Source organism: Lygodium microphyllum, chromosome 23 (assembly GCF_053477565.2).
Source record: "Lygodium microphyllum isolate KBCC chromosome 23, Lygodium_microphyllum_v1.1.10, whole genome shotgun sequence".
NCBI lineage: Eukaryota > Viridiplantae > Streptophyta > Polypodiopsida > Schizaeales > Lygodiaceae > Lygodium > Lygodium microphyllum.
Window position 1 is genome coordinate 125,878,849 of NC_141157.1, and position 72,089 is coordinate 125,950,937.

General features: G+C 40.8%; 1 non-coding gene across 1 annotated transcript; it reads left to right on the forward strand.

Annotated features, from left to right (window-relative positions):
* The first annotated feature begins 28,203 nt into the window (after positions 1-28,203).
* Positions 28,204-28,365, forward strand: LOC148016717 (U1 spliceosomal RNA). The gene has a single exon (XR_015688252.1). It is a non-coding gene; the product is annotated as a U1 spliceosomal RNA (small nuclear RNA).
* The last annotated feature ends 43,724 nt before the right edge of the window (positions 28,366-72,089 follow it).

The window sequence follows — 72,089 nt, forward strand, 5'->3', positions numbered from 1 at the left end:
TTTACTAAGGCACTCAATAAAATATTTTATCATTTTATAGACACATATGCACTCAGCAAAATAATTCATTATCTCATAATTGTATTTGGGTGCAGCCCAATTTTTGGTCGCTTTATGCTGCTCAAATGCTTTATTCTATATTTGAAAAAATGCAAAAGCATGCTATTTGTAAAGTGGGCTATTTTTTAGCTTGAAGATTAGTAAATCTATAAATACATGCCTTGTGAAGCACTCAAGGAAGGCATGGGGGGAGATTGCATCCAATTTGTCTCTTTTGTCTCATGTCATGTAAATTTTATTTTGCTTCATACTTGAAATTATGAAGGTTTGTAGAGTTCTTTGTTCTTGGGGACCTTCCGATATTCACTACACACGCATCCAGCATTCGATCTATGCACCAGTGGTATCAGAGCGGAGCTGAGATCAAGAGCTTCCAATCACTTGCCATTTCGCACGAATGAGAAGCTCCTAGAATGAACGGGCTCTACAGGTCGTCTCGTGATGAATTGACAACATAGGCATGTTCTTGGTGGTAAAGAACCACCATCCATGCACTCAGATCATGAAGGACCTCTTGTAGCAGGTGAAGGACCACTTTTTCAAGTCATTTTTCACAGAGGAGACATAGAACTTTAAAAAAAGTAATTCATGTTAATGGTAATGCTGAGCTTTATTTTGAAGCTTAAAGAGCTTAAGCTCTAACTCATCACACTAGTACTTCAGCATGTACTCGTTGACGGTGACTCCATCAAACATTTACCATCAACCTGCGCGGATTCAGTCGAGTTAGTTAAGCTTTTTAAAGCTTAAGTCAATTAAGCCATCCAACAAGGCTTAATCATCCAAATCACAAATCTACTTCCTCAAGTGGCTGTTCACATTATCTTTTACACCGAATTGGTTTTGAAGCTTCTTCAAATTTTGTTCGCACTTGCAGTGTTGCTGAACCAGATTCAGTAAGAGCACTGTCACACGTGGGCCTAAGAAGATCATGTTTGTGCTTGAACAAGGCCATGCCAATGGTCGGGATCGCAAAAGAAAAATCATGACGGTAGCATAACGCAAGCCACCTACGAAATTTTGAAAGGCCTACTGCACTGCTTACTCCTATTTTGAAAATAAATATATATGTACATTTAAACAAAAAGCCATAAAAAGCAAGCCTTGTAAACCCAAATTTGAGCTTCACTCATCCTTCTAACGAGATTTTGAGTGTGTGAGGTTGTTTGAGATTTTTGCAGGATGTCGGATCATAACATGGACAATTTTATGGGCGAAGGCGATTTGCCAAATCTAACTATGGAATAGAAATTGGATCTAATCATGATGTAGCTTCAAGAAGAGCGAAGGGAATGTCAAAACTTGCAAGCACAATTGGCTGCAGTTCAACAATTTGCTGTCAAGTAAGACGGAGAGCAACCTGAAATGTCATTCGATGTACTATTGATGCGACGCTTGATGCACAGGCTCTTATGAAAGAGGCCAAGATAAGTAAAAGAAATTTTAAATTTTGCACTTTTAATGGGCAACGTGATGGCAAAATTGTTCTTGCTTTCATTAGTCAGTTTGACAACTATTTTCATGAAGAGCAATATGCTAAAAAAGATAAACTTAAATGCATCACTAACCATTTAGCAGATAGAGCATCATTATGGTGGACTGTTGTCTGCAAGAGTGTTGATTGTCCCTCTATTTGGGAAGTCTTTCAAAAGAATTTTTTGCAGAATCTCTTTCGTCTCAATTCCATGAAAAAGCCATCAAACAGCGGGATCTCCTGCAACAAAGAGATTATGAATCCATCTCGCAATACACTGAGCGTTTCTAGAGTGCCTTACTTCAACTTCAAATGCTTGAAGATGTTCCTGAGGTGACCGACAACCGCAAGTACATGTCCGGTTTGCTTGGTCACTTCTATGCGGAAGTAAATATGTTCAAGCCAAAGAATTTGGAGGATGCAATTTCTTTAGTGCATGATGCGGAGAATAAAATTCATGGATGAGAAAAGCGATTGCAACACCTTTTGGTTAATGGTAACTTTGGTACAAAGCAATTCAATTCTAATTTCCAAAAATTCAATCAAAATTGCTTTGTTCCTTCTTCTTTCCATAAACCCTGTACTCGATCTCTTGCTTTAAAAAAAAAAACAATTGCTAATTCAAACCCTACGCCTTCCCTCCAACCAAATCCCAATATACCCAAACTTCCAACCCTTACCAACAATGTCTCCAAAGTAAAGCCTATAGTTTGCTACAAGTGTCATCAGCCTGGACACTTAGCAGCCAACTGTCAGTCCAAGAAGCAAGCTGTTCAAATCAATTACTTGGAAGCAACTGATGACGAGGACCATGAAGATATGCCAAACTTCATTGAAGATGATGATGATATCGGCGATGCTTCGAATGCTTTACCAGTTATGCCAAATCCTCATTCGTTATTAACAATGAAATGTTTTGTGTATGGTCAAGAAAATATTATTTTGCATGATGATGGAAGCACACATGATTTTATTTCCACAAAGTTGGTAAAAGAATTGAATTTATCTATTGTTCGAACTCATTGTCGCATAAAGACTACATTCGTAGGCACTAGATACAATGGTACACAAGAAGTGCATGATTTAGAGATTAAAATCGGTGATTATATTTAGCACAGAAATTTATTGGTTGTGCCTTTGCAAGCTAGTGATATTATTTTAGGAATGCTTTGGCGTCACAAATATAACCCTGACATAGATTATTCCACACATTCCATGAGAATTAATTTTAGCAGAAACCAAATCACATTACATGGATTGCACACCTTTGATAATTTTCCATTGCTTAGTCACATACATGCTAAACATGCATTGAGAAAAGGTAGTAAATCATATTTAGTATGGGTGAATGAAATTGAAGCTAAGGAAAATAAGATGTATCATAGGCATGCACAATTTCTTTCACAGTTTAAAGATTGTTTTATTGTTGATTTACCACTTGGTTTACTACCTACATGTCATGAAGACCATAAAATAGATTTAATTCCAAGTTCTCAACCACCATGTAAAGCACCTTATAGACACAATTAGATTGAACAAAAAGAAATCCAAACACAAGTTGAGGAATTGTTGATCCGAAGACTCATTAGATTCAGTAGTTCTCGTTTTGATGCACCTATCCTATTAGTTAAGAAGAAAAATAATACCTATAGGATGTGCATTGACTATCGTGCCCTAAACAAAATCACTGTTAAGAATAGATATCCGATCCCTAGGGTAGACGACCTCATGGATAAACTACAAGGAACCACTATTTTTAGCAAGATAGATCTCAAGTTTTGATATCATTAAGTACACAAGGATATACCTGACATTTTTAAGACTGCATTTAGAACTCAGTTTGGTCATTATGAATTTCTTGTTATGCCTTTCAGTTTGACCAATGCACCAACTACATTCAGTGGTATGATGCATCGTATATTTTTGAAGTGTTAGAATTGTGTGATTGTTTTCTTTGATGATATTTTGGTTTTCAGTCAGGATGAGAATGAGGATTGTTAGTATCTATCTTTAGTTTTCAAATTGTTTAAAGAGAATCAATTGTATGCTAACCCTGACAAGAGTGAGTTTTTCCAAACCCAGATTGAATACTTAGGTCACATTGTTTCTTCTGATGGTATTCACGTTGATCCTAAAAAGATAGAGGCAAATTTGAATTGGCCAATCCCTAAAAATGTGCATGAGTTACATTCTTTCTTAGGCCTTACCAGCTTTTATAGAAAATTTGTGAGAAATTTTTCACTGCTTGCATTGCCTTTGACAAAACTATTAAAGAAAGGTGTTGTGTATCATTGGTCTGACAACCAGCAAAAGTCTTTTGATTTGTTGAAACATGCTTTCACACATACAGCTGTCTTGTAATTACTTGATTTCAGTCGACCATTCTTCCTAGTAGTCCACTAATGCTAGCAGATCAAGAATAGGAGTTATCCTCATGCAAGATTCACATCCCATAGCCTATTCTAGTTGCAAACTTAAACCTTCTGAGTTGAAGTATTCCACCTACGATAAAGAATTGTTAGTTGTAGTTCAAGCCTTACGTCAATGGAAATACTATCTGATGGGATCCAAATGTATGATTAAAACTGACCAGCAAAGTATTAAACATCTCCTTAGTCAACCACAAATTTTTGACCGCCATATTAAATGGGCTGCTTTCATTCAAAGTTTTCATCCACTTATCCAATATTAGCTAGAAAGAGAAAATGTTGTTGCTGATTAATTGAGTAGGAGCCCAAGTATCCATAATATTTCCGTTCTATCCTTTGATTCCCTTACTCCTATGAATGATACCTATGACCATGGCCCTAGTTTTCAACCTGATTGGAACAAATTAGTTGCTAATAACTAGATTCCAATTAATTCTTTATTATATTTTGATGGATTTATGTTTTATGAGAAAAGATTGTGTGTCATTGTTCAATTTAGATCATTTGTGTTGTACGAAATTCATTGTCCTCCATATCAAGGTCATAGAGGTGTAATTTTCACTTTAAGAACATTGGTTTAAGAACATTGGTTGAAGATTTTTATTAGTTGGCAACCAATGTTTTTATTGGTTGAAGATTTTTATTGGTAAGCAATATGGTTTGTTAATGCCTTTACCAATTCCTGACCGTCCATGGAAACATATTTCAATGGATTTTATAATTGGTTTGCCCAATACACAAGCTAATCATTATATGATTTGGACTATAGTAGATTGATTTAATAAATAAGCATATTTTCTACCATGCAAGAAAACATTAACTGCATCTAAAGCTACACAATTATTTTTTAAGACTGTTTTCACTAGTCATGGCTTGCCAAAAGTTATTATTTCTAATTGTGATTCTAGATTTGTAATAAATTTTGGACTATTTTGTTTTGCTAATTTGGGTACTAAGATTGATTTCTCATCTGCATTCCATCCTGAAACCAATGGGCAAACAGAAGCTACTAATAGTACAATTCAGATCTTTTGTGTGCATACACATTTTCAAAACCACAAACATGGGACACACACTTGCATCTACTTCAATTTGTATACAATAATATACTACACACAGCTACTCATTAAGCACCTTTTGGAATCATTTATGGACATAGATTGCCTACACCTATCACATCATTCTCAAATAAAGTTAAAGTTATTGATGATATTGCCAATACGCATGCTACTATTTTTGCTCAAGTTAAAGATATGATTGCGAAAGCCCAGCCATCATACACTAAACAAGCTAATAAGAAAAGAAAAGCCATGAGTTTCAATGTTGGTGATTATGTTTGGTTACGCATTGAAAAGAGAAGATTGAAAAGTATTGAGAAACACCCTGTTGTTAAATTAGCAGCTAGGTTTTATGGACCCTTTGAAAATAATTCACAAGATAAATGACAATGCATTTAAATTAGAACTACCCAAACATTGGAAGATCCATAATACTTTTCATATTAGTTTGTTATGACCTTTTAGAGGCCAATTACCTGTCCACCCTGTCTATGAAAACCCTCCTTTGTTAGAAGAAGAAACTAAAATCCTTGAACCTAAAACTATTTAGACACTGCCTTTATGACCACTAGAATTGGCCGTAGATATTCTAGGTATTCAAGAGGCCCAATGGATGCACGCCTGCGACCTCAGTGCTTACCCCTCACTACTGGCTCCACATTCAGCTAATAGCAATTGAGGACAATTGCTACCCCACCCCGCAGGTATATGATGCCAGGAGGCATATTTCACGGTGGATTCCGTGAGGTTTTTCGGTGGATTCCGTAAAACTATTTATTTACCGGGGCTCGTACACAAGGTGGATTTCTTATGCAAGAAGTTGACGGGGACGCTTGTCCTTTTCAAGTGTCAGATTAATTTAATGTGCACGTCGGTGATTCCACATCGGGTGATTCCATAAAATACATATTAAATTAATGGGCATTTACGTATTTGGAGTGTGCACTTGAATTAAATTCAGGTTAGGATAGAGTTCCAACCCATTTAATTATTTTGTAGCTGAAGACTGCTAAGTATTCACTTTTGTTGGGTTTTATATATTTATTTACTGACAATTGTGAATGCTTCAGTTGATGTGTAGAGCAAGTAGCAATGGCACTGGGTAGCACTGGGCGATGGCATTAATCCAAATGCCGACAAGAATTATTATTTTTTATAAGCACGCATCTTATTAGTGGAGGCGTGGCACCAATAATTATTTAGACGCGCTTATTTACTAAGGCGCTTGACAAAATATTTTATCATTTTATAAACACATAAACACTCAACAAAATAATTCATCATCTCATAATTGTATTTGGGTGCAGCTCAATTTTTTGTCGCTTTATGCTGCTCAAACACTTTATTCTATATTTGGGCAAATGCAAATGCAAACGCAAAAGCATGCTATTTGTAAAGTGGACTATTTTTTAGCTTGAAGATTAATAAATCTATAAATACATGCCTTGTGAAGCACTCATGGAAGGCATGGGGGGAGATTGCACCCAATTTGTCTCATGTTGTGCAAATTTTCTTTTGCTTTGTACTTGAAATTATGAAGGTTTGTAGAGTTCTTTGTTCTTGAGGACCTTCCGACATTCACTACACACGTGTCCAACATTCAATCTATGCACGCACCATTGTCGATAATTTTTGCACTTGTCTTAGTGAACCTCACTTCATGGCCAAGATCAATTATAGAAGCAATCGATAGCAAATTTCTCTTAATCTCTAGAACATACAATACATTTAAAAGATTCTTGAGTTTACCATTGCAGTAACAAAGGAAATAGTACCTATGCCCTCAACAGAGCATTTTGTATCATTTCCAATTGTCACAATGATGGATTCTTAATTGATGATGCCTCATACACCTTAGTAGAATGGCATTGTTGAACATCAAAAGAAATGATTGTGGAAATGGCAAGGTGCATGCTTAAGAGCAAGGGATTGCCTAACCATTATTCTCATAAGGAACCATCTGTCTTCATTTTAGAACTTTTGGATGTGAATGTTATCCACATGTTCCAAAGGATAAGAGAAACAAGTTAAATCCAAAAAGCACAAAATGTATCTTCTTGGGTTATACTGATGAGTAAAAGGCTTACAAATTTGTCAGAGAGAGAACTAGAGAGAGAGAAAGAGGAGAGAGAAGACTGCAGAAGAGAGAGAAAGACTGTAGGAAGAGAGAGAAAGAGAGTGATGAGGAGAGATAAATACTAGATTTGGAGAGAGAAAGATAGGAAAGAGAGAGAAGCCATGGAAACTGTGAGCAAGATGGGAGAGAAGGACAGTAATTGTATTAATGTGTCAAAAATATGTGAAAATTTACATGTCCTCTCCTTTTATACCAATGTCAGTGTGACATCACATAATATCAATATTATTTTACACTAAGTCCTTATTCCCAACTTCTTACAATCCATCCCTTCCCAAAAGTTTTTGTCCTAAAAAACAAACCTAAAAGACTAGAAAAGGATGGATAGAACAGAGTACTACTCTGTTTTTTACAACTTTACAAATGGGAAAATGAATGAAGTATGACCAACCATATGGACTAAAATTGAAGAACAAGAGTAGGCCTCAGCTATATACATGATCTGGAATACTTCAAAAGTATATGGAGCCATAAAATCTTCAACAGATAATCTCAAAATGAAGTAGACAGCTTGCTGTGTAAACAGACCCTGTAGGACCAAACAGGACCAAAATAAAGTGTCCAAATGAGGCATGCCATGTATGAAAACGGAGATCATCAATAGGTGGCAGCTCATCAACTATATCCACTGGATCACCATAAAAAGACTTGAGTTGACTAACATGGAAGACATTGTGAATCTTTGCGGAAGAGGGAAGCTCTAATCTGTATGCCAAGTCTCCAATACGCTTAAGGATTCGGTAAGGGCTATAAAACCTATGTGCAAGGTTATTACTAGATCCATCTTTTAATGTAGAGTACTTGGACTTGGGCACCTTCAGTAAGACCAACTCTCCTTCTTGGAACTCTAAAGGCCACCTCTTCTCATCAGCATGCATCTTCATTTGGTCTTGAACTTTCCTAAGATTCATCTTGCATTGCTAAAGAAGGGTTTGCATTCTTTCTAACTCTTCCTTCCCATGAGGATTGATCCTTTCATTAAAGATGACTATGGGTAAGGGCACCTTATAACCATACAGAGCCTCGAAGGGTGAAACTCCAATACTAGCGTGGGTAGAATTGTTATAAGCAAACTCAGCCAAGTGCAACCAAGAATCCCATGAAGTTTGGACATCATAGCAGAAATGGCGAAGATAAGTTTCCAACCATTTATGGACTCTTTCTGTCTGTCCATCAGTTTATGTGGATGATAAGCCGTAGATGGAGCCAATTTAGTGCCCATAGATGTAAATACCACCTACCAAAAGTTACTCATAAACTTTGAGTCTCTATCATGAACAATCACCTGCGGTAATCCATGTAGTCTAAAAATTTGCTCCATAAACTGACTAGCCACTTGAGAGGTAGTAAACTGAATCTTGGTTAGAATAAAATGGGCTACCTTAGTGAGTCTATCTACTACCACATATATATTATTCCATCCCTTCTTGGTAGTAGGCAAGCCAGTAATGAAATACATGGTAATATGAGTCCATTTACCTATAGGAATAGGTAATTGCTGTAACAAACCTCCTGGCTTATGGATGTTGTCCTTATTCTGCTGACAAGGCATACACTTCATGACAAAATCCTTGACATCTTTCCACAGTCCTTTCCAATAGAAACTTTTATTGATCCTGTTCATAGGTCTTGAAAACTCCTAAATGTCGAGCTAAAGGCGAAGAATGTAGTTCCTCCATAATTTTCCGTGTAAAAGAAGAGCTAGAATGAATAACAATCTTGCCTTTCAACCAAATAAGGCCATTTTTGAACTAATAATGCGAGTTTTCTTCCATAAGACCTTGGTGTAATTTTTGAGAAATATGGCTGAATTCTTCATCCAAAAGATAAGCCTCCTGTAGTTCTTTGATCCAATCATTATGCAACTCAGTCATAGCTAAAACTTTGCAAGCCCACATACAAGAAATCAGCCACTATACTGTCTTTGCCCCTCATATGAGTGATGTCAAAATCATAATTATGTAGTGCAGCTGCCCACCGACACTGCTTAGGAGTAAGATTGGATTGAGTAAGGAAATACTTAAGAACCCTCTGATCACTGTGTACTCTGAATCAACTGCCATACAAGTAATGGTGCCACTTCTTAATTGCATGCAAGATGCAAGATAGCCAACATCTCCTGGTCATAAACATTCATGGCCATTTCTTTATTTGTAAGCTTACGGCTCTCAAAGGCAATCACTCCATGCTCCTTTAACAAAACAACCCCAATGCCATGGCCACTAGCATCACACTGTATGGTAAATTCTTTGGAAAAGTCCGGGCATACTAAGATAGGAGCAGAGGTAAGGAGTCCCTTTAACTGGTTGAACCTACTATCTGCAAGAGCATCCCAAAAGAAAGCCTCCTTCTTCAACCTATCAATCAAAGGAGTTGCAATAACCGCATAATACTTAATGAATCGGCGATAGAATGAAGATAAACCAAGGAATCCTCTAAGAGAAGTAGTAGTAGTGGGTGTTGGCCAATCTTTTGTATATTGCACCTTCTTGGGATCAGCCTGCATTCCTTTTTCACTGACAATATGTCCCAAGTATTCCACTTTAGTATGCATGAAAGAACACTTCTTCTCCTTAGCAAAAAGCATATGATGTCTATTATATCAAAAACCATTCTCATATGCGACAAGTGATCCTGTAAAGTCTTACTGTAGATTAGAATGTCATCAAAGAACACCAAGACAAACTGAAAGAGGAAAGGCTATAAAATCTTATTCATCAGGCTCTAGAAGGTAGCTGGAGCATTTGTAAGCCCAAATGGCATCACTAAGAAATGATAGAGCCTTCGATCGGTCCTGAAAGCAGTCTTGACTTCATCACCCTCTCGCATGCGAATCTGATGATACCCTGACCTCAAATCAATCTTCGTAAAGAATCGAGCCCCCTTGAGCTCATCAAGCAAATCATTAGGGCCAAAAATGCTTCAAAAAATGCACTTTTGTTAATCATGGGATTAAGGAAAGGGCCAAAGAGAGTTCGCCACGTGTGCAAGATATGGTATTCTTGTCTCCTCTTTTTTAGAGATAATGGAGTCCATTTCGTGATTCTCTCTTCTTTTTTAGCCAAAACCCCTAAAGTCTGACATGTTTTGGAGTCCCAAAGACGTTATTTACTTACAAATCTGACAAAATACGTGACAGAGATGTGATGAAATTAATAATGAGTTTTTTGAAAGTCGGGAGATCTTTCAATATTGTTTTTGGCGCCCAATACATACTCATTTGGGTTCTTGGCACTACTTTTTAGTTCATTCACCCCTCTTTGAGCTTCTTTCTCTGCGCTTTCATTATTTTCATGGCTTCCTCCAGGCGCCCTTCTCGTTTAATACACTCTTGCACAGTCTATAGCCAGGGAGTAGATGGAAATTTTGAGCCCAAAACCTTTGCTGTAAATGATTGGGTTACCATGCTGCCATCTTGTAAGGGCTCTCATAAGGTGAAAAGAAGAAAACGAGATGATATAAAACATCACTGGAAGGGGCGTATCATTGCCTTCAAAATTATGCCCGAAGGCTGGTTTGTCAAGGTGCAACATGTTTACATGGCCAAGGATATGCACTTGCCTCTAAACGAACGTGTTCCCCAACAAACACATTGTAAGTTATAAGTTGAATAACGTATATAATTCTTTTCCATTTATGCAAGTTCTAACAAATGGTTCGTCATTGTAGATATCTTTCCGTCAACAAGTATTGAATGGCAACCTGTGGAAAGCCTAAGTGGGACTTTCCATGCCATTCATAAGGTATTGGCAGACATTATTTATGCCGATCAAACTGTGTCTTTTTTTAGTGAATGCAAGGTTTTTATATATTATGCACAGTATGTGGTTCCCTCTAAAGCGGATAGGTATAGGAATATCGAAGATTTGCCATTGCCAAGTCTTTCATCTCTAAACTGGGAGATTCCTGACAAGGTAACGGTGCAGAGTTTCAAATTCAAAATATCTCAGGATATTAAAAGTCCATGACAGCTGGAAGGATCTCAAGAAGAATACGTTTATCATGGTTTGTACCCCTCCATATCTTCGTGGCTTGCTTCAAAACAACAAATTTACAAAGAACGAAGGTATCCTGGCTAAGTAGAAACTTTTCAGAAGAGGATTTGGACAACACTATAGGGACGCATTGGAAATCTAGAGAGTGCGACCATAAGGGTGATATCTTGAGGTGCAGTGCATGCCCTCAATCCTTGGCTTTGGCTTACAGTATCCCTCACCAAACTCTTGCTTTGGGCTTTGATTACAGGAGATACAAACTAAGATTGGGTATTTGGGTTCCCTTGGATTCCGATACAGATTACACACCATATAAACTTGCGATGCACGTTTTGCCGCATGAAGAAGTAAAGAAGGTGAATGTTACTTCCAATTGGAATCTGAAAGATGTGAGGGATACCTTGGAATTGCTAGACAATACATCCCCTAGATATAAGTTCAAAGTGAATGGTGTAACAATTGGTAAAAGAGCCGAGTGCTCTTTCTTTTGTACGAGTTGTTTGTCTCCCACAATTGTGAGTTTTGAGCCTTGAGAATGAAAACTTGGCAGGAATTTATCTTAATAGACTGTCCTTAAGATATTTTTTAATGGGAACTCATAAGCTATCATGAAGCAAGTTGCCTTTCGAATGTGTATAAATAAAATGTACATTACATTCGATTTATAAGTGAAAATTTTCATTACACAATGAGGTACAAAAATTTCATATAAATGTACAAAGCCAAAATAATAAGGCTCGTGTATGTTTATGTTTGCTATTTTGATTCTTTATTGATTTCTTCAAAGATATTTTTTCTCACAGGGCCTTTCTTTGATTGTTGAAAAAATTTCACCTTTACAGGTATTCTCTTTTCTTGGGGCTTAAGAGGGGATGGATCAAATTTCAAAGGAGAGAGCATTGGCATTCCTTTTTTCTTAGACTCTGCAGCAGTGGTCCCATTGCCTTTGCCCTTGCCCTTGCCTTTACCATTGCCATTGTCCTTACCCTTTCCCTTGCTTGTGCCCTTGGCCATTGAAGTTTTGGGAGGAAGAGGAGAGTCAGGATCATATGGTGTGATTGCCTTGTCCAGAATCAGCTCAATGCATCTCTCCCTTATCCACCAAACATATGATTCAGGATAGTCTCTACACTGTAAGAATAAATGTTATAAGTTAGTGAAAAGAAATCATGATAAGGGTTACACAAACGTCAAATGAAATTAACTTACATTCATTCCTTCTATTTGTAACAACTTTGAATCCACTGTTCTGCAAATGTTTGAGATAACTCTCCATCCACAAGAATGCGCATCGCTTTGCAATGGAACTTCTTGTAGAAGAAAAGTATAAGGCCTTTGAGGATCAACAAGATCCTCGTATGTTGTATCCAAAAATGTAGAAACGATTCTACCAGCACTGCAAAAGGAAGCTTTGTAAGTTCAAAATATTTTTTATAAATAAAATCAAAGTAAGTAATTTTCTTTCAACATACATTCGTGCTTGACCATGAACACCTCTGAGAGAATTCATAAAGATAATTTCTCTTGAAAGACAATTAATGTAGATGAGACTCCAATGCCCTCTGCAAATTCATAAAAGAGGTGAGTAGAAGGGTGAAAGCAAATGAATATAAATTTTCCTCTACAGAAAAGAAAAATACCTTTCTACATAAGGGAAAAAGATGTGGTAATTTGTCACACTATCGAAGCTACAAAAAAACAGTGAAATATTAGAACCAGATTTTGCAAATAGTTCCACAGAGAGAAGTGGATCAACAATATATATGGTTCTTCGGATATCGAGAGTGAGAGAGGAGACCAATGCCCTGCAGTCAATAGCAAAAGCTATTCAATACAAATTTCATCCAAAATATACTTGAACCTATAAGACTTAACTTACGCAAAAAATAATAATATATAAGCCTTACCTTATGCAACAAAAAACCACAGAGTTAGATAGTTGGACATCCCTTTTTTCCAACATGGGCTTGTCCTCGGGATATATACTAAGATATTCCTCCTCAGGTTCCGCAGAAACATTCACAAGAATCTGCCCATACACTTTGCCCATCCTCTAGCTGTTGATGGGAGCAAGTGATGCGGCTTTCCTCTTGTAAACATCGTCTTCAGTTTCAAACACCTCCTGATTTTTTTCACTCAAGAAAGACTCCTGCTAGGTGGCACCCCTTGTAGAGTAAAGGTGAGTAACATCCTCAACATTTGGCTTTTTTCTTTCCTGGACAATTTTGGGGAAATGTTAAGGATTTCAAGGGCTTTTTGATCGTTGGAAGGCAAGGTCCTCAGCACTTTGTCAAACCTATACCTGACTCTGCTGATGATGCTGAAATCTTTATTCATAAGGGTGATTCTATGAGCATGGGCGGCAGCAATGTAAGCATCGTTCATGAAATCAATAACAAAATCTTCTGCGGCCTCTTGCAGGGCAAGAATGGCTGAGAGTTGCCACTTCTTATTTAGACCAGAGACAGTTGCCACTTGAGACAATCTATCAGAGATCTCTTTAACGACCCTTATAAAAGCAGCTTTTGGAATGACATGCTGTGTAGCTCTCTGGGCTTTCCTGATCTCACTGAAACATCTCTGCATATAGAAGAACCTGGACTTCCTCTTTCTCTTTTGTGGCTTGGGAGGTTCAGTGGCTTCAACAGATGTAGGCTCAGGTGCAATTGTAGTGGATGAATCTTTCACAGGGCAAGCCTCACCCTTTGCTTCCTCAACTTCAGGAGAAGAAACATTCATGGAAGATGTTAGGCCAACACCTGGTGTAGGGGGGATTTCTGTGGTAAAATGCTCTAGGGCCTGTGATGGCCCAGCTTCAGGAAACTTGGAAGAGGGCTCCTCCTCAGATTAATCAAATTTTAACTTTCTTCTACCCCCACTGTCCTTCCCATCTAGATACACTCTTCTTGCAGTTTGCTTTGTCCTTGCCTTCCAGAAAAGCAAAAACAACAACCAGAAGGACAATAACTGAAATAGCAAAAATCTGTAAACCCAACAGGCTAATTGGCGCGAAAAGGGACGAAATGAGCAATTTCGATACGGCGCGATATGAACAAAACGATGAGAATGAAACAGCGCCCTCGCTCCGTATTGGAGATTACAAGAGGAGAGATGCCAAAATGGCGCGATAGGAGGAATGCGTAGACGGAGGAACCACTCCCTCGCTCCGTATTGGAGACCACAATGCTGATACGGCGCGATATGGAGGAAACAAAGACAGCATGTGGACGCCCTCGCTCCGTATTGGCAATGACACAAGGGGGAGGTTACGAAACTTGCTCCGTATTGGCAATGACACAAGGGGGAGACCACAATGCTGATACGGCACGATATGGAGGAAATGAAGACAGCATATGGACGCCCTCGCTCCGTATTGGCCGATATGACGCGAGGGGGAGGTTACAAAAGCCTGGAACGATCGTATTCGCTCCGTATCGGCACACCTCGTTTTGACCAGCGAAGCAAGGACGCAGCCAAAAGACCACCGATACAACGCGAGAGATTAGAAACGGAGAAGACGCAAGACTTGTATCGCACCGTATCGGCAAGCAAGGCGGGAGAGCTCGAGAAATGAAAAGTGTACACATAGGAAAAATAACCCCTTATATACCCATGTCAATCATGACACGTGTCGGACACGTGTCCGACGCTGATTGTGCCACGTGTCTGCATATATGGTCTGTATGCTACGTGTCAACCAACGACCGGTCCACGTGTTTGCCACGTGGTTATCGGCCACGTGTTGGCCAACGGCTACTGCCACGTGTCGAAGACCAACGGATAGTGCCAGGTGGCATAATTCCGCGCCTACATAAGGGTGTGTCCCTAATCCCTACGGCTTTTTTGGGTTTTTTCGGGACCTCTGTCTCTTATCCTAATACGGCGCGAGAGCGACTGTTTGCCTTCTTTGCTTTCCTCTCTTCGCGTCGTTTTGGAGGTTCTGCAGAGTCTTCTTTCAGCTTTCCTCCCAAGCTCATAGTGCCCAAGCTCGTGTGACCACTGTTGTGGCTCTCTCGCTTCTTGCTGGAATCACCGATACGGCGCGAGGGGGCACATCCGTCTGAATCATTTCTCTCTTATCGCGCCGTATCGGCAGAAGCTGTAAACATGTCTGAACCCATAGAATTCCTAGGATCCAAGGTTCCTCCAGGAACTGGTAAAAGAAGAAGGCTTTCAAAAGGCTCAAGGGCATCAACATGTGATGAGCCTATGTATTCTTTTTCTTCTCCATCCTCTGCCACCAGTGTGAGAATGCCAAGTACATCTCCAGGGAAGCGAACGTCGGTAAGAGAGGTCAAGGAGTATCAGAGCTCACTGATATCACTCCATCAGAGAGGCTACTTGATTTTATCCTTCAGAATGGAATGGATCTCTCATTCTATGGAGTTGTGAAAAATGTGTTTCATCCTGATTGGGACCTTGACAAAGTTCTGAAATCTTGTGAAAAATATATTTTGGAGGACTTTTTGGAGTTTGAAAATCTTGCAAGTCCTTCTGTTGAAGTTGGCACAATTGAATATGTCCATGTTCCCATTGGGTCAACAGGAAATGAAAAGTCAGTATTTACTAAAAAGTGTGGTGCCCACTCTCTGGAGAGGTTTTATTCAAGAGACATATTTTGCTCCATTCATTCCAAAAACTACAAGATGATGAGAAAATCTGCTGCTTTTATTGTTTTCACCCTTGTCAAATACCCTGTGAAAGCTGAGGAGCAACAGTTGGAAGGAGCAAAGTGTGCCAGCTTTTGCATGTTAGATGATCTGGTAGATGAAAAGGAAACAGAGGAGGTTGTAGATACAGATTTTGAGGCTTCTATTACTGAGAATTTGGATGTTGCTCACTTCAAAGCTGAGACTATCATTGATGAGAGCCAAGGAGATACAAACCCTCAACCTGATGAGAGTTCTCACCATATTGTTCCTTCTCTACCATCTATACCTTTCAAGGACAAGGAGTACATTTTACTGTCAGATATTCAAAAACTTTTTAATCTCAGGGAAGATTATTGTCTAGCAATTATTGCAGAGGCTTATGATGCTGCAAATGGGATAATTGACACAGAAAATGAATCAAAGGAAGAGATTCTCAAACTTGATAAAGAAACTCTAGACGATAAGTTTATTGATGTTGGTGAGGCCCTCTCTCTTTGTTTTGAAAAGGCCAAAGAAGCTGAGAAAGAGTTGAGTATTACTGATGAGGACTTCGATCGCATTCAAAGCGAACTCGGGATTTCCAATTTTGGAAGAGAGGAGTCTGAATATGTTAAAGAATTGTCTAACACCAATGAGACAGCATCATCAATTAATTTATGGAATCCATTAAAATTGGAGTACGATGAAAATCAAGTGGTAATATAATTTTGAATTTGCTTTTACACATTGGTAGGTTTACATTTCATGCTCATTCAGTATGGGTTTTATTTGCAGTTGGAGATTGCTGATACAGATAACTTCTTGGGGCGTGGCAAAGGATCGAGAGCTGCTAGTAACACATTCAAAGACATTGCACTCGGCCACTACTTGGCTAGGATTGACCCTGATTCCTTTTTTATACTTCACAGTAGTTTCTCAGAGGATGCAGCATGGCCCATACTTTGTATTAAAGCTCTTACAAGGCTTCTAGGTTTCTCAGGATTACAATATAATGCCCACAAAGTAATGTTTTTGGAAAAGACTGCAGCAATTAGGATTTTTGGCTACGGTCCAGGTTACTCTGCTTTTAGAGCAGGATACTTTTTGGCGTTTTCATCCTACGCCTTAGCTGCAGACCGAACTGATGTAAAATCTATAGCTGGCTACAAGAGAAAAAAATTTCTACGTTATAGAGGAAAGATTCCTGAGGAGGAAGAGAATGTGAGAGTTTTGGAAAACTAGCTTTGTATATATTCTTTCTTATATATAAAAGTGCGATTGCTCATGTGTCATTGCCGTCTTTTATCTGCATTCTTTGAAGTTGTCGTCGAAAAAACCAGTTGAATAGCTCCTCCAAAGTATTGCTTTTTGTAACTCCTCCCCCATGCCTTGTGCTTCGAAAATAACTTGTGCGTGCTTGATAGTGGGATTTTTCCATGCCTTGGTTACTATAAGTTGCTAAGGGGCCATGCTCCTCCACAAAGAAAAGTCCATGAATATGAAGAATATGCTGCAATACAAAGTAACACTAATTTTATACCAATTGAAAAACCTATCAAAATAAGCCCATATTAAATAATTATTACTTTACCAGATAAAAAGTGATATCTTTTTCTCCCCATGCCTCTTTTATCGCCTGAACAAGCTTTGTGATTGATCTTTTGAACTCTTCCGCATATGTATATGTTGTCTTATATTGCCTAAGGAGTTTCAGAAAAACATTAAGGTGTATCCAGACCTCCATTCTAAGAAACGCAAGCCTCGGCATGCTTGCAACATTTGTTGTGATCTCACATAGCTCTCTCCAACACTCCCAAGCCGCATTCACCTGCCTTCCTGAATGGTTTCCTAAGAATCGTCTAGCTTTTGAGCCTCCCATAGAGACATCAGCCAAGATATCTCTTGTTTTTCCTGAAAGAATTGGATCCTTTCTCAAGTGAACTTGGCCCCCATGAAATCCCATTTTCGATAGCAATGCCTCGCATTTATCAATACACTCATCTGATAAAGATAATGGCTTAATGGAATATGCGTAGTCAAGATGCAACCTGAGAAGCTTATCGATTATTCTAATCTCTACATGCAAAGTACAAATATGAATATTCTTAAGAGAGATGGAAAGAATGGGATCCCAGATGTCTTCTATGGTTTTAAATTTACTCAAATCAATAGAGTCTCTATTTGGGGCTCTTCTTACTGGTCGCAAACTACTCCAATCTTTGGATCCAATACTTTCCATGCAATAAATGCAAGGATATTTTGCATTTGCACCATTACATATTCCAAGAATACATTTGATAGTTTTCAAATCAGCACTCATATGCCATTCCACATTAAATTTACCAACTCCATCAACTACCAACATTTTGCCTTCACTTTGAGACTTAATGATATTTGGAATACCTGTATGGTTGAACAACCATTTCAACGTTTGATGATTTTCAATTGATACCTGGGCTGCACCAATCCACCAAATCTCCATCTCGGATTGGATCTTATGCAATGGAGCTTGGTCCAATGCCATGTTCATGAGGCAAATGCTAATTCTTTCCATCTTCTGTCCCTTTTGAATCTGTGCTTCATCCAACTTCAAGGCAAACTTTAGAACACCATAACTTTCTTCTAATGTGATTTTATACATGTGAACCATTGCAATTTGCACCTTTTTTAGATCAACCCATATATTGTTAAACTCATTGTAATCAAAAATTGCCTGTTTTTTTTGTTTTTCATAGGACATAAACCTTTCGATGTGAATGTAATCTCCAAAAACATGTGGAATCTTGCGATTCATGGAAATTCTTGCAGTCGAAACTGCAAGGGCTCGGGGCAATCCAAATATAGTTACCCTATTGCGTTTAAGATTTTTGAACCATAATCCAGAGATAGCTCGATAACCTTTTCGACTTATACCCACAGTATCACATGTCTCTACGATTTCATTTGCTTTCACTGTGCCTTTTAAATCCTTCACTAACTCTCTGAGAGTTAGACATCTCAAATCCACATTTTCTGGTGACTTAAGAATCCTCAAAATATCTTTCTTATTCATGGTTTCCTTCAAAAGTTTGATTCTTTCCTCATTCTCTCGGATATTTATGCCTAGTATGTTAGAGACATATTTCTTTGTAAGATTTAGTCTCCTTTTCTTTGCTCTCTCACACAACCTGGTTATATTTTTTAATGGTCTCTTCCTCTCTCTAAATCCTACTGGAGTTTCTCTCAAGCGTGTTAGCTTATCCTGCAATGACTTGTTAACATTTTTCAAAATATCAATCTGACTTGTGAACTCTAAAATATTTGTTTGTGTAGTTTCTAGTGCTTTTTTCATTTCGTGCATTTGAGCTATATATGTGTAAGATGCAGAGTATAACCTCATACAGTAGCCAAGCATTCCATTGTAACCTTCTCCAGCATATCTTATATAGTCATGGACATTCAAAAAAGGAGGTGGTTTACCTGTAGAAGGATCCCTGGGATAGATATTTCCATCCACCCACAAATCTATATGCTTCATTCCTTGTGTTCGCAACTTGTTGGCTTCAATCTCATCTATCAATACTCGATGATGTATACTTCTCCAAGATGTGTAAGTCAGATCTAGCTGAATAGATAGCTTGTATTTACGTGTGCTTGCGCCTGTGTTATTTGAAGTAGTATTGCTAGACATTCTAGCAAATGAACCGAGCAAGAATCTCACAGTGATAGGAAGCAAGTGCAACAAAAGGAATGGTAAAAGAGAATAGTGTGTAGAAAGAAAACGCGGGAGCAAACAAATGCGAAGTTCGTACGAAAATCTCGAAAATACAAAATCTCTCGAGTTCCAAGACAATAAACGGCCGAAAAGGTGACCCCTGACCTAGATTAAAAGACGAGGGCAATTAATGGCCGACCTCTTCAATGAACCAAATATTCTCTCATTAATCACATCTGGACAACCAAATTTAGAGGTTTTATTCTTCCTAAACCTCAACTAATTAGCAACTTATTCACTTTCTTACAAGTGCCATTTTTGAAGCGTTTTTGGCCCTAATGCATCAATCCTGGGTATCGGATACCTGTTCTTCACTGTGATCTTCTTAAGATCCCTGTAGTCAATGCACATTCTGAAAGATCCATCTTTCTTTTTGACTAACAGAACTGGAGATGCATAAGGTGAAGAACTTGGTTCAATGAATCCCATCTCAAGAAGTTCCTTGATTTGCTTGGCTACTTCCTCTCGTTCACACTTTGATAATCTGTAAGGTGGCTTATTGATTGTCTTTGAGTTGGACTCCAAATCAATAGGGTGATCTATTGCTCTCTTGGGAGGCAATGAAGTAGGCACCTCAAACAAATCCCTATACCCCTCAAGAAGAGACGTCAAGGCTGGATGGTTTACGGAATTATTGGGCTGATCTTACATCTCTTTATTCAAATCCAAAACAAATATTTGTGAGCACCTCTTGTACTCCCTTTTGAGTTGTTGAATGGTAATAAGCTGAAAATCTGATCTACTAGGAATTCCCTGTAAATGGTTGAGCTGTCTATTGAAGATAAACTCCATATACAACTATGAGAAATCCATAATGATCTTGCCTAATGTCATCAACCAATCACAACCGAGTATGATGTCTATAGGTCCCATTTCCAAAGTAATCAGGTTTGCTTTTGCTTCAAAATTTTCAGCCAGCTACAAAGAAACCTGTGGGCATATCTATGTGCTGATTTCCTCTTCACCATTGGCCACTTGAACTCTAATGGGCTGCTGTAAATCTGTGGGAATACAATTTAGCTTGTCCATGATGGACTTATTCACAAAAATATGGGTACTGCCACTGTCTATCAGAATGAACACTGGCTTTCCATGAATGTTACCCTTCATATGGAGTGTATTAGGGCTCTTAGATCCTATCCAAGCCTCCATGGAAATATAACAAGTAGTGGCAACAAGTGGCTCATGACAAGTCCCACTTGGATCAAAAGGAACACTTCCACCTGGATCAAAAGGAAAAGAGTCGGCTGGATCATAGAAATACTCTTGCCCAACTTCTTCCTCAAGATCTTCATTTTCAACATTAAGTGCAATTGCGTTAGCTTCATCCATCTCATCTTCAAAATCCTCAAAGACTAACAAACTTTGAAACTTGGGTTTGACATTTTTGTATACACACTTTGAGGCATGATCAGGTGTATACTTTTCCCCACACTTGAAACATAAGCCTTTCTCCTTTCTTTCTTTGTAAAGATCCATAGGAATAGACTTAGGATTCATGTTGGCTGAAATGGATTTAGACTTGTTGTCCCCTTGTTTGAAGTCAACTCTAGGTCTAAAAGCATTGAATGATGGATAAGTTGGTACCGTAAGCTCCCATTTGGCACATGATTACTGCCATAAGTGTTACCAACTTGCCCCTGTTTAAAAACAGTCCTTGGCTGTCCAAAACCAGGCTAAAATAAATATTATCTTCTATATTTTCTTCCATAGCGTTCCACAAGCTCAATAGCCTTAAAGAGGGAAGTAGGGTTTTGTGCCATGACATCAGCTAATAAAGATGGCTCTAAACCATACATGTACTTGTAGAGCTTAGCCTCATCACTGATGCTTTCTACATACATGGTTAGGTTGAGAAATTGGTTAGTGTACTCTCTTACAATTAGGCCTCTTTTTTCCAAGCCATACCATCTCTGTGCCAATTTCTCTTTTTCAAGAGGGGAGACAAATACTTCAGCCATAAGTGCCTTGAAAGCTTCCCCATTCTCTACAAGTATGTTTTCCTTTTTAATATACCTCCACCAAGTATGGGCAAATCCCTCCAAATGCAAAGAAGAGAAATGAATCTTCATGTCATCAGTTTTAGGGAATATGTCAAATTAGGATTCCATCTTAGAGATCCACTCCTCTAAATCGGATGATCAAGATGACTGACCATTAAATTTGGCTAAAACAATCTTGTCCTTTAGCTCTTTTTCATGGAATGGTTGCTGTCCCAAAATAGACTGATCATGAGTACCATGCATTGAACCCCCAAATTGAGATGGAAATCTCCCAATAGGTGGTTGAGAACCACTATGCAATCTTCCTGTTGATAGAGGACCCCTAGGAATTTGAGTATTCAGCCCAAAAGCTTGAGAGTTAGCTCCATTCAAACTGCCCAAATAGTCATCATACCTTTGTGAAGACTTACCTACTTCATATTGGCTATTTGGGATGCCTCTTCTTCCAATAATCCCATGACCATGACCATTTTGGTTAGATGGGTGAAGTGGGACTGAAGGCTCACTGTTTGAATAGACTTTCTCCTTAGCTTCTTTAGATCCCATTTGTATTTGCATCCATTGGGAGAATTGGGCCATAATTTAAGCATTAGATTCCACCAACTTGTCAATAGTGTAAAAGGCTGAGTAGGACCTATGGGTACCATGTAGTACTTGCACCTGTACTTTAGTAATGAAGGGTGTACTTGTAACAACCTGTACATGCCCAGTAGTGCCCTGTAAAATCCCTATTTTACCCTGTTTTGATCTTGAAGATACTTGAGCCTTTGGAAACTCTTCAATCTTCAATTCTCCACTCATTGTACCTATGTGAAGGATTAAATGGCATGACAGGCTCCCTACGCGGGCTCCAAATCACCGGGAGGTGGGCAAAGTTCCCACCGGGTCAGTTGGTTGCACCCCTTCGGGATCTTTGATAGTGAGGGAGGGTCACCTCTCTTTTGTCCCACTATCTCCCCCAACATCCACATTTTTCCTCAGTGGGAATATCAACATGGTAGTACCTTGCAAATATAATCAATCAGCATGAAATGCATTTCTGAAATATTCATTCATCCCCTTTCATGAGATACAATTGTATAGAATTTTGCAAAACTGGATAGGATAAGGGTCTTACCAATGCAATTCCTTGACTCACTGATTACTAGTACTTACCCTTTTACAATATTTCAGCTTGGGTAAAAGATTTTAACCAATCAATGGATTAGAGTGAGCAAATTCATCAATCAATAGATTCAATCAATTGGATTTAAGTGTTATGCTGGAAATTTCAGATTGAAGCCTCTAATTCACTAATTAGAACTAATATGCATAGACCAAACATTGCGTTACATGAATGGATTGATTCAAGCAAGGGTTGGCTAAAATTTGATGGATATTATTCAATTCTTTAATCTCTCAATCAAATGGATTAATGAGAGAGATTAAGAATTGAAGAAGAGTACCTTTGACATGGTTGATGATGACTTGATCAATCTTCATATGCTTGATAAAGCCTCCGATGGTCCAATGTTGCCAAAATAATCTTCAAGACTTGTGTATTTAATGCTTAAGAACAAACTTGAAGCTTCAGATGCTTGAGATTGAAGCATTAAACCCATTTCCCCCAAATTTTGGTTCCATGGAAGCTCTTGAGCTTCAATCTTTGACCATTTGTGCTTAATCCTTGCAATTTGTTGAAGAATCCTTACTGAAACGTTCCCACGGGCTGAAAAGATGAAGAATCTTCAAGAAATTGTTGAAGAATGAGAGCTTGGGCTGAAGCTTTCATGGCTGCCATGGACTGTTAATCTAGGCTTTATAGGAGAGCTAAAGGTTCTTGAATAGAGTTCAATCCTCCAATTTCACTGATGGTTTTCACTTGCCAAAGATCAAAGAGAGTGCCAAGGGCTGGAGATGAAGCATCATATGCAAGAAACAGGCTGGAATCAGCCCAAAAATTGCGTCGCAATTTTCAAGCCTGTTCATGGCTCCATTGCTCAGCCAATCTGAAGCAAGTGAGTAGTCATCCTGTAGGTATTGGAACAAGGAAGCTATTCCAGGTGGTGCTTGGCTAAGAAGATCAGAGGTCTGAGAGATATGAGCACATCTTCCTGATGAACTTCAATGAAACCTACAGGAAACTCCAAGAAATGGGAAAGAGAACTCCCTCTTTTCAAAGTAACCACAGTTTTGTTCCCAAACTAAGCCCGATTAACTCTCCTTTACCCTAATTACCTCCAATTTTGCATGAAATTTGATGACGACCTACCACTTTAGCTATCCTCCGTCATATCTGACCTTGGAGATCTCCAGATGTAGTCTCTTACTAACTGTAGATGGTCTGCATCACTCCACTAGTCACTGTCTTGTACAATACTTGTCTAAAATTGATTTTGATGAAAGAAAATAGGACTGAAAAATAGAAGCAAAAAATGGATCAAAGACCAATGCTCTAATACCACTTGTCAGAGAGAGACCAATGTCAGTGTGACATGGCATAATATCAATATTGTTTTACACTAAGTCCTTATTCCCAGCTTCTTACAAAATTGTATGACCAAGAGGAAAAGAAGATCATAGCAAGCCGGGATGTGGTGTTCAAGGAGTAGCCACATATAGTGGAGAAGGAGAATATAGGTTCTTCCACTTTATTGTCCAATGAAGAAGTAATCCACTATAAACCTATCCCAAGAGTTGTCCTTACTCTCAAGGAGGAGGAAGCATCATCTTTGGATAATGAGGACAAAGCTCACCAACTTGCAATCACACCACTAGAAAAGCCATTGCCGTGATAGGTGAAGTAGCCCTATGATTGCAGCAATCTTATGCCTACAAAAATTGGCCAATAGACTTGGAAGAAGGACTTGCCGATCCCTCATGGAGAGCAACTATGCAACTTGAGTATGATAGCATCATGAAGAATGACACTTGGGAGCTCGTGGATCGACCAAAAAAGAGGAAGATTATTGGCAACAAGTGGGTGGCTGGTGGTAGCTTAGAAAAGTACAAAGTCAGATTAGTTGCACAGGGATTTTCACAAGTTGAAGGATTTGATTTTCAAGAACCATTTGCTCCAATTGCTAGAATGACCACTATTCGCACTGCACTTGCAATGGTTGCTCACAAAACAAGTGGCTAGTTTACCAAATGGATGTTAAATCAGTGTTCCCGAATGGTGACCTCAAGGAGGAGGTGTACGTGGCTCAGTCACACTAGGGTTTGAGGCCCCCCATTCTGAACAAAGTTTGTAAGCTAAAGAAGGCATTATATGGGTTGAAACAAACCCCTAAAGCATGGTACCAAGCAGATAGATAAAATCTTTCTAGGTTTGAATTTCAAAAGATGTGCCTTAGATGCTAACTTGTATGTTTACAGGGATAGTGAAAAGTCTGTAGTGATTGTCCTATATGTGAATGACCTTCTTATTACAAGTGATTATGAAGATATGATCCATCAAACTCGAAAGACTTTGAGCTCTACATAAAATGAGAGATTTGGGCTTATTGCACTATTATTTAGGGATTGAAGTTCGGCAAGTCTTAAAAAATCTTCATCTCTCAAAAGAAGTATACGTGGGAGATCTTAAAAGCATTTGGCATGACTGAGTGTAAGGAGATAGCTACGCCTATGGAGATCAATGTGAAGTTATTCAGGATATATCACCACTATCTACACCTATGGAGATCAATGTGAAGTTATGCATTGAGGATACATCAGCACTAGCAAACATTGGGAGATATAGGAGGCTAGTTGGTAGCCTCATCTATTTTTGTAACACTAGGCCAGATATTAGTTTTGTTGTTGGTGTTTTGAGCAGGTTCTCAAACAAACCACGAGAGAGTCATTGGAAAGTTGGGATGCGGGTGCTCAGATACTTGAAGGGAACTCTTGACTATGGTATCACGTGTAGTTTTGGAAGTGCTTTTATGGGGAATTGTGACTCAAATTGGACAGGTGACATTGAGCCTAAGCTTCTGGATATTATTTCTCTTTAGGTTCAGGAAATTTCTCTTGGATCAATAAGAAGCCACCAACTGTCGCATTGTCTTCTACTGAAGCAGAGAACAAGGGAGCTTGCTTTACTGCATGTGAAGCAATATGGTTAAGGAGGGCCCTATGGCATATGGGAGTACAAGATGAAGATCCAGAGTGCTAAGATGTGACAATTAGAGTTGCATTGCCATTGCCAAAAATCCAGTTTTTCATGCACGTACCAAACCTATTGAGATTCAGTATCACTATGTGTGTGACTTGATCGAGGATGGGATAATAGAGCTAGTCTATAGTCCAATAAAGGAGAATGGAGAAAATATCTTCACTAAAGCTCTTACAAAGTATCTCCTTCAAATTCATCTTCAGAGACTCAACATTGGGCTGAGAATATAGTTCACCTGTGGGTGAACATTGAGAGGGGATGTTAGATATGCTCAATGCTCCATCCTCGTAAGGTGCCACTAATGATCCACGGTACTCTAAGTCGTAAGACCCCCATTATGAGGAGAAGCCATGTGTGAGCACGGACATTGGGTGGTTGGGTCCTGACTTGTATGTCAAATGAGGTATATGTGACTGGATGGAAAAAAGGTAACCTTTATGGATCTAGCCTTTGGGTTAGATAGAGTAGTTATGGTAGTAGCAACTCAAGGCACAATGCATCGAGTTGCAGGGTGTGGAAGTTATCAAGGATCTCTGTTTTGGGGTCTGAGGGTCTCAAAAGCGGCCCTTGGTTGGGGGGTTTTAGGGAAGGCAATGCCCCTAGCTTAACGGTAAAGGGAATATTCCCTAGAATAATCCTTGGCCAACTAGGGAAGGTTCATAATATGGTCAAAGTTGCCAACCAAACTACCTTCCCATGCTATAAAAGGAAGACTCCTCTAAAGCCGTCATCAATGTATCTTTCACCCAGTCAGAGTTCTTCTAACTAGCCTAGGCTCTTTTGCCTATTATATGTCTAGATCGCCATCAAAGCTTCATAGTGGAAGCACACAGGTGGATAGAGCCATCTTTGTATTAGTTTGTTTGAAATTAAAGCAATCTCTATTCTTCTCATATTTGTTGTGTGCTCTCTACTCCTTGCTCACCGCTGTGCCGTGTAATTTCTACACTTTGAAACACAAATGTATTTAGAATTATCCTCACGATACCTTATTCTTGCATGAGATGTATAAGTTTATAAGTTGTCAATGAAAAGTTGGACCTAGTAAGTGGATTGGTTTATTAATAGTTTAGGTTTTCTCCTTTATAGCTTTGTGTGTGCTTTATGAAGGGATGTTTAGATGCATGTTGCTTTGAAAACCTAGTTGATGATACACCCTCTTTCAAGTGCTTGACTTGAATAAGATTGAAGCTTGTTGTTGCAAGTCCTAGAATGAATGTCGATGTGGTTGGCATTGATTTTTTGGGCAACATCTACTTGCTCTTTCATTCCATGGTTGTTAATTGGTGAAAAAAAATACATGTGAAAAGAAAAATATATGATAAGAAATGTTTCTTTTCCATTCTATATTATACTAAGCCTTATGAGGCATGTTCCCTCAACTAGTTTAGCTACAACAAGTTGGAAGTGCATTCATTCTTGGAATATTTTCTTGATCCAAAGACTCATTAGATTTAGTAGTTCTCATTTTGATGCACCTGCCCTATTAGTTAAGAATAAAAATAATATCTATAGGATGTGCATTGACTATCGTGCGCTAAACAAAATCACTGTTAAGAATAGATATTAGATCCCTAGGGTAGACGACCTCATGGATAAACTACAAGGAACCACTATTTTTAGCAAGATAGATCTCAAGTCTGGATATCATTAAGTACACATGGATACACTTGACATTTTTAAGACTGCATTTAGAACTCAGTTTGGTCATTGTGAATTTCTTGTATGCCTTTCAGTTTGACCAATGCACCAACTACATTCAGTCGTATGATGCATGGTATATTTTTGAAGTATCAGGATTGTGGATTATTTTCTTTGATGATATTTTGGTTTTCAGTAAGGATGAGAATGAGCATTGTGAACATCTATCTTTAGCTTTCAAGACTCCTCTTTCACCTTATCCTACAGGAGTTTTCTGTTTGGGTCGAGTTCGTAGCAATCTTTTAGATAAAAGCAAGTATGTATGTTGCCTTTTCCCCAGAACTGTCGCATCGTCACGACCTTGCCTCCAAGCTTTGGAGCAGCGGAGCGCATAGGCATTAATGAGGCTCATTACTAGCCAAGTGCTTATCTATGTGCAGCCAATTGCCTTGGTGACATGAAAGAGCTATCGTGCCTCCATGGTTTGTGGTAGCTGGGCGGAGGCATTAACAAGGCTCGGAAGGTCGAGGCGATCCCAATGCCCCTAGGGTACGCACGACCCTAGTGGTGGCTCTCGGAGGAGCGGAGAGGTCTGCCGCCCCGGGCCATCTCACGGCACTGGAGTAAATGGCCCCTCCAAGAAAGGAGGCGCGAGAAGCAGAATCCTCGAAGCAACACGACTCATCAAAACTGGCTTGTGAATCGCCCCAGCGTATCCTTCCGGCTCTTGCCACGTGTTGGAGTTGGGTTGGGGGGGACTTTGGCGTTCGACCCCTTCCGTAGGTAGAGAGATGCGCAGGGCTGGAGAGTAGTGGGCGGAGAGGGGGACGCAGGTAACCGACTTGACCGCCTACTTAAGGCGAAGCTTGGGGCTGGGAGAAGCATACTTACCTGGGCGGGGTCTATCGGTGATCAAGAAGGCCGGTGGCCTAGGGTCGGCCTCTCCATTGCACTGCGGACGGGCCGCACCCTAGCATCTCCCCTGAGTGGGAGAGTGCACGTCATAATTTGTGGCAGCGGGGGCTCGCGTTCGCGCGGCCCCTATTCAACTCCTCAGACCTCCGATATCGGAAGTTAACCGGATGACAGTTTTGTGTTCTCATGACAGGTTCGGGTGCTTCGTGGATATGGCTGTTGGGTGCTTCCATGCCGGGCTCGGGGATATGGCTGCCCTGCTGGCACGAGTTCCTCCTGCAAAGATGGATCTGCTGTGCCCTCCTCTCACACACGATTGGTGCTGGACTCTCCTCCAGACTCGCGGGTCTTCGTCCTCTCTATCACAAGGTAAAGAAGGTTCGTCCGTCTGATTGCCCAGTCGGCAGCCTGGTCAGCAGGGCAGGTTCGTCTGTTCGGCCAGAAAGTGGAATCGCTCGTCTGATTGCAGATGGCAGGGTTTTGACAGTCTGACGGGGGGTCATCAGGGATCGCACAAAACACCTGACGGTCTTTTCTTCAAAAATGGTCGCTCTGCAAAAGCGCCCCCCGCCCCCAGAGCATAGCGCCTGGTTGGTGGCGGCTTCTTTCCTGGATTGGACCCTCCCCTCAAAGGCCAAGGAGATCTCCTGACGGCCGGTGTGCCGCGCCGCCCTGCGAGTGGAACGAGCTGACAGGATTTTGTTGCCAGCCTCTCGTGATGAACACAAGGACGCCGCTGTGCTGTACCAGTTACAACGCCCTCGCAACCATATTCTGGCCAGCTCAAATTTTAGGATACAGAGACGGAAGCAGGCACCTTTGTTGATGAAGAACAACCCTGCACGCCGTGGTTGCTCTGACCTCCAAGACATCTTTTGATTCCGAGTTTGGACCCATCTGCCGTGACCTGCCTCGCTAAAAGCGGGGAGATCAAGCCTTACTGATCCCAACAGGTCAGAGCAGCAGCAGATGCATCCATCTGCTGCAAGGTCTGTATATTCATTACTGATCTAGTAGAGGGGGATCAAGCAGGATTTGCAAGAAACTCTGAGGGAATCTCAGTGGTGGCAATCTTGTGAGAGAGCTTGGAGTGCTTAGAATTCTTCATGTCCAGTGCGGTTGTTGGGATTCCGCGGTTGCTTAGAATGCTTGAGCACTCCCGCTGAGACGAGATCAGACATTCTCCAATACTCTACCTGGATTGGCCATGAGTCGCAGCAACGGTAGTGTTCCCTCCCTTTCAGACCATCTCTTTTAATATGCCTCCACCAGGCACGCGTGCTCATTATCTCCCTGTATTGCCGGGTCCCAATCAAAACGAGCGATCCTCCTAAGCGTTGCAGACAACAAGGCTGCTTAATAAGCTAGTTGACTCCGAAGAAGGGTATGGTTCCAGAATTCCTTGGATTGTCTCCATGTCTCTGTACCTAGGTTGACAGATCTCCTTCCAAGAGCAGAATGCATCACTTTGGTTCAAGAAGTGTGGCATAAGTGCGCGGGGATGGCTTTGAGCGTTGACCACCCCAACATCTAACGGCTGCCTTTTTCCTTGCCACAATGAGTCAGGTTGGGCTCTCTGTTAGATTGCATCCTATTGACCTAGCCTCGCCTACGCTTCCAGAACATGATATTTTTGGAGCAACCCGCCCGAGAATGTATTACTGAATTTTGTGAAGGTCCATTCTTCTGGCCGCTCATCATTGGCCACTTTCTAGGCCTCTGACTGTTTCCAATGGGTGGCCCACGAGTCACCATAGGGCTTGGGTATTGCTGTGGTTTCAGGGGGTACGACGGGTGCTCATTTCGGCGGCCCAAATCTGGGTGCAACTACCCTACATTAAATCAAGCTTTGGAGATGCAACAGGCCAGGCATCCTCGGCCATGAGGTGCTTGTCGACTGTGATCATGATCTTATGGGTAGAATCCACGCCATTATCAGTCAGGCGTAAGATTAGACACGCTACCGCCAAGATTGTGTCACGTTGAGCTGGACACCTTGTTGGACGATGCAGGGCCACAACCATTTTAAACCAGAATAGCATCCACCTTCATTTAATGTGTACCCTCTAAGACCCTTGGGGGTTGGGCATGAGCATCAACTTACATTTTCCTTTAGTCAGACGAAGATGTCCTTCATTCTTATGATGAATATATTCTTTCTGGGGCTTATAGGCCAAAATGGCCAGTTTGGCCTTATGAAGACCTCTTTCTCTACCCAGGGCTATTCCCTGTATTGACTTCCCATGAGGATAGGGCTAGGGCTCTTGCCAAAACTAGCCTTCTTCAAGGGGTTAGGATTGCTGTGCCTAATGATCGATCACAGTGGGGGCAGGAGGATTACCCTACCCGGTTGCTTCTTGGGGCTTGTCTCAAAGTCCACATAACTGTCCTTGTTGCTGTTGTCCCTTTGCCGATTGGGTGCTAGTCTTGGCCTCCTGGGAGTGCTGCCACCGGACTGCTCTTTTGGGTTGTGGGCATGGCTTTTTTGTAGCTTTGGGTAGCTACACCATGTCCAGCTGCCCTTATAGCATTAAGTTGCTCGAGGGACCAGCATCAGCTACCTCCCAAGCCACCAGCCTCCTCTTTAAAGGAGAGCGCTCTAGCCCCTCCGCCAGACTTTGTGACAGCTCACAAGCAAGGGCCGGCCTGTCTGCCTTGCAGACTGGAAAACCCCTGCACAGACCTAGTAGGTCTGTGCAGGCTTTCCTACCCCCCAGCTTGATGTACTGAGTCAACCGCACATGATATTTACACTGAAGCTGTAAAACCTCTGTGACAGCCATCATTTTGGTTGCATGTATGTGGCTTGCTTAGGAACCATATTACTCCTCAGGCCAACAAGCCTCGCCTTGCCTTGCCTTCCCACTCTGAAGAGTAGGCGTTCAATACCATCGTGCGTGGCATAAGACTCCATTTCATGGGTTTTAAACATTTTCTTGATTTCCTAATCGTCAGATGTTGGCTACTCTGGCCGCCCAATCAGTTGCCCATTGCTAGCCTCACTAGATGCCTTGCCCTAGTTGAGCAAGTCTCATCCTAGCTGGGGAGTGGAGTTTGCCAGCTGCCAGATAGTGTTCTTTCAATTGCTTGTGGCCGAATAATGCTTCTTGACAGTGTGTGGGTCACTGTACTTCCATACTGTCTCACAAGTTTGGTGTTTTCAGACAAGTGCACGGTGCTACCCTGGAGTGATATGTGGCTTGGCCATGGGCGAATTTTTTGGTGGACAGTTTTCATGGGACCGATTACAAATGAGACAGGCAAACTTGGAGTTGAGGAGAAGTGTCACATGGCCAGCTTTGCTGGGGAGTGATGACCGACTGATTGCTTAGGAGTAGTGAGGTAGAGAGTAGCTTCAGTTTTAGTTGGGTGAAGTGTGGCCCACTTAAATGTAAAGAAATACTTCAACAAAGAAGATAAACTCGAAAGTGTTCGACACTAGCACAATGGTAACAGTAGAACCCAAAGCTGAAGAGAACTCAGAGATGACGAGAATGGCTGTGAGCTATACTAATGTGAATACAATGAGCCTTCAAACTCTATGCCTCCTCTGGGCAGGGGCAGAGATGAGCTGGAAGAGAACTTGCTGAGAGCTCTGAGAGCGTGTTGTACCTCCAACAGATCTCAAAATGCACCAGGCAGGCTTTGAGTAAATTAGCCACTATAAACGCAGGCTATGATGTCTGAACAAGCCGATAGCTCTGAGAGTGTATTGTACCTCAGATGGATCTCCAAACGCAGCAGGCAGGCACTGATTAATCAGCTGTTGTAAACGTAGGCTTGATGTCTGGATAGGCTGATACAGACGGGAGGGAGCATGGGGGACTTGCAAAAAGCTGAAAATGCTGACTTGTTGATTTGAGTGTGTAGGATGCCAGCAAAATGAACCTGGTCACAACATGGCATCAGCTCTAGAAGCTGTTTTATGGGCGGAATGGCAGAAGTATGCTGAAAACGTGGCTGGCAGAGCACATTATACCAAGACAAGCAATAGTATAGATGCAGGGTGAATCATTGAGTGTGGGCACTAGCATTCGCTCCCTCTCTCCAACAGAATCCACACTGAGCATGTTGATGATGATCATCAAGAGTGCGCCTGGCGTAAATATAACACAAAATCAAGTGGGTTAGAAATGATGGCATTGGGTGGCCAAATTTTGGCTCAAATAAATGTAAAGGGCCCAGTCCACAAATAGTTACACAGACTCACACATGAACTACCTAATCTTTTAACAGCCTCTTTCAAATAATGGGGGATCTGGTACAATAGAACATATAATGATAATGATGCATCGTAGTATATACAATAACGACCATCAGAATATGACAATGAATACCCAAGTAGTGGATGATCAAGCCAATACCAAGGTGCCTCGAAGAGAACTTGATGCCGATGTTGATCATACCAACTCTTGAAAACAAAAAGTAGTCATGTAGCTCTCTATATTGATCAACAATGCCACTCTAGTAGCATACGCGACCATCTCGTCAGCAATGCCTTTGAGCATACATGACCCTAGGTAAGGTAACACTTTGGCTGGACTGTCAAAGTGTTTCCTTATGTGAGTTTGAACTAGGAGCAAAGAGCAATATCCGCTCTTTGCTCAATTCGAGCTTTAATATCTCAAAACCTGCTAGACTTTGGTTGATATGGAGGGGCCCCACTTTGGATCCTTTGCACTACTATGATTGTATAAATGAGGCCCAATTGCCCCATCTCACTATGCCCTCAGACTCGCTCTTTGCATTGGAGAGTTGTGAGGGATATTACATCACTAACATGAGAAAGTAGTAGAGGGAGGGGTGGCCATGCCATTTCCATTCTCTAAAGAAGATGAACCCTTTGCACTTTTGGCCTTTGCCTTGGCCACAGGATTGGAATTGGAGTTAGAGGAGAATAAATATGACATTTTGTTGGAAGAGTCTCTATCTTACTTCTTTTTCTTGTTCTTTCATGAGGCTACTAGTTCTTTGCAATCCTTGTGTTAATAGCCCTTTTGACCACAGTGATAATATTGGGACTTCATCTTCTTTTTTATATCACCTCTCTTTGAAGCTACAAAAGCCTCCTCATGGCCATCTTGTTGACATTAAAGCTTTTTTTGTAACCTCAAAGATGCCTCATATGCTCAAGTAGTATGGAGGAGATATAGGTTTAGCTAACTGGTATCAATGATGTGTGGTCTTGTAGAGTATTGACTACCTCAACAAAATCTAGAGGGAGCTTATAGAGTACAATCCCCATAAGATGATCGTCTAGAAGGAAAAATTGCATGCGCTGAAGTTGATTTTGTAGTTGCGCAATACAAAGTAGAAAAGATTGGATAGTACCCTTAGGCTTGAATTTCATTTGCTAGAGATGATCATAGAGGGTCATAGCGTATAATATTGTAACTTGTTCTACCCAACCTATATGTAGACAATAATCAACTGATTGCATCACAAATTCCTAGTCCACAAATAATCTCACAGATTTACTCATGGGCTGCCTTATCCACTAGCACTATGCAAGCCACCTATTTATACGTGAGAAACCAGCCAAAATTGTGGCTTTCTTACGGGACAAGGAAGCTTTGTAGCATTTTGAGTTTTGGGGTTGTTTAAAATGTGTTAGTGAAGGTTTTAATGCGAATACACCTTTTAACACCTCATCTTAGGCTCAAAATTGGAACCAAGTGGGATTGCAAGCACAGGGTACTCTAAATTATCTTGAGAGGTCCTAGTGCAAAGCAAAAGAGACATTGGTCCAAGGGTGCATGATGGCTGTCCAAGGACCTACCAAGATTATAGAGGTGATGGCTATCTTTCCTCAGGAATCCAAAGTGCCATGCTAGAGAGGGCGAGGCATTGGTTAAAGGATGCCATCAACTGTCCAATGGCCTATCGGGACCTATAGAGGCCTAGTGCCACAAACATCTTGCACAAAAACATTGCTTTGAATTTTGCCACAATGATGTTGATTTGTAGTTCGCAACTTGTCTCATCTAGCATGCACATCTTGTCTCTCACACAATGTGTTTCTCATGCATTTCCTCGGCCACAACATCCACCTCCTCTAGTCCCATGCCTATCGAATGCAGGAGCACTTGTATATGGGCAATGTCCTCTCCCCACTAGAACTTTAACTACCCCTAGTCAAATAGTCTTGTAGTAGATACGAAGCAAAGGCAAAGCGTCATCACCAAATTGAGACTCATCCAATCCTACTACCTTTTGCATGGGGTAACCTTGAAACTTAAGAAAATATTAGAGCTTGTTCCATCATGTACTCTTCTTGTACATGTGAATCAACACTTGTTCTGGTACCAACAACTCTTGAAGCCCATCAACATCCACTAACTTTGGTTCCTCTTGGTTTGGGGTTGCAGTAGAAACAGGTCCATGATACTGTACAAGATTACTCACATTGAACACTAGATGCCAAGGGGAGCTCCAATGGATAAGTCTTGTCACTGTACTTTTTAACAATGTGAAAAGGCCCCTCTTTCGAGGTGCTAGCTTAGGTGAAAACTCCCCAAAATGCTTCAAATGTGTCTTCAAGATTTTTAGATAGCACCATTGACCTTCTTAGAAGAGCAACTCATGCCAATGTTTGTCAATCTCCTCTTTTTGCTGCTGTTGTGCTTGTTGCATATGCTCTCAAACTAGTTTCAACAATTGATCCATATCCACAACCAATTGATTTTCCACATAGCTCGCAGTAGATGTCTCCAAAGCATGGTTAAAGGTGTTGCTAACCAACCACACCCATAAACTATCTCAATGGGATCCACTTCGTAGAGGCATGGACTACCATATCATTGATTGCATGCTCAATGAATGATGGTAGATACTTTGCCCATTCAGCTTGATGATCCTACTAGTAGCAATGAAGCATGGTAATGATGGTACGATTTGAAATCTCTATTTGTCCATCAGTTTGTGGGTGAAAAGTAGCAGAGAATGCTAACTTTGTGTGAAGGCCAAGGCCATGGAACAGAACCTTCCAAATCCCACTAATGAACTCAGAATTGCGATTAAACATGATCTTGTTTGGCAAAAGCCAAAGTCTACTAGTGAACTTAGAATCATGATCAAACACAATCCTATTTGGCAAGCCATGCCCTCAAAACATGTGTATTGCCAACAACACGTCCACTGCTCCAATCTCCTTTCTCATATATGCTCAATCTCAAAATTGAAGTGAGAAACGGATTGCTAGCAATGCAATGTCGAGGAGTTAAGTGAGAACACTTGTTGATTTGGCTTGATGAGAAAATCATGCCTAATCAAATATGCCTTTCACTTCTTTAAGTCATGCACAATGGACAATATTTATTTGTGATAGGTGGAATCATTTAACTCAATTACCTTGAGTTTTTGACTTTCCTAACTCGGTAGATGGCCATGCTACTCCAACACCTCTCCTAGATCATGATCCATGGCATCACAATTCATCATAAAAGGTTCATTGAGATCCATCAGTCTCAACATAGGATTTGAAGAGTACATAACCTTTAAGTTAGTAGAATGATCCAAATTTTCTTGTATTAGTAGTCATTTTTTAAATCAACTATTTATGCACTGTTGACACTGCAATCTTTACAATATTATGACTGTACTCTCTCTCTATTTCTCTTCTTTGCTTTGTTTGCTCATCCTATCCTCTCCATATGGCACCTCCCTACTACTCAACTGATGACAAACTTCATGGTCCCAATTATCTGACTTGGAGTGCTATGTGGTTTCAGGAGCTATTATGTAGTCTCGAACTCCAAGTCGTCTTCTAGATGATTGGGACCATGACAAGTATGAGCAAGCTATTCTTACATGGGATACAAATGATGCTCGTGCATATTCTACTCTTCTCCTATGCATTTCTAAAGAGGTTCTATTAGTCACCCCCTATTGCATGACAACTTCAGAGGTGTGAGAGAAGCTACAAATGGTTTTTGAGGCTCCATCAACCATGGAAGTGTGACTCTGCATGGATAGCTTCAATAGGTGTAGTTCAAACCTAAAGATACCATCCAATCATTCTTGCTTCATGTTACATAGGTGCCGGATTAGCTTTGGCACATGTAGTCTATGCTTCCAGAGGCTCATCTTGTGGGGGCTATACTTTATAAGATCCCTTTTGAGTTTGATGGAGTTGCCCATGCTTTATAGGCCCAAGCATTTTGGATGCTAGTGAAAGGCTGCATAAGTTTTGCTTGCTATTTGGTACTCACTTGTTTCACAATGGATAAGAACACTAGAAATCCAGTTATTGAGAAGTTAGTTTGTATAATTTTTTCTTGCTATTTAGTACTTACTTGAGAAGATTCAACTCAAGCAAGAGCTCAATAGTTTGAAGAAAGGGAAGATGTTTATAAATGAATATGTTTTGAACGTGATGAGCATTGAATATGCCTTCAGAACTATTGATGCAATGCTTGATGATAATTTGGTTTCATCTACTTTGGGTTAAGAGGTGCAAGACTAGGAGAAAATATGCAACATGCCTAGAGCATAAGTAACCAAAATACTTATGAGGTTGCAATAGAAGGTGAATATGCATAGTAGGACACAATAAAGACCCATAGTATACCTAGCTAGGACATAGAAGCATCAATTTCAAGAACCAACACTATCACTTGTGAGGACAAGAAGGAAAAAGATCCACAAGCTAGAAAATTTGGCAAAGGTAAACAAAGGGCCTTTGCCCATACATGGTCAAAGTCAAAAAGTCCTTTTAACGTGCCTAGTTCTTGTAGTGCATATGAGAAGGCCTAAAAGTCTATTAGGAGGAGAGTAAATCAACAATTGAAATGCCCTAAAGAAAATTAGAAAGGTACAAAAGACTTCCACTTCACTAATACCCAAAGATCCCTTTGAGAGGTTGATCAAGGATATTTGCAACAAGTACTATCTCAATGTCAGTTAAAAAAATACAAGGGCATGCATTCGAGAGTTTGCATAGGAGTTCTCGATATATATTTTATGAGATAGCTACATTTGTGCTACACATGCTCATAGAGTAACCTTGATGAACAAAGATATTTACACAACAAAGCTCCTCAGGTATAGGTTTGATAAAGTTGCTTGTTCCAATAGATTTAGATAATGGGAAGTAATTTACATATGAAGTCATGAAGTTATTGACACATGCGATGGGCCTACACACTCTATGTTCAAGGTTTCAATAAACCTAAATGAAAAGCATTTGCCTCTGATGATTTATCAAGTAATAGCATCGAGTGATTCTATAAGAAAGCTCTTTGATTAAGAGCAAATTTTGTCAAAAAAAGTTAGAAGAAGGAAAAAATTCCAGTAAGTCCACTCCAAAGCATCAAAATGACAACATTAGTGATTCCACTTTTGATTTTGACCTAGAAGTACAATCTAGCAGTGAATAATTTGACTCTAAAGAGGAAGAAGAGGCCGATTAAAAAGAAGAACAAAGGCAAGAAAACACCAAGAAGAATGCGGTCAAAAACCTTTGGTGCACACAGTGTAACAATCTCAGGACTACAAAGGAGGCTTCCATCTCATCATAGTGGCCATAATGAGAGCTTTATAGCTTCAAAGAGGGATGTCAAGAAGAAGAAGAAGAAGAAGAAGAAGAAGACATATGCTTGATATTGTCGTTGCGGAAAGAAGGGACACCTATGCAAGGATTACAAGGAGTTAGTGTCCTCATGGAAGAAGAAGAAGAAGAAGAAGAAGAAGAAGAAGCAAAAAAGGAAGGACGTGGACCCTTTTGATGGGTCATCCTCCTCCTCTAACTTTGACTCCAATTTAGATCATTTGGAAAAGGTTAAGGCCAAGGCCCAAAAGGGTTCATCTTCTACTAAGAAGGGGAAGGGTATTATTGCTCCTCGTATTGTTTCTTTTTATTGTTAGCAATGTAATCACTCAGAGTCTCTAGACGGTGTAAGAGGGGGTGAGATGGGGTAGTTGAGCCTCATATATACATATATACATGTGCACAAGATCCAAAGATGGATATTCCTTGACATATTGGCAAAAGTTTGGAAGGTTTTGAAATCCTAGAGATGGGAATGATAACTTGGTTTAGGATTTTAAAAAAAAAAACAAATAGCGGGATTGACTCGTAGTTCAAGCTCACATGAAGGGACATTTTGGCAATCTAGACCAAGGTGGGGAATGCATGGCCACATATATTGAGAGGCATTGCTAACAAGATGGTTATGTATGCTACTAGAGATGCATGATTGTTTGATAAACATAGAGAATTGCCATGATTCTTCCCTATTTTTAAGAGTTGGTATGATTAACATCGACATCATCTTCTCTTTGAGGCATGTGATCAAGTCAGCCAATAATCTAGATTAGTTCACCCATCTGAAAATGCCTTTAAAAATCAAGTCAACTAATGTGCCTAGCCCCTAACACATGCATAGACTCACACAAAAACTAAATAATTTGCTAACACGCACTCTTAGATCATGGGTGATTTGATACAATACAATATATAATGATAATGACTCATTATAGTACATATAGCAATGACCATCAAAATGGACCATGGATACCCATGTAATGGGTGATCAAGCCACAACCTACATGCATGGACTCATGTCCAAATCTTCCATAGTTTGTGCAAGTGCACATGCACAGATCAACACAATTTGGTGAAAGGTGGTTTACTCCATAATGGCAGCACGGAATGTGTGGTCCCCTAGGCCGACTCAGCTTGTCCTAAGATTTGCAAGCTCTAACTTGAGACTTTCCATTTCTTGCTAAGGTCCATGTCCTTTCCTTTGTCTTGAATACTTGCGGTAGGTATCTCACAACGGTTTGAAGATCTCTCATTGTGAACGATGATGACACATACTAGCTGAATGACCTTGGCATTCCTTTACTTCAGCAAGTCATCTATGCGGCTCGCCTCCTTGAACACTTTAGCTCATGTGCCTCTTTGTAGAGTTGAATTGCGTACTAGTAATTTATAGAGCTGCTCATCCTTGATACCGTATGATAACGATGGATATTGCTCTATTTGGTTGCATCCAAGAATACTACAACTACCTTGGGTGCAATTGGTTGTTGTCTAGACATGGATTTATGATGATGCCAATAATAGCGAGATACTTATAGACTATACAAGAGCTCAATTGGGAGTGTTGTCCACTAGTAGTGTTTTTGTCTATGAGATTTCAATCGCTCTGGGTTTGTATGCATCCTCTGACAATTAGATAGGATAAAGGGAGAACTTTTGGTCCTTTGATTTGATTTGATGACCACGAAAGAAAAGGAAGAAGCTAATTTGTCTTTTTCATTCAAGGGAATGATGAATTGGAATATTTAATTCCAGTTGGTATTTGATCAAAGGTGACTCACCATGCAACATGAGCTCCTTTGAAGCTCAATGTTTCATTTTTTCAAGATGCAAGCTCAAGCAACCTCAAGAAACCTCAAGCCTCCACCTTCAAGCTCCATCCTCCATAGCCGTGCGTAAGAGAAGAGAAGAGAAGAGAAGAAGAAGAGAGGAGATGATGGAGAGCTTCTTCTCCTTGATCCCTCACCCTAACACTCTCACACTCCCTCTCTCAAGCACACATAAGGAAGCAAGAAGGAGAGAAGAAGAGAAGGAGAAGAGACCACTTTAGCTTCTTCTCCTTGATCCCTCACCCTAACACTCTCACACTCCCTCTCTCAAGCACACATAAGCAAGCAAGAAAGAGAGAAGAAGAGAAGGAGAAGAGGCCACTTTAGCAACACACCAAAGAATGAACTTTTCATTCACTTTTTGAGTTTATATACAAAACCATTATCCCTTTGGGCACCCATCCCCTTTTTAACATGATTGGCTATTGTGGCAAGGTCCTCTTTTTCCATTCTCTTCTAGTTGCCCTTTCTCTTTACCTACGCTCATCTACACTTTACAATTTGCATAGGAGGGAACTTGGTGCTCTTGTACAAAAGTCTTATGGATGCCTTGCATTTAAAAATGTGCTTTTGCCTTTGACTTAGCTTTTGAGGCCACCCCTGCGCTTTCGGCGGTTTCCCTTCCCACTTCTTCCTTTGTGTTCACATTTGGAGTTTTCTTATACTTGTTTTTCTCCGTCTCGAACTGGGGTCAACATTACCTCCCTCCTAGATGACTACGATTTCTCCCCCAAGGATGCATTTGACTCCCAAAGGCCATGTTTTCTTTATGAAAGGCGTGGAGAATCTACACTCAAGTGGAGAATCTACTACTCCAACTACCTTGGGTGCAATTGGTTGTTGTCTAGACATAAATTTATGATGATGCCAATAATAGCGAGATACTTATAGACTATACAAGAGCTCAATTGGAAGTGTTGTCCACTAGCAGTGTTTTTGTCTATGAGATTTCAATCGCTCTGGGTTTGTATGCATCCTCTGACAATTAGATAGGATAAAGGGAGAACTTTTGGTCCTTTGATTTGATTTGATGACCACAAAAGAAAAGGAAGAAGCTAATTTGTCTTTTTCATTTAAGGGAATGATGAATTGGAAGACTATTTAATTCCAATTGGTATTTGATCAAAGGTGACTCACCATGCAATATGAGCTCCTTTGAAGCTCAATGTTTCATTTTTTCAAGATGCAAGCTCAAGCAACCTCAAGAAACCTCAAGCCTCCACCTTCAAGCTCCATCCTCCATAGCCGTGCGTAAGAGAAGAGAAGAGAAGAGAAGAGAAGAAGAAGAGAGGAGATGATGGAGAGCTTCTTCTCCTTGATCCCTCACCCTAACACTCTCACAATCCCTCTCTCAAGCACGCATAAGCAAGCAAGAAGGAGAGAAGAAGAGAAGGAGAAGAGACCACTTTAGCTTCTTCTCCTTGATCCCTCACCCTAACACTCTCATACTTCCTCCCTCAAGCACACATAAGCAAGCAAGAAGGAGAGAAGAAGAGAAGGAGAAGAGACCACTTTAGCAACACACCAAAGAATGAGCTTTTCATTTACTTTTTGAGTTTATATACAAAACCATTATCCCTTTGGGCACCCATCCCCTTTTTAACATGATTGGCTATTATGGCAAGGTCCTCTTTTTCCATTCCCTTCTAGTTTCCCTTTCTCTTTACCTACGCCCATCTACCCTTTACAATTTGCATAGGAGGGAGCTTGGTGCTCTTTTACAAAATTCTTATGGGTGCCTTGTATTTAAAAATGTGCTTTTGCCTTTGACTTAGCTTTTGAGGCCGCCCTTGCGCTTTCGGTGGTTTCCCTTCCCACTTCTTCCTTTGTGTTCGCATTTGGAGTTTTCTTGTACTTCTTTTTCTCCGTCTCGAACTGGGGTCAACATTATCTCCCTCCTAGATGACTATGGTTTGTCCCCCAAGGATGCATTTGACTCCCAAAGGCCATGTTTTCTTTATGAAAGGCGTGGAGAATCTACACTCAAGAGGATGGTGATGGTTATTGCTTTGGTGAAGTGTTATTTCCCTACACTCATGTTTGAGCAGATATCCTTATTCTCTCAAAATCACAATATGGGGTTTTGGTTGATCTAGGCAGGCATTCAACTCATCGTTCAATTCCGATTCGAGGAAGTTCCATTCTTCCAATCGGCAAGAGTTGGTGGGTGGCTAGCACAAGACGATTGGCATTTGAGCTATTTGAGTCTTTCGATTGGTGTTGGATTCACTGCCATTTGATTCTTGATGCTATGGCTATTTTTAATCATCAAAGCTTTGGCATTTTTCTTTGAACGTTTTAATCATAAGGTCATTTAACTAATTTGAATTAGATTTTAAAGTTTGAAGCTTTGCCCTTTTTGTGGCATTTTGATAGTTGTGTCAATCAATCATAAAGCAATGATATGGTGATTTGATTGTGAGGGCATTGAGGTGTTTGATTCAATTCAACAAGCTTCGTCGATTTTGAGGCATCATGTCCTTTGGTTTGATTGCAAGGTGGGGATAGGACATGGGCTCAAATGCATTCAATAAAAGAGCATATGTTGTTATCATTTGGGCTTCAATATAAAGATATTTGAGTCAATCGAATCATTTGATTCTAGCATTTGGACCCACTCTAGAATGGCATCCAATTACAATTGGTAGACAATTGTTTCTCGGATATGATCATTAAGCATTTGAGTGCTTCTCAATGTGTGACATTTGATTACAAGAAGGCAAGCATTCCCAATGCATTGATTTCCCATTCTAATTAAATGCCTTGCAATCAAATGCCAAGTTTGGCTGCCTTGAATTCAAACTTGCGCTATTATCCTTCCAACTTAGGCTATTAGTTAGCTGATGTCCTTCAAATCAAGTTACAGTGGGGTGAGTTGATGTCCCAATCACCTTTGATGTTGTAATTCCTTGGAACCTCAAGAGGATACTTTGCATCTTTACCATTGATAGGCTCATCACCTCACGTACATTTAGAATTGTGAGATGGTTTGACCACATAGACAAATAGGTGTTTGCTAGAGCTAACTTGGATACCAAAGCTTTGAGAGTCAAAGATGCACTTAGGTCTAAGGAAACTTTCAAGGAACAATCATGGAGACACACATCTTAGTACAAAGCACAATGCATGTTTTCTGTTTTGCAAGACAACTACAAAAGAAAGAGAGATGCTTTGACATTTTTTTCCTACCCAAGGAGTCACCAAGCTTCCTTTGACCCTAACACACACGGGGATATAACTTTTCAAACATCCATAATGTTAATTCCAAGGATCCAACCATTACTTCCCTTTCATATCAAGGGACTTAATACCATAACTTGGAGAGCTTTTCAAGACATTTATCCATGGTTTGTACTCAATTTTCCTAGTTTCTTGTAATAACTTGCACCTATTAATTATCTTGTTAAAACAAAAGTGCATTATGTATGTGGAACAACCAACACCACTACTTTTTAATGTGAATACTAGAGTTCATCGGAGCATAATGGAAAGGCTCATTATTCATGCTGCATTCTTATTAATATAATGTCTAGATGACCTAAAAGACATGATTGAAAGTTAGTTTGCTCACTAGCTTAACCACTTCCTTCGACAATCTCTTAGTTAGATGTAGCTAGTTGTAAAACACTACTTGATGAGTGAGAGTTTCCATACTGAAAATCTACACCCACACCCTAAGCTCTAAAAATAGCACAAAAAAGGTGAAGAAAAAAGAGAATAAACAACAATAATAACATAGAGCAAAGGATCCACAAGTAGGTAGGTGCATGTGACTATAATTGCATGTAAGGGTCCTCAAGTTAGAGATGCACGATGGCCATAGTTGTTAATGGAAAGCCTACTAGGTTGCATGCTCATGAGTGAAACAATATACTTTGAGAAGGATAAGTCAATTGAAAGCCCTAAAATCTTAACAAGAGAGGCTTTGAAATAAGATGAACATACTCTAGGCATATCAATATTGGCACCATCAACCATTAGAAAAGGGTTTGTGGCAAAAGCTAGTTGTTATTTTGGTTCTTAGGAAGAGTAATATGAGACCATCAATTTCATAAACGGTTCAAAATCCAAGCTTTGTTAGTAATAATGTAGCTTAGGCTAATACTCACATATTTTCTAGTTAGTGATTAGAACCAAGAAGGATGATGAAAAATTGTAGCAAACCTAGCCCCTTTACCTTTCTCAATAGATCTCATCAAGGCCCAAAATGGTTGCTCCACCATATGAACAGTCCTAGAGTGTGCTCTGAAGTAGACTGGGCCAATTCTTATAGCAACAATAATTACATAATTAACTCATAGTTATGAATATTGTGAAAGTGCACATTGTTAGCACATATGGTTATAATATGTTCCGGGATACATAATATTGAAAACAATCCATGTTAAGGTGAAAATTTGACTTGAGCTATTGGAATCAAAGCCACAATGATCGAGAAGGAGAGCACATAGTGTATTGTGTTGCCATTTATACCTAAAAGAAGTGCATAGAATGAGTCAAAAGGGTTTCTTGATTGTTTCTTGAAATTCTTGTGAAATCAGTCTTTGATTCAATAAATCAATGTAGAGAAGGATTTGAATTGAAGGCGCTAGGGTCATATAGAAATGTCTCAAAAATAGATGAGCATATTCCTTTGTGGAGACAAGTCTTGAACCCATGACCTCAAGGTTATGAACCTCGTGAGATAGCAACTTACTCCACCCCATGTGACTAACCCTCTCTTCAATGTAGCTATGACACATTTTTTCACATCATTAATTCCTTATTCAAGTACTAAATGGAGAATAGGATTAATGGCTTTTATTACCTCAAGGATTTCCTTTGTATGGAGTGTAAAGAGGGATTATCATTTAAACACCAACTTGAGTCTTTGAAACTAGGTAACAAACACTCATGTGCCATTTCATGCAAATTTGATCTAGGTCATCTGTTTAGGAAGCATCGATTATGTAAGCAAGTGGGAGTACTACTTTGTGGCAACGATTGCAATATTTCTAGAGTCTCCTAGGAAGAGTTCATTTTGTATTATGTAAGCTTCTTCAATGATTGCACTATGTTCAATAAGCTCCCTTTGACAGGAAGTTACTAGTGAAGTATCAACAAAATAATATATAAAAGAATGTGCTAATTAAAAGAAATATGAGACGGGTAGCTCTCTTAGCTTCACTCCTAGTGACCACATGGTCTATCCTTGGTGATCATCCTACTCCAAGGCTATAGGAACACCTTGAGTGCATTGCAATTAATACTTAATAACAGTTCTCCTCGACTTTATCAACATAGTGGAGGAGTTAGTACAAAGCAAACACAAATCCAAAATTTAGCAACACGATTCTTAATCATGTGAAAAATCCTTTATAACATTATTTACTCATTTTAATAGAGAGTGATCCACTTAAACTTGAGGTGTGATAGTTTGACCCTATGATATAGGGATTTGATCATCCAACAAAAATGCATTCACAATCTCCAATGTGAGTATTTATGTTTATCTAATCCTTTGTGATTCAAGCAACGCTAAAAAAAGGCAATGGTAATGGTAGCAATGACACTTGAATGTAGGTCTATGCATGTGAGGCCACTTGGATTGATAGTTTTGACATGCAGTACTGGATCACAAGGGAGTAGACTACTTGTTTAGGTATGGTGTGAGCGTAACGATGTAGAGTTTGCACCTCCTTGACTCCTCTAGCTACTAAAGGTAAAATATCCTTTGGCTCATCCTCCTCATGGTATCAAACTCCGGTTGCTCTAGTCTTCTCTTTCTAGAGTGGTGTGTTGTGTGTTGAGGGAGGTAATAGGGTGCATTTATTTGGTTTTTAGGAAGGGTGTTTATTTTTCTCTAGAAGGAGAGGGGGGGATGCTTGTGGAAGCTACAACATGGTTTTTTTTTTTCATTTAACAGCTTTTTGGGCTTTCCCAAAACATTTTCAATTCTCAAGCGATTGGCATAGTGGCCTTTTATTTAAACATAGATTGTAAAAGCATACTAATATCAAGATGTTTTGAAAACCTCCTTAGTTTCTTCAAGGAAAGAGGGTTTTGGAGTTGTAATGCATCTTTGAAAAACAACCACCATGTCTTCAATTTTCCAAGCTTTTTCCTTTTGTCATCAGAGTATTGGCATAGAGAAAATATGGCTTCTTTTTTTCTTATTGCCAATTAGAATGATGGCGCCATCCATAACCAATCATTGTTTATAAAGAAATAAGAAAATCAAGTATCTCTTAATTTTTATAAAGCTTTGGCAAAGGTCCATTTATATGCCATGTTGAAACTAAAACCACAAAATAAATCAAGAGCCAACCTTGGTGGAGAAGGCATTGGGATTGGAGCCAAAGATAGAGAGAAAACAGAAGAGGGATGTCTATGCTATGCTGAAAATGAAAAAGGCGGAGGTGCTCACCAATGACGGCATCAGCATCCTACACATCCCCGACGCAAAAGCTAGGCTACAAGCAAAGCTTGTACATGTGCTCTTCTCTAGCCAGCGCTACAACTCCCTGATGCATCGAATCAACGTGCCTGTGCTGGAGAACATAGCGGCCCTCACTCTGGATGAAGTTGACTAGAATAGATATGTACAAAAAACTATCAACCAGGCAGCTAAAGCATTGGCTTTAGGAAGTGTGCTAGCAGATGGAGGGTCTCCAACCTCCAAAGCTACAGAAAGGAAGAAAGCTTCATCCAAGGCCTCTTACATCAGGTATGGAGGTGTCTTGACTGCACTCATCGAATCTCTCTTGGTCATCATCCCTAACCACCCACCTACCTGTTCCACCTAATAGCCGACCTAACTTGCCACTATGTCCCACCGCACTGCCATGGGACTGGCACTTGGCTAGGGGGGGGGGGGGGTAATGTTACCGTGTTTCTGCAGCACAAAGGAGCGGAAAATGGAAAAAAGGGAAAATAGCAAAAAAGGCGCAGGATAAAAGCAGAAAAAGGTGCCTTGACCGGCAACCAATCCCTGAAAAATTCAAATGTTCGGACACGACCCGCAAGAAGCTTCGGTGTCGGGCCAAGGCAATGAAAGAGGAAAAAGATGCACCATTAAAATGCGAAAGCGCCCCCGAATCTGTGTAAAAGAGTGCCAGGCTCGCTTCTGTGCAAAGTGTAGGCATTAGTTGGGAATAGGATAAAGTAGAATGGTGGGAAATGAGAAAAAGAGCCTAGGCTACGACTGGCCATATAAAAGAGGAATGACCGCCCAAAAAGGACTTAGGGCTTTGTATATAAAGTTGAAAAGAGAATGAGAAGCTCATTCTTTGGTGTGTGGCAAAAAGAGTCTTCTTCTTCCTCTCTTAGCAACTGATTATTTTACAAAATGGTCAAAAGTGCGGGCAACGAGGCAGGACAATGCAAAAGAGACTGCAAGTTTCCTTTTAGAGCAGATTATCTGCCGTTTTGGTCCACCAAAAGAATTAGTGTCGAACCGTGGAACCCATTTTTTGAATAAGGTGATCAAAAGCTTGACTGAGGCTTGGAAAATCAAGCATAATAAAACGACTCCTTATAATCCGCAAGCAAACAGAAAAGTTGAAAGTACTAATAAGTAGCTTGAGTTTGATAACTTCATTTGAGAGTTGAAATTTTTAAATAAACACGATAGTATAAAAAGAAAAAAAGTGAGAATATTACATCTTTATAACACACTCGATTATAATGCGAATTTGCCTAGGGATGGCCCATTCTAATGGACTTGGGCATCTCCCACATACATGTGCTCATATTTCCTGAGACTCTATGAAGTGGATGATGTGGTAGAGGAAGCATGTGAGAAATGGATTGTGGTAATGGTTCAATTTTTTTAATGCAAAGCTGAACACACTGTTTTTGTGTGAGTGTTCAAAATTTTGATGATGCGGCATATAAATTAAGGTCATTTGCATTGATTGATGAAAAGAAAAGTGGTGAGCTTGATGACAAGCATTGTTGGCTATCTTATGTGTTGACTACACAAATTTCAAATTATAGATAAAGACAAGCTCATGGTAATTTGTGTGGGCATCGTGGTGTTCATGTGGTGACCAACAAACACTTCTTCTTCTTCTTCTATTCCTGCCAAGCTATGAGGAGTAGTGCACAAGTCTATTTGCATGTTGGAGTGCATGTAGATCGAGGCAAGTCAAGGCAAGCCAAATAGTTCATGGCTTGACTGAGATGAAGATTGTTTGAGGTGGATTGAGAGATGGAGTGAAGAGCTATCATGGATAGGGCACTTAATTGGCTTCATGCATTCCAAGTCATGGTGAAAGCTTGGGCTGTTGAAGTTGATATTTGTACAAATCTCTATTTAATTGTTCCAATAAAGATTTGAGGATGTCTTCCACTTTTCCTAAGTTCTCCTATCTTATGTTGAGTTTTATATTAGGAATGTGAGTCTTGTAGTTTATATTAGGGCCAATTCTTTAGGACAGGCGAGGAGGATTGTATTTGGAGGATTCAAAAAAAATTATTATTCTCTATAGAAAGTTGCATGAATTTTTTTTTGTGTGGTGAATACCATGGATCTGTTGTACAGAGATGTTTTGTACACAAGTCTAGCATGAGAGAAAAGCAATGGTCAGATGCAAAGTAGAAACTATTGAGGGCAAGAGGGTTGAGAGAGAGAAGAACATAAGAGAGTTATTTGGGTACAAAATAAGTGGTACTTTATTCTTTGTTATCTTTGCTTATGTTTCATTGTATAGTGTGTACTTATATAAGGGATGCCCACCTGACTATTACTCTTAGCCAATGGCCTTTACCCAACAACCTTCCACTTAAAGGCCAATGTGCCTTTATGGGATTATAAGAAGAAAGTCAAGACTATTCGATTCCCATTAACACTTTCGAATGTGTAAAAGGTAAACTCTTCATGAGAATATATGCATGGTTATCATTCGTATGGATTCATTCTCCAAAACCTCCCTGATGAAGTGATCCTTCACCTCAACTTGCTTTGTCTTTGCATGAATGACATGATTCTGTGCTAACTCAATCACACTTTGAGTATCATAGTGCAATACCTCTTCTATAATTCCCAAGTCTCCCACTAGATGAGTAAGCCATACGGCTTTACAATTTCATGCCAATAATTGAATGGCACTCTGACTATCATAGTGCAATGTAGGCACCTCTCTTACAATACCCAAGTCTCCCACTGGATGAGTAAGCCATTGTGGGACCTCTTGCTCAACCGCCAATACCCACGGACCGTTTATTGTTTCAAACGTTCCAAGCCAAGCACTAATGGCTACCTCTCACATAGCCGACGCGCCATCCATATCTCCGGGTGTAGTGAGCTTACCTCCATGCCGATTGAGTTACCTCCTCTCCCGCACACTCCGGTAGCTCCATGATCCAAGTGCAAGCTTCAAGAAGCTCCATCCTCAAGCTCCACGCTCCAAGCTCCATAGCCACGAGTAAGAGAAGAGAAGAGAAGAGAAGAGAAGAGAAGAGAAGAGAAGAGAAGAGAAGAAGAGAGGAGAAGATGGAGAGCTTCTCCTCCTCGGTCCCTCACCCTCACACACTCACTCCCTCACACTCTCACACTCCCTTTCTCAAGCACAAGCTCAAGCAAGCAAGAAGAAGAAGAAGAAGAGGAGACCCACTTTTGGCCACACACAAGAATGAGCTTCTCATTCACTTTTCAACTTTATATACAAAGCCCTAAATCCCTTTTGGGCGGTCATCCCCTTATCCCCTTTTTTTACATGGCTTGTCGTGGCCTAGGCCCTTTTTCCCATTGTCCTCCTATCTTTTTAGCTTCCTTCCTACCGCCCATCTACCTTTACAAATTGCACAGGTGAGAGCTTGGCACTCCTTAAATTAAATCATGATGCGTTTGCGTCTTTTTACAAAAGTTTTGACTTGCGCTTTTCCTTGTGTGTCTTTCTCCCTTATTTGGGCCTTTTTTGTGCTTCTTGTGTTTCTAGATTTTCCTTGTGCGCCTTTGTCTTCCGTTTCACTTTTCCTTGGCCTTTTTTTTCTGCTTTAGGTTTTCCAGATTTTCCACCTTGTTCGTCTGATGGTTAACATTACCCCCCTCCTAGACGAATGCCAGTCCCATGGCACTCACCGTCGTAGGTAGCAGGCTTTGGCATGCACTGAAGACGTGGGTGGAAGGGACATGGGTGGTTGCTGTGGAGAAGTATTGGTGGTGGTGTGGAGGAAGGTTGTTGGTGGCCTAGGTGGCTGGTGGTAGGGTTGTTGGAGTTGGTGGTAGGGCTATTCTTTGTTGGGGATTGCATTGATGGCCAGCACAAGTGTTGTTTTGTTGGGGATTCTGTACATGACGATTCTTGGCGACCTTGCAGGATGATGAAGGATAAGAATTCAAAGGTGGGTGTCGATGAAGAGTGAACGACACTTTCATTGGAGTCTTCAATACCTGCAATTGAAAACCTCTCATAGGTGGTCTCTCCCTAGGGATAGTGCCAGTGTTCTCTATTGTGCACAAGACATAGTTCAATTAGTTTGGGAGACAGGTCAAACTCTAAGCGAGCTGAGAGTATTGTCCTGCACTTGAGGACCCAAACTGTGTATATATTTTGGTGCAGATATTATGTGAGTGCTCTTGCATACTTAGATATTACATAGTTAAAAGACCGCGGGCTGGTTTCTCGTAACAATGTGTGGATGAAGTAAAGTTGTCCATGTTGAGAGAAAGTACACGTGAAGGTGTATGAGACATCATTTGCATTGCGACTGCACGATGTAGCATAATTGGACACAAGCACACCGTACTTTCGGTAGCTGGGAGCTAGTGGAATTGCTTGATGAGGATGGTGTACTTTTCATGGCCATTCGTGCGGTGCTTACCACAATTGAATGCAATGGTATTAAGGCAAAGTGCAAGGGGAAATCGTGTGAATGAGTCAGGGTGACAGGTCTAACCATAGGCAACACAAGCTCCCTAGGTATGTCCTACCCTTGATGTGCCTTGAACAATTGTGGGTGCTAAAGGGCTAGGGGACTAGGGACAAAGCCAGCTGACCAAGGTCACTAGACGTGCCTAATTTGAGGACCCCTAGGTGCTGTGCTGTGATCGTGGGTGCTTCGTATCCCTTTTTTTTCTTTTCTTTTTTCCTTTTTCGTTTTCTTTTTCTTGTGCTCTTTCTCTTCTTTTTTTTGACTTGCCTGAGTACAACCATTGCAATATGTTGAGGCTATTAGCCTTTCAATGGGTTGGGGAATATCAAGCTTCGAAGGCTCAGGAAATGGATATTACAGTGATGATTGTGCCCTAGCCTTGTTGTTAGAGAAGTAGTCATTGAGATGGGGAGATACACTTGAGATATTGCAACCCTCTTTGGAACGTGCGATGTTGGTACAATTGGGATAACAGCTGTCGTGAGTGCCCGGCGCAGAGTGTAACCCAAAAAGGGAAAGTGGTTACGATTATGCTTTGGGCCATGCGATGTGGGCACTCACACGGGTGATTTTTTGCTTTCATCAGCATGGCTTGTCGCGGCTCTTTGTGGGGTCAATGGTCTTGCGGTGACTTGGGCATTGAACACTTTTGCACAAAGACCTGTGTTATCCTACATCCACTTGTCACTTCATGAGAGTACATGCACGACATATGCCGCAACTATAATAAACTAGTGCAACGCAGGGAGACATCACTTATCTCAATTCCATGGTGTTGACTTAGATACTTATCACCTACGCTTTAGTTTTTTCTTTTGCTACAGACATGAAATATATTAAATGCAAATATGAAAAGTTTGTACAATCGGGGAACATGTCAGCACTTTAACCATTTAAAGACAAAAAGTCATGGCCAGGTAGCATTTGATAAGCCCTTTATTCAATATAGGGCTACTCTATTTGTACGAGGCGGGGCGAGTCTGGGTGATCGAGCGACCGAGGTTGTGCTAGTGAGGGGCTCCTGTGAGGCTGGTCGGAGAAGATGTTAGCTGGGACCCGAATGGTATAGTCCCTGGCTGCAACTGTTTCCAAGATGCTTTTAAAAAATGCGTCAAATTCCTGCTTGTCCCGAGTTGCCCTCTCCTCTTTCGAGCACTTGGTGCCTGAGCGTTTGGTGGGAGGCTGCACGACTGGTGTTGCCATACCCCATGTGCTCCCTTGAGCCCTCGTCCTCTTGGCTTGGGGGGTTTTTTGCCCGTGTCCTGGGTAGTGTCGTTTAGGCCCTCTTTTCGGCGCGTACCTCTTTAGAGTAGGCACATAGCATTTTGGTGGGGGCGCTTGTGCTACATGCTCCCTTCGACGGCGAATAACGTCCCTGCAAGCTAGTTGCATTGGGTGCTCCATGTCGGCTACTATAGGGGGACCTGCAATATGTGAATTGAGGATTAGGCCTTGAGGCAAGATAAAACTGTTCGCATGGGAGGGATTATACAGTGGGTTATCAAGTGCACATGACGAGAAGGGGAGAGGTGAGGCATGCAGTGTTTGTTGTAGAGGGATGGCCCCCATGATGATGTTCATTTGGCCTCCAGCCACCATTAGCAGATCTTGGCTCATGCTAAGTTGCGTGGAATGGTTGTCATGGAGTGGGGTAGGACTCATCCTTGGAAGGATAGATTGGAAAGGGGGAAAGGTGTATAGAAAGGGACGGTATCATGTCTACACCATAAGAGATGTTGGTCAAGGATTCGTATGTTGGTAATGAGGGTTGTATGCCCTCCCCTTGGAGGCGGGAATGGTCACACAACTTTTAAATGTGTGGTGCGAGAAGGACCTGAGGAGCTTAGCCTGTCAAACCCAACTCTTCTCCCTGCACTTGACTATCATTGCTTGTGTGTGTTGATATTGTCTATACGGGGTCACAAAATTCATTGTTTATTTATGTATATATTTATGAATCCATGTCACTTCACGAGGATAAAAGCCAATTGTAAAACTCTGGATTGTACTGGAGTGTGGCACACGCATCCAGTACTCGTGGCAACTTACTCAATATCGATAGATATTTTGCAACATCGAGTAGCATGGAACCTTGTCCGAGTCTACTGGCAATATGTAACTCCTCCTCAATGAGAACCTTATCAGACAGAGAGTTCTCTTGGCTAGTTTTAGCTAAGTCTGTACCCTGAATGGTAGCTAGCACTCAAAAGGAAGTTGGTGCCACATAGGTTGGGTCTCTTTGAGACTTCCATTTAGCCAATCACTCCTGTGAGACTGCTGTCATGATCTGGGCCCCTAGTTCGGCCATTGCAACGCGGTTTTCAAACCAACATTGTTCAAATTGACTTCGATCCTCTAATTGTCGCTTTAGTTGCTCTATCTCTAAGAGATTTGGTTGGCAGAGCACATCATTGAATGTTACAGTTAAGCGTAGTTCGTCGGCTTCCTCATCAGAGATGAGTCACATGCGTTCATGCAAGAGCCTATTATAGTGCTCATCAAAATGTTCTTGCTCTTCCCAGGATAAGGGAAATGGCAAGTATTCTTCAAGCTTCTCTTTAGGGAATGCGTCCATGTTTGCCAGGACGTAGACACATGCGAACACTTTGAGCTTAGCATCCAACTCGGTTAAGCATTCTGTGACACTTCTATGCTCAACGAGGGATTGCTCGGTTGTTATCTCATGCAAGGTTCTAGGAATCTGCCTAGGCTTTAGCATAGCTGGGGGCTCAGGCCTAGACGAGCAAGATTGGTCAATGCTAGGATTTCTTATGCTCTTGGGGTTTCCATGTTTCTCTTGAGGCTTCGTTATTGCGTCATGGTTCTCTTTGGATGTGACTGGTATAAATTTGTCACCCTGTTGTGACAGCGTTGTATCCACTCTTGATTGGTCAATGCGAGTTCTGTTGTCGGTGGATTGAGTGTTGCAAGCAACCGTTGATGGTAACAACTTCTTAGATTTTTCAGAGTACATGGATGTGTCTAAGGTTTCACCGCTATTAGGAGAGGCATCAATGGGATCATTGGTGACGCTCTTGGTATCAATGTTCTTGGGATCCACAACCACATGTAACTGCTATTGTTTTCGCTGTTTTCTCCTCTTTTTCTTGGTCAGTGAAGATGCATCTCTCAACGACTTAGGACCCTAGACTAGGTCAACCGTTGATGTGCTTGGTTGGACCTCAGCATTCTCTTTCTCTAGTGTGTCCTTATGGGACATAGCCGTGGCCTGCTGAATAGCCTTGCTAGGTTGTGAGGGTACAACTGCCTCCCTTTTTGGAGAGTCTAGCTCTTCCCTTCTGTTTAACTCCTCCAGCCTAGGACTTTAGGCGCTTTGGAGAGTCTAGCTCTTCCCTTCTGTTTAACTCCCCAGCTTAGACTTTAGGCGCTTTGGAAGTGCTGGCATTGTCAATGCAGTTGGTTGCGACACCTCCTCCATAGGTAAACTACAAAGGACACGTTCCGCAAGGGGCATTGTCACGGCCAAGGGCTGTGACTGCTGTGATCCCTGAATGAAGTAGTATCAGCTAGTTCAATGGACTTGCTACTATGGGTGGATTGCAGTGTCAAGTCCTTAGGTCGATTGGAAGTCATCGTGTCTTTTGTTGCCCTTAGAGCATTCACTCGTGTAGATCGAGTATCAGTTGAGCTAGCCACGGTGGATTTCACGGATATATCCTTAGGTTGAGAGCTAAGGGTGGTGTCGTGTCCTGCCTCTTGGACCTTTGGAAGCTCTGATATAGGTAGAGATTGGGATTGAATAGCCGCACTTGACGACTGTTGTGCTTCCTGTGTCCGTTTAGGGGAAGAGGGTGTAGGAGACTTGGGACTCCTAAGTGGCTTTGACACTGGCTGGGAGATTTACTCGTGGCTGTTAATGATTTTGCTATTTTCTTTGTTGAGCATTTAAACTTGCCATGAGCAATGTTGTGCCTATGATGCCTGCTATCCTCTTGGGGAATGAAAGGCTCCTTGGGCACTAGTGCCTTTTGCATATTCTCAATGATTACATCTTATATATGCTTGTCAAGCATGCTAGGCTGAGGATCTACCCTCCAATTGGCCCCGTTTGGTTTCTTGATTTCGACCATGCGGGGCTCAGTCACTCCACTGTTGTTGACTCGAGACGGTTTTTTGTTTAGATCTCCTCCCACGCTTCTTTGCTCTTGATACAATTTGGCCTTTAGTCGACAAGGGAGGTTTAGCAAGGGGTTTTGGCACCCAAATCCATCGGTTACTTGCGTAATACCCTTGAGCACGTAGCAATGCTTTGGATATCCATTGTGGCATTGTGCTGACCCTCCCTTGATGCCTTCGTCTATAAGGCTTGGGCTTCTTTTGGGGTCTTCTACAATATTTGTAAGTCCAAAGCCTGTCCCATTGCAAAAAGAGAGCACACTATCGATGCTTTGATTGATGAAGGATCAGGTTTTAATATCTTGACCTATGAAGCATGGACCCTACTAGGCCAACCAGAGCTCACACCGATTAATGCAACTCTTAGCCCTTATGGGGGACACCCACAAGCACTCATAGGGAAGTGCAGAATCCTCGCGACAATTGAAACTGAAAGCTTGCCTATCCTATTTCATGTTCCTCCAAATAGTGCTAGCTGCGGGAAGGAAACCCTCTTAGGAAGACCCTTCAAAAGGGCGACCAAGTGTGAAGCCGACTATGTAGCACAGAGAATACACATGATATTACCGGGTGTGAGGATAGTCACAACCTTTAGCAAGGGTGACCTCATCGAACCTCGAGGGAAACGCAAGGAAGGTGCTGACATAATAGTCAAGCCTACTAACAAGAGCAAGGGCTTGTTGGAAGAATTGATACAAGCACAGGTCGAACAACGAGAACCAGTGAGTGAGGCCATACCTGAAACAAGAAGGTCAAGAGACAATGCCAAGGACAGGCTTTGGACTTACACATATCATAGAAGACCCCAAAAGAAGCCCAAGCCTTATAGACAAAGGCATTGAGGGAGGGTCAGCACAACGCCACGATGGATATCCAAAGCATTGCTACATGCTCAAGGGTATTACGCAAGTAACCGATGGATTTGGGTGCCAAAACCCCTTACTAAACCTCCCTTGTCAACTGAAGGCAAAATCGTATCAAGAGCAAAGAAGCGTAGGAGGAGATCTAAACGAAAAACCAAGTCTCGAGTCAACAACAATGGAGTGACCGAGCCCCTCATGGTCAAAATCAAGAAACCAAACGGGACCAATTGGAGGGTAGATCCTCAGCCTAGCGTGCTTGACAAGCATATATCAGATGTAATCATTGAGGATATGCAAAAGCCACTAGTGCCCATGGAGCCTTTGATTCCGCAAGAGGATAGCAAGCATCATAGGCACAACATTGCTCGTGGCAAGATTAAATGCTCAACAAAGTAAATAGCAAAATCATCTAGCAGCCACCCACGAGCAAATCTCCTAGCCAGTGTCAAAGCCACTTAGGAGTCCCAAGTCTCCTATACCCTCTTCCCCTAAACGGACACAAGAAGCACAATAGTCGACAAGTGCGGCTACTCAATCCCAATCTCTACCTACATCAGAGCTTCCAAAGGTCCAAGAGGCAGGACACGACACCACCCTTAGCTCTCAACCTAAGGATATGTCTGTGCAATCCACTGTGGCTAGCTCAATTGATACTCGATCTATGCAAGTGAATGCTCTAAGGGAAACAAAAGACACGACCACTTCCAATCAACCTAAGGACTTGACATTGCAATCCACCCATAGTAGCAAGTCCACTGAACTAGTTGCTACTACTTCCAATCAGGGATCACAACAGTCACAGCCCTTGGCCATGACAATGCCCCTTACGGAACGTGTCCTTAGTAGTTTACCTGTGGAGGAGGTGTCGCAACCAACTTCATTGACAATGCCAGCACTTCCAAAGCGCCTAAAGATTAGGCTGGAGGAGTTAAACATAAGGGAAGAGCTAGACTCTCCAAAAAGGGAGGCAGTTGTACCCTCACAACCTAGCAAGGCTATTCAGCAGGCCATGACTATGTCCTATAAGGACACACTAGAGAAAGAGAATGTTGAGGTCCAACCAAGCACATCAATAGTTGACCTAGTCCAGGGTCCTGAGTCATTGAGAGATGCACCTTCACTGACCAAGAAAAAGAGGAGAAAACAACGAAAACAACAGCAGTTACAGGTGGTTGTGGACCCCAAGAACATTGACACCAAGAGTGCTGGAGAGCTGAAAAATAAAGCATCGAGTCCATCCACCAATGACCCCATTGATGCCTCTCCTAATAGTGGTGAAACCTCAGACACATCCGTGTACTCCGAAAAATCAAAAAAGTCGTTACCATCAACGGTTGCTTGCAACACTCAATCCACCGACAATAGAACTTGCATTGACCAATCAAGAGTGGATACAATGTTGTCACAATAGGGTGAAAAATTTATACCAGTCACATCCAAGCAGAACCATGATGCACTAGCAAAGCCTCAGGAGAAACATGGAAACTCCAAGAGTATAAGAAATCCTAGCGTTGACCAATCTTGCTCGTCTAGGCCTGAGCTCCTAGCTATGCTAAAGCCTAGGCAAACTCCTAGAACCTTACATGAGATAGCAACTGAGCAAGCCCTCCTTGAACATAGAAGTGTCACAGAATGCTTAACCGAGTTGGATGCTAAGCTCAAAGTGTTCGCACGTGTCTCATCCTGGCAGACATGGGCGCATTCCCTAAAGAGAAGCTTGAAGAATACTTGCCATTTCCCTTATCCTAGGAAGAGCAAGAACATCTTGACGAGCAATATAGCAGGCTGCTGCTGCATGCGACTCATCTCTGATGAGGAAGCCAACGAACTACGCTTAATTGTAACATTCAATGATATGCTCTGCCAACCAAATCTCTTAGAGATAGAGCAACTAAAGCGACAATCAGAAGGTTGAAGTCAATTTGAACAACATTGGTTTGAAAACCGCGTTGCAATGGCCGAACTAGGGGCCCAAATCATGACAATCTCAGAGGAGCAATTGGCCAAATGGCGGTCTCAAAGAGACCCAACCTATGTGGCACCAACTTCCTTTTGAGTGCCGACTGCCATTCGGGGTATGGACTTAGCTAAAACTAGCCAAGAGAACTCTGTGTCTGATAAGGTTCTCACTGAGGAGGAGTTACATGTTGCCAATAGACTCGGACAAGGTTCCATGCTACTCGATGTTGCAAAATATCTATCGATATTAAGCTGCCACGAGTACTGGATGCGTGTGCCACACTCCAGTACAATTCAGAGTTCTACAATTGGCTTTTATCCTCGTGAAGTGACATGGATTCGTAAATATGTATATAAATAAACAATGAATTTTGTGACCTTGTATAGACAATATCAACACACACAAGCAATGATAGTCAAGTGCAGGGAGAAGAGTTGGGTTTGACAGGCTAAGCTCCTCAGGTCCTCCTCTCACCACACATTTAGAAGTTGTGTGACCATTCCCGCCTCTAAGGGGAGGGCATGCAACCCTCATTACCGACATAGAAAGCCTTGACCAACATCTCTTATGGTGTAGACAGGATACCGTTCCTTTCTATACACCTTTCCCCCTTTCCGGTCTATCCTTCCGAGGATGAGCCCTGCCCCACTCCATGACAACTAGTCCACGCAACTTAGCATGAGCCAAGATCTGCTAATGGCTGGAGGCCAAATGAACATCATCATGGAGGCCATCCCTCTACAACAAACACTGCATGCCTCACGTCTCCCCTTCTCGTCATGTGCACTTGATAACCCACTGTATAATCCCTCCCATGCGAACAATTTTATCCTGCCTCAAGGCTTAATCCTCGGTTTGCATATTGCAGGTCCCCCTACGGTAGCTAACATGGAGCACCCAATGCAGCTGGCTTGCAAGGACGCTATTCGCCGTCGAAGGGAGCATGCAGCACAAGCGCCCCCACCAAAACACTACGTGCCTACTCTAAAGAGGTACGCGCTGAAAAGAGGCCCTAAATGACACCACCCAGGACGCAGGTCAAAAACCCCCCAAGCTAAGAGGACGAGGGCTCAAGGGAGCACACGGGGTGTGGCAACACCAGCCATGCAGCCTCCCACCATTCGTTCAAGCCACCAAGTGCTCGAAAGAGGAGAGGGCAGGTCGGGACAAGCAGGAATTTGACGCATTGTTTAAAAGCATCTTGGAAACAGTTGTGGCCAGGGACTATACCATTTGGGTCCCACCCGACATCTTCCCCGACCAGCCTCATAGGAGCCCCTCACCAGCACAACCTTAGTCGCCCGATCACCCAGACTCACCCTACCTCGTACAAATAGAGTAGCCCTATGTTGTATAAAGGGCTTATCAAATGCTACCTGGCCATGACTTTTTGTCTTTAAATGGTTAGAGTGCTGACATGTTCCCCGATTGTACAAACTTTTCATATTTGCGTTTAATTTATTTCATGTCTGTAGCAAAAGAAAAAACTAAAGCGCAGGTGATAAGTATCTAAGTCAACACCATGGAATTCAGATAAGTGATGTCTCCCTGTGTTGCACTAGTTTATTATAGTTGCGGGATATGTCATGCATGCACTCTCATGAAGTGACAAGTGGATGTAGGATGACACAGGTCTTTGTATGAAAGTGTTCAATGCCCAAGTCATCGCAACACCACCAACCCCACAAAGAGCCGCGACAAAGCCACGCTACCGAAAGTAAAAAATCACCCGTTCGAGTGTCCACATCGCATGGACCAAAGCATGATCGTAACCACTTCCCCTTTCTAGGTTACACTCTGCACCAGGCACTCACGATAGATGTTACCCCAATTGTACCAACATCGCACGTTCCAAAGAGGGTTGCAATATCTCAAATGTATCTCCCTATCTCAACGACTACTTCTCTAACAACGAGGCTAGGGCACAATCATCACTGTAATATCCATTTCCTGAGCCTTCGAAGCTTGACATTCCCCAACCCATTGAAAGGCTGATAGCCTCAACATATTGCAATGGTTGTACTCAGGCAAGTCCAAAAAAAAAAAAAAAGAGCACAAGAAAAAGAAAACGGAAAAGGAAAAAAGAAAAGAAAAAAAAAGATGCGAAGCACCCACAATCACAGCACAGCACCTAGGGGTCCTCAAATTAGGCACGTCCAGTGACCTTGGTCGGCTGGCTCCGTCCCTAGTCCCCTAGCCCTTTAGCATCACCCACAATTTTTCAAGGCACATCAAGGGTAGGACATACCTAGGGAGCTTGTCTCGCCTATGGTTAGACCTGTCACCTTGACCCATTCACACCATACCCCCTTGCACTTTGCCTTAATACATTGCATTCAATTGTGGTAAGCACCGCATGAATGGCCATGAAAAGTATACCATCCTTATCAAGCAAGTCCACTAGCTCCCAGCTACCGAAAGTGTGGTGTCCTTGTGTCCAATTATGCTACATCGTGCAGTCACAATACAAATGATGTCTCATACACCTTCACATATACTTCTTCTCAACATGGACAACTTTACTTCATCCACACATTGTTACGAGAAACCAGCCCGCGGTCTTCTAACTACGTAATATCTAAGTATGCACGAGCACTCACATAATATCTGCACCGAAATATATACACAGTTTGGGTCCTCAAGTGCATGATAATACTCTCAGCTCGCTTAGAGTTCGACATGTCTCCCAAACTAATTGAACTGTGTCTTGTGCACGATAGAGAAGACTAGCACTACCTCTAGGGAGAGACCACCTATGAGAGGTTTTCAATTGCAGGTATTGAAGACTCCAATGAAAGTGTCATTCGCTCTTCAATCAACACCCAAATTTGAATTCTTATCCTTCATCATTCTGCAAGCCCGCGAAGAATCGTCATGTACAGAATGCCCAACAAACCAACACTTGTGCTAGCCATCAGTGCAATCCCCAACAAAGAACAACCCTACCACCAACTCTAACAACCCTACCACCAGCCACCTAGGCCACCAACGTGCCCCCAACGACCTTCCTCCACACCACCACCAACACTCCTCCATGGCAACCAGCGATGTCCCTTCCACCCACGTCTTCAGTGCATGCCAAAGCCTACTACCTACGACGGTGAGTGCCATGGGATTGGCACTCGTCTAGGAGGGGGGTAATGTTAACCATCAGACGAACAAGGTGGAAAATCTGAAAAACTAAAACAGAAAAAAAAGGCCAAGGAAAAGTGAAACGGAAGACAAAGGCACACAAGGAAAATCTAGAAACACAAGAAGCGCAGAAAAGTCCCAAATAAGGGAGAAAGACGCACAAGGAAAAGCACAAGTGAATACTTTTGTTAAAAAGCGCAAGCGCATCATGATTTAATTTAAGGAGCACCAGGCTCTCACCCATGCAATTTGTAAAGGTAGATGGGCGGTAGGAAGGAAGCTACAAAGATAGGAGGACAATGGAAAAAAGGGCCTAGGCCACGGCCGGCCATGTAAAAAAGGGGATTAAGGGGATGACCACCCACAAGGGATTTAGGGCTTTGTATATAAAGTTGAAAAGTGAATGAGAAGCTCATTCTTGTGTGTGGCCAAAAGTGGGTCTCCTCCTCTTCTTCTTCTTCTTCTTCTTCTTCTTCTTCTTCTTCTTCTTCTTGCTTGCTTGCTTAAGCTTGTGCTTGAGAAAGGGAGTGTGAGAGTATGAGGGAGTGAGTGTGTGAGGGTGAGGAGGAGAAGCTCTCCATCTTCTCCTCTCTTCTCTTCTCTTCTCTTCTCTTCTCTTCTCTTCTCTTGCTCGTGGCTATGGAGCTTGAGGATGGAGCTTGCTTGAAGCTTGCACTTGGATCGTGGAGCTACCGGAGTGTGCGGGAGAGGAGGTAACTCGATCGGCATGGAGGTAAGCTCACTACACCCATAGATATGGATGGCGCGTCGGCTATGTGAGAGGTAGACATTAGTGCTCGGCTTGGAACATTTGAAACAATAAGTAGTCCGTGGGTCTTGGCGGTTGAGTGAGAGCTCCCACAATGGCTTACTCATCCAGTGGGAGACTTGGGTATTGTAAGAGAGGTGCCTACATTGCACTATGATAGTCAGAGTGCCATTCAATTATTGGCACGAAATTGTGAAGCCGTATGGCTTATTCATCTAGTGGGAGACTTGGGCATTATAGAAGAGGTATTGCACTATGATACTCAAAGTGTGATTGAGTTAGCACAGAATCCTGTCATTCATGCAAAGACAAAGTAAGTTGAGGTGAAGGATCACTTCATCAGGGAGGTTTTGGAGAATGAATCCATACGAATGATAACCATGCATATATTCTCATGAAGAGTTTACCTTTTACACATTCGAAAGTGTTAATGGGAATCAGATAGTCTTGACTTTCTTCTTATACTCCCATAAAGGCACATTGGCCTTTAAGTGGAAGGTTGTTGGGTAAAGGCCAATGGCTAATAGTAATAGTCAGGTGGGCATCCCTTACATAAGTACACACTGCACAATGAAGCATAAGCAAAGATAACAAAGAATAAAGTACCACTTATTTTGTACCCAAATAACTCTCTTATGTTCTTCTCTCTCTCAACCCTCTTACCCTCAATAGTTTCTACTTTGCATCTAACCATTGCTTTTCTCTCACGCTAGACTTGTGTACAAAAGATCTCCGTACAACAGATCCATGGTATTAACCACAAAAAAAAAATCCATGTAACTTTCTATAAAGAAGAATAATTTTTTTTTGAATCCTCCAAATACAATCCTCCTCGCCTGTCCTAAATAATTGGCCCTAATATAAACTACAAGACTCACATTCCTAATATAAAACTCAACATAAGATAGGAGAACTTAGGAAAAGTGGAAGACATCCTCAAATCTTTATTGGAACAATTAAATAGATATTTTTACAAATATCAACTTCAACAGCCCAAGCTTTCACCATGATTTGGAATGCATGAAGCCAATAAGTGCCCTATCCATGATAGCTCTTCACTCCATCTCTCAATCCACCTCAAACAATCTTCACCTCAGTCAAGCCATGAACTATTTGGCTTGCCTTGACTTGCCTCGATCTACATGCACTCCAACATGCAAATAGACTTGTGCACTACTCCTCATAGCTTGGCACGAATAGAAGAAGAAGAAGAAGTGTTTGTTGGTCACCACATGAACACCACAATGCCCACATAAATTACCATGAGCTTGTCTTTATCTATAATTTGGAATTTGTGTAGTCAACACATAAGATAGCCAACAATTCTTGTCATCAAGCTCACCACATCATCAAATTTTTGAACACACACAAAAATAGTGTGTTCAGCTTTGCATTAAAAAAAATTGACCCATTACCACAATCCATTTCTCACGTGCTTCCTCTACCACATCATCCACCTCATAGAGTCTCAGGAAATATGAGCACATGTATGTGGGAGATGCCCAAGTCCATTAGAATGGGCCATCCCTAGGCAAATTCACATTATAATTGAGTGTGTTATAAAGATGTAATATTCTCACTTTTTTTCTTTTTATACTATCCTGTTTATTTAAAAATTTCAACTCTCAAATGAATTTATCAAACTCAAATAGATCAAATTCCAATGGATTGGATACTTGCACTTGCAATTTGCATTCCGACTCTCAAATCATGTATTGGCTCTTGATTTATTTTGTGGTTTTTGTTTCAACATGTCATATAAATGGACCTTTGCCAAAGCTTTATAAAAATTAAGAGATACTTGATTTTCTTATTTCTTTATAAACAATGATTGGTTATGGATGGCGCCATCATTCTAATTGGCAATAAGAAAAAAAGAAGCCATATTTTCTCTATGCCAATACTCTGATGACAAAAGGAAAAAGCTCGGAAAATTGAAGACATGGTGGTTGTTTTTCAAAGATGCATTACAACTCCAAAACCCTCTTTCCTTGAAGAAACTAAGGAGGTTTTCAAAACATCTTGATATTAGTATGCTTTTACAATCTATGTTTAAAATAAAAGGCCACTATGCCAATCGCTTGAGAATTGAAAATGTTTTGGGAAAGCTCAAAAAGCTGAAAAAAAAAACCATGTTGTAGCTTCCACAAGCATCCCCCCCTCTCCTTCTAGAGAAAAATAAACACCCTTCCTAAAAACCAAACAAATGCACCCTATTACCTCCCTCAACACACAACACACCACTTTGGAAAGAGAAGACTAGAGCAACCGGAGTTTGATACCATGAGAGTTTGATACCATGAGGAGGATGAGCCAAGGATATTTTGCCTTTAGTAGCTAGAGGAGTCAAAGAGGTGCAAGCTCTACATCGTTATGCTCATCACCATGCCTAAACAAGTAGTCTACTCCCTTGTGATCCAGTACTGCATGTCAAAACTATCAATCCAAGTGGCCTCACATGCATAGACCTACATTCAAGTGTCATTACTACCATTATCATTGCCTTTTTTTAGCGTTGCTTGAATCACAAAGGATTCGATAAACATAAATACTCACATTGGAGATTGTGAATGCATTTTTGTTGGATGATCAAATCCCTATATCATAAGGTCAAACTATCACACCTCAAGTTTAAGGGGATCACTCTCTATTAAAATGAGTAAATAATGTTATAAAGGATTTTTTTATTTTTCACATGATTAAGAATCGTGTTGCTAAATTTTGGATTTGTGTTTGCTTTGTACTAACTCCTCCACTATGTTGATAAAGTCGAGGAGAACTGTTATTAAGTATTGATTACAATATACTCAAGGTGTCCCTATAGCCTTGGAGTAGGATGATCACCAAGGACGGACCATGTGGTCACTAGGAGTGAAGCTAAGAGAGCTACCCGTCTCATATTTCTTTTAATTAGCACATTATTTTATATATTATTTTGTTGATACTTCACTAGTAACTTCCTGTCAAAGGGAGCTTATTGAACATAGTGCAATCATTGAAGAAGCTTACATAATACAAGATGGCCTCTTCCTAGGAGATTCTAGAAATATTGCAATCGTTGCCACAAAGTAGTACTCCCACTTGCTTACATAATCGATGCTTCCTAAACAGATGACCTAGATCAAATTTGCATGAAATGGCATGAGTGTTTGTTACCTAGTTTCAAAGACTCAAGTTGGTGTTTAAATGATAATCCCTCTTTACACTCCATACAAAGGAAATCCTTGAGGTAATAAAAGCCATTAATCATCTTCTCAATTTAGTACTTGAATAAGGAATTAATGATGTGAAAAAATGTGTAATAGCTACATTGAAGAGAGGGTTAGTCACATGGGGTGGAGTAAGTTGCTATCTCACGAGGTTCATAACCTTGAGGTCATGGGTTCAAGACTTGTCTCCACAAAGGAATATGCTCATCTATTTTTGAGACATTTCTATATGACCCTAGCGCCTTCAATTCAAATCCTTCTCTACATTGATTTATTGAATCAAAGACTGATTTCACAAGAATTTCAAGAAACAATCAAGAAACCCTTTTGACTCATTCTATGCACTTCTTTTAGGTATAAATGGCAACACAATACACTATGTGCTCTCCTTCTCGATCATTGTGGCTTTGATTCCAATAGCTCAAGTCAAATTTTCACCTTAACATGGATTGTTTTCAATATTATGTATCCCGGAACATATTATAACCATATGTGCTAACAATGTGCACTTTCACAATATTCATAACTATGAGTTAATTATGTAATTATTGTTGCTATAAGAATTGGCCCAGTCTACTTCAGAGCACACTCTAGGACTGTTCATATGGTGGAGCAACCATTTTGGGCCTTGATGAGATCTATTGAGAAAGGTAAAAGGGCTAGGTTTGCTACAATTTTTCATCATCCTTCTTGGTTCTAATCACTAACTAGGCAATATGTGAGTATTAGCCTAAGCTACATTATTATTAAGAAAGCTTGGATTTTGAACCGTTTATGAAATTGATGGTCTCATATTACTCTTCCTAAGAACCAAATAACAACTAGCTTTGCCACAAACGCTTTTTTAATGGTTGATGGTGCCAATATCGATATGGCTAGAGTATGTTCATCTTATTTCAGAGCCTCTCTTGTCAAGATTTTAGGGCTTTCAATTGACTTATCTTTCTCAAAGTATACTATTTCACTCATGAGCATGCAACCTAGTAGACCTTCCATTAACAACTATGGCCATCATGCATCTCTAACTTGAGGACCCTTACATGCAATTATAGTCACATGCACCTACCTACTTGTGGATCCTTTGCTCTATGTTATTATTGTTGTTTATTCTCTTTTTTCTTCACCTTTTTTGTGCTATTTTTAGAGCTTAGGGTGTGGGTGTAGATTTTCAGTAAGGAAACTCTCACTCATCAAGTAGTGTTTTACAACTAGCTACATCTAACTAAGAGATTGTCGAAGGAAGTGGTTAAGCTAGTGAGCAAACTAACTTTCAATCATGTCTTTTAGGTCATCTAGACATTATATTAATAAGAATGTAGCATGAATAATGAGCCTTTCCATTATGCTCCGATGAACTCTAGTATTCACATAAAAAAGTAGTGGTGTTGGTTGTTCCACATACATAATGCACTTTTGTTTTAACAATATGATTAATAGGTGCAAGTAATTACAAGAAACTAGGAAAATTGAGAACAAACCATGGATAAATGTATTGAAAAACTCTCCAAGTGATGGTATCAAGTCCCTTGATATGAAAGGGAAGTAATGTTTGGATCCTTGGAATTAACAATATGGATGTTTGAAAACTTATACCCCCATGTGTGTTAGGGTTGAAGGAATCTTGGTGACTCCTTGGGTAGGAAAAACATGTCAAAGCATCTCTCTTTCTTTTGTAGTTGTCTTGCAAAATAGAAAACATGCATTGTGCTTTGTACTAAGATGTGTGTCTCCATGATTGTTCCTTGAAAGTGTCCTTGGACCTAAGTGCATCTTTGACACTCAAAGCTTTGGTATCCAAGTTAGCTCTAGCAAACACCTCTTTGTCTATGTGGTCAAACCATCTCACAATTCTAAATGTACGTGAGGTGATGAGCCTATCAATGGTAAAGATGCAAAGTATCCTCTTGAGGTTCCAAGGAATTACAACATCAAAGGTGATTGGGACATCAACTCACCCCACTGTAACTTGATTTGAAGGACATCAACTAACTAATAGCCTAAGTTGGAAGGATAATAGCGCAAGTTTGAATTCAAGGTAGCCAAACTTGGCATTTGATTCCAAGGCCAAGTTAGAACCTAGCTAGGTTAGTTAGTGTTGTGCAACCGAATCTTGTGCTTGGGACCTTTTGCGAAGCTAAATGAAAGTCTTGAATTCCACCCAAAAGCTCGAATGGAATGCCTTCAAACTCTACTTGGCACCAAATTCTTTTGTAAGGTTGAAATCAAATTCTTCTAGAGTTGTTAGAATCAAATGACATCATCAAATGCCATGAGGTTTGAAAGCTTGTGCCCTAGGAAGAATCAACGCCTTGGAGACTTGCAATGAAACATTTAATTAGAATGGGAAATCAATGCATTGGGAATGCTTGCCTTCTTGTGATCAAATGTCGCACATTGAGAAGCACTCAAATGCTTAATGATCATATCCGAGAAACAATTGTCTACCAATTGTAATCGGATGCCATTCTAGAGTGGGTCCAAATGCTAAAATCAAATGATTCGATTGACTCAAATGTCTTTATATTGAAGCCCAAATGATAACAACATATGCTCTTTTATTGAATGCATTTGAGCCCATGTCCTATCCCCACCTTGCAATCAAACCAAAGGACATGATGCCTCAAAATCAACGAAGCTTGTTGAATTGAATCAAACACCTCGATGCCCTCACAATCAAATCACCATATCATTGCTTTATGATTGATTGACACAACTATCAAAATGCCACAAAAAGGGCAAAGCTTCAAACTTTAAAATCTAATTCAAATTAGTTAAATGACCTTATGATTAAAACGTTCAAAGAAAAATGCCAAAGCTCTGATGATTAAAAATAGCCATAGCATTAAGAATCAAATGGCAGTGAATCCAACACCAATTGAAAGACTCAAATAGCTCAAATGCCAATCGTCTTGTGCTAGCCACCCACTAACTCTTTCCGATTGGAAGAATGGAACTTCCTCGAATCGGAATTGAACGATGAGTTGAATGCCTGCCTAGATCAACCAAAACCCCATATTGTGATTTTGAGAGGATAAGGATACCTGCTCAAACATGAGTGTAGGGAAATAGCACTTCACCCAAGTAATAACCATCACCATCCTCTTAAGTGTAGATTCTCCACGCCTTTCATAAAGAAAACATGGCCTTTGGGAGTCAAATGCATCCTTGGGGGAGAAACCGTAGTCATCTAGGAGGGAGGTAATGTTGACCCCAGTTCGAGACGGAGAAAAACAAGTATAAGAAAACTCCAAATGCGAACACAAAGGAAGAAGTGGGAAGGGAAACCGCCGAAAGCGCAAGGGTGGCCTCAAAAGCTAAGTCAAAGGCAAAAGCACATTTTTAAATGCAAGGCACCCATAAGACTTTTGTACAAGAGCACCAAGTTCCCTCCTATGCAAATTGTAAAGGGTAGATGGGCGTAGGTAAAGAGAAAGGGCAACTAGAAGAGAATAGAAAAAGAGGACCTTGCCACAATAGCCAATCATGTTAAAAAGGGGATGGGTGCCCAAAGGGATAATGGTTTTGTATATAAACTCAAAAAGTGAATGAAAAGTTCATTCTTTGGTGTGTTGCTAAAGTGGTCTCTTCTCCTTCTCTTCTTCTCTCCTTCTTGCTTGCTTATGTGTGCTTGAGAGAGGGAGTGTGAGAGTGTTAGGGTGAGGGATCAAGGAAAAGAAGCTAAATTGGTCTCTTCTCCTTCTCTTCTTCTCTCCTTCTTGCTTGCTTATGTGTGCCTGAGAGAGGGAGTGTGAGAGTGTTAGGGTGAGGGATCAAGGAGAAGAAGCTCTCCATCATCTCCTCTCTTATTCTTCTCTTCTCTTCTCTTCTCTTACGCACGGCTATGGAGGATGGAGCTTGAAGGTGGAGGCTTGAGGTTTCTTGAGGTTGCTTGAGCTTGCATCTTGAAAAAATGAAACATTGAGCTTCAAAGGAGCTCATATTGCATGGTGAGTCACCTTTGATCAAATACCAACTAGAATTAAATAGTCTTCCAATTCATCATTCCCTTGAATAAAAATGACAAATTAGCTTCTTCCTTTTCTTTCGTGGTCATCAAATCGCCATTATGGAGTAAACCACCTTTCACCAAATTGTGTTGATCTATGCATGTGCACTTGCACAAACTATGGAAGATTTGGACATGAGTCCATGCATGTAGGTTGTGGCTTGATCACCCATTACATGGGTATCCATGGTCCATTTTGATGGTCATTGCTATATGTACTATAATGAGTCATTATCATTATATATTGTATTGTATCAGATCACCCATGATCTAAGAGTGGGTGTTAGCAAATTATTTAGTTTTTGTGTGAGTCTATGCATGTGTTAGGGGCTAGGCACATTAGTTGACTTGATTTTTAAAGGCATTTTCAGATGGGTGAACTAATCTAGATTATTGGCCGACTTGATCACATGCCTCAAAGAGAAGATGATGTCGATGTTAATCATACCAACTCTTAAAAATAGGGAAGAATCATGGCAATTCTCTACGTTTATCAAACAATCATGCATCTCTAGTAGCATACATAACCATCTTGTTAGCAATGCCTCTCAATATATGTGGCCATGCATTCCCCACCTTGGGCTAGATTGCCAAAATGTCCCTTCATGTGAGCTTGAACTACGAGTCAATCCCGCTATTTTTTTTAAAAAAAATCCTAAACCAAGTTATCATTCCCATCTCTAGGATTTCAAAACCTTCCAAACTTTTGTCAATATGTCAAGGAATATCCCTCTTTGGATCTTGTGCACATGTATATATGTATAGATGAGGCTCAACTACCCCATCTCACCCCCTCTTACACCCTCTAGAGAGTCTGAGTGATTACATTGCTAACAATAAAAAGAAACAATACGAGGAGCAATAATACCCTTCCCCTTCTTGGTAGAAGATGAACCCTTTTGGGCCTTGGCCTTAACCTTTTCCAAATGATCTAAATTGGAGTCAAAGTTAGAGGAGGAGGATGACCCATCAAAAGGGTCCACATCCTTCCTTTTTTGCTTCTTCTTCTTCTTCTTCTTCTTCTTCATCCATGATGACACTAACTCCTTGTAATCCTTGCATAGGTGTCCCTTCTTTCCGCAACGACAATATCAAGCATATGTCTTCTTCTTCTTCTTCTTCTTCTTCTTCTTCTTGCCATCCCTCTTTGAAGCTATAGAGCTCTCATTATGGCCACTATGATGAGATGGAAGCCTCCTTTGTAGTCCTGAGATTGTTACACTGTGTGCACCAAAGGTTTTTGACCTCATTCTTCTTGGTGTTTTCTTGCCTTTGTTCTTCTTTTTAATCGGCCTCTTCTTCCTCTTTAGAGTCAGATTATTCACTGCTAGATTGTACTTCTAGGTCAAAATCAAAAGTGGAATCACTAATGTTGTCATTTTGATGCTTTGGAGTGGACTTACTAGAATTTTTTCCTTTTTCTAACTTTTTTTGACAAAATTTGCTCTTAATCAAAGAGCTTTCTTATAGAATCACTCGATGCTATTACTTGATAAATCATAATAGGCAAATGCTTTTCATTTAGGTTTATTGAAACCTTGAACATAGAGTGTGTAGGCCCATCGCATGTGTCAATAACTTCATGACTTCATATGTAAATTGCTTCCCATTATCTGAATCTATTGGAACAAGCAACTTTATCAAACCTATACATGAGGAGCTTTGTTGTGTAAATATCTTTGTTCATCAAGGTTACTCTATGAGCATGTGTAGCACAAATGTAGCTATCTCATAAAATATATATCGAGAACTCCTATGTAAACTCTCGAATGCATGCCCTTGTATTTTTTTAACTAACATTGAGATAGTACTTGTTGCAAATATCCTTGATCAACCTCTCAAAGGGATCTTTGGGTATTAGTGAAGTGGAAGTCTTTTGTACCTTTCTAATTTTCTTTAGGGCATTGGAATTGTTGATTTACTCTCCTCCTAATAGACTTTTAGGCCTTCTCATATGCACTACAAGAAGAAGGCACGTTAAAAGGACTTTTTGACTTTGACCATGTATGGGCAAAGGCCCTTTGTTTACCTTTGCCAAATTTTCTAGCTTGTGGATCTTTTTCCTTCTTGTCCTCACAAGTGACAGTGTTGGTTCTTGAAATTGATGCTTCTATGTCCTAGCTAGGTATACTATGGGTCTTTATTGTGTCCTACTATGCATATTCACCTTCTATTGCAACCTCATAAGTATTTTGGTTACTTATGCTCTAGGCATGTTGCATATTTTCTCCTAGTCTTGCACCTCTTAACCCAAAGTAGATGAAACCAAATTATCATCAAGCATTGCATCAATAGTTCTGAAGGCATATTCAATGCTCATCACGTTCAAAACATATTCATTTATAAACATCTTCCCTTTCTTCAAACTATTGAGCTCTTGCTTGAGTTGAATCTTCTCAAGTAAGTACTAAATAGCAAGAAAAAATTATACAAACTAACTTCTCAATAACTGGATTTCTAATGTTCTTATCCATTGTGAAACAAGTGAGTACCAAATAGCAAGCAAAACTTATGCAACCTTTCACTAGCATCCAAAATGCTTGGGCCTATAAAGCATGGGCAACTCCATCAAACTCAAAAGGGATCTTATAAAGTATAGTCCCCCACAAGATGAGCCTCTAGAAGCATAGACTACATGTGCCAAAGCTAATCCGGCACTTGTGTAACATGAAGCAAGAATGATTGGATGGTATCTTTAGGTTTGAACTACATCTATTGAAGCTATCCATGCAGAGTCACACTTCCATGGTTGATGGAGCCTCAAAAACCATTTGTAGCTTCTCTCACACCTCTGAAGTTGTCATGGAATAGGAGGTGACTAATAGAACCTCTTTAGAAATGCATAGGAGAAGAGTAGAATATGCACGAGCATCATTTGTATCCCATGTAAGAATAGCTTGCTCATACTTGTCATGGTCCCAATCATCTAGAAGACGACTTGGAGTTCGAGACTACATAATAGCTCCTGAAACCACATAGCACTCCAAGTCAGATAATTGGGACCAGGAAGTTCAGTTGAGTAGTAGGGAGGTACCATATGGAGAGGATAGGATGAGTAAACAAAGCAAAGAAGAGAAATAGAGAGAGAGTACAGTCATAATATTGTAAAGATTGCAGTGTCAACAGTGCATAAATAGTTGATTAAAAAAATGACTACTAATACAAGAAAATTTGGATCATTCTACTAACTTAAAGGTTATGTACTCTTCAAATCCTATGTTGAGACTGATGGATCTCAATGAACCTTTTATGATGAATTGTGATGCCATGGATCATGATCTAGGAGAGGTGTTGGAGTAGCATGGCCATCTACCGAGTTAGGAAAGTCAAAAACTCAAGGTAATTGAGTTAAATGATTCCACCTATCACAAATAAATATTGTCCATTGTGCATGACTTAAAGAAGTGAAAGGCATATTTGATTAGGCATGATTTTCTCATCAAGCCAGATCAACAAGTGTTCTCACTTAACTCCTCGACATTGCATTGCTAGCAATCCGTTTCTCACTTCAATTTTGAGATTGAGCATATATGAGAAAGGAGATTGGA